Below are 72,089 nucleotides of genomic sequence, written 5' to 3' on the forward strand. Positions count from 1 at the left end.
AAGCAGAGATGAGATGATGGCTTAAGGAATAAAAAAGAATAGTCATCAACAAAAATGAGTAATATACACAACTGAAATATTGTATTATTTCATAGTAATTTGCTATTGATGTCTACCCAATGTGTGTACATGACAGAAACAATGGAATATTTTGAATGTTTTGGCAATTGAATGTTCATTATTTTTGGCTTTGGAATTTCCATTATAAACCTCTAAAATCATTTTAATGTCATCATTTCATAATAGATTTAATGTTGAAAAAAACAATTGAAATCGAAAACAAACCGACCTCAAAAAGCTCTAATCGCTCAGCACTAGAGAGAGCAGCAGGTCTGGAGCAAAGGTAAATGTGTCCATCACATGCACTCCTATCCAAGCTCCAAAGAGGTGAAAAACACAAGTTAGCACAGACACTACTGAACAAGTCCACAACAAATACACATGAACCCACTATCTTGCTCTAAAGTGAGACATCTCCCAACTACTTCCTCTGCTCTGTTGGTTAGAGAAAAGCCTGGGTTTGTGGGCAGAGGAATGCAGCGCACATCTTTGCCATAGCCAGCCGTGGAGGTAATGCGTCCGCGTGTTGGCGCTTGTCGAGCAAAGCGCGCCTCCCCTCGTATTAATAACCACGGCCTATTGCTGTACCCAACGCTGTATTTTACTGGACCGGGACGCTTATAGGAAGAGACAATGAACCCCTTCACGTCCTTTCTATCCACCCCCCCCCCCCCCACCACCACCACCACCACCAGACGATCTCATCCAAACGTCTGTTTTTAGAAGTTGGATAACCCCTACTGGATAACCCCTACTCCCAAAGAACTCCTGGCAATGTAGTGTTGGCCAAGATCTAGCAGTCTAAAAGATGAAGTGAGAGATCATTTGGTCCGCTACTGTCTATAAAGTCGTTCATATCTGTGGAGGTAACAAGTATACCCAAGGAATTATTGTCAAGAGACAGTAGACTGTCAAAGTGGTTACTGTGAAAATACATCCCTGACAATGACAATGAGGGCTTCCTTTCTGTCTAATATAAACATACCGACATGATCACTTTTCCCCTGAGGCTAACTCATTGTTCCAGATCCATTTTGAAAGCTCTCCATGAATGCTTGAAATGTTCCATAGATTTTCTTTCTTGTTTGTTTATTTAGCTGTATCTAGGTGATGGGCCAACCTGTCACTTACTGGAATATAGATCCTTGTTTTCTCAAAAGAAAGGTCACATCTGAAATGAGGGTGGGAGGGAGGGACCCCACACTCAGCCCATTGGAGTGCCCTTAACTTGAGGAAACAGATATATGGTCAACAATGTGCACACATTCAAATCTGTCAGTCACAAAAAGTTCAACACCTTGGCTGTATGCATGACAGGAGAGCTGTAATCCCCTATGCACCCCTAACACTCCACTAACATTGTTGCAGCACTAAATATGTTCTGCAGTACTGTTGTCAGAGCATTGTGATTATAGTCAGGGGTCTCTATCATACTTTTATGTCCAATTCAATATCAGCTGGCTGGGAGAGGAGAAGGCTACTGATAGCATGTCTCTGAGCTGGGAGAGGAGAAGGCTACTGATAGCATGTCTCTGAGCTGGGAGAGGAGAAGGCTACTGATAGCATGTCTCTGAGCTGGGAGAGGAGAAGGCTACTGATAGCATGTCTCTGAGCTGGGAGAGGAGAAGGCTATTGATAGCATGTCTCTGAGCTGGGAGAGGAGAAGGCTACTGATAGCATGTCTCTGAGCTGGGAGAGGAGAAGGCTACTGATAGCGTGTCTCTGAGCTGGGAGAGGAGAAGGCTACTGATAGCATGTCACTGAGCTGGGAGAGGAGAAGGCTACTGATAGCATGTCTCTGAGCTGGGAGAGGAGAAGGCTACTGATAGCATGTCTCTGAGCTGGGAGAGGAGAAGGCTACTGATAGCATGTCTCTGAGCTGGGAGAGGAGAAGGCTACTGATAGCATGTCTCTGAGCTGGGAGAGGAGAAGGCTACTGATAGCATGCAGGGGCGGAAATCCCAGGGGGGACGGGGGGGACACGACCCCCCCATCCTGGGAAAAATATGATTTCTCCCCCCCAATATATCACTGTAAACATAACTATGTAATTTAAATAATATTAATAATACGCAATGAAAGCAATTGTGCTCATTATAGACACTTAATAGCGCGTTTTTAAGTTTCAAAAGATTGCGACCCCCCACCCTTTGCCTCACAATGGTTTGATCCACTGCCAGTTCCTTAGTTGGCAAGGTAACAGAGGGGTCGTATCTACTGTCTGAAAGGCACTCAATGCACGTAACTGACGGGAGGTTAATCCAGTCAATCGCACCATAGCAATGTTTTGTTTTATGTTGGCAGGGTTCACACACACTAGCTGAATTTGCAGAGCTAGTGCGCAAATATTAACTATTAAGCTAGCTAGTACCTATTCCATTTATGTAGCGTCGTCAAAGATGGAATCTTTGCTATCGTCAATTTATCCCAAGATCAGCATGCAGATGATGTAAGTTAGTGCTTCAAAGTCCCTGTGATAAGGTTAGCGATAAACTGAAGTCCAAACTGAAGAGAACTACACTCTCTTCTACCATTGTCTTAAATATATTTAATGGTCTCATTGCAAAAGCTAAATTGTCGCAAGGGAACTTTTATTTATTTATTTATTTTATTTCACCTTTATTTAACCCGGGTAGCAAAGATTATAGCAAACACCACTGAAACGGAATTGGTGCTCGCTAGCTTTGCAAATTCAGCTTTTGTTGGAAGCCAGCCAATATGAAACAAACTATTAAAATTACAAAAGGTTGCAGCATATGTTGTGTAAAAGATTGAACTCATACATCTGTCAACTCTTGTCACTGCAATCCATTTCACATTTGCTAGCTACCTTTTAGATCGAAGCCCAAATAGAATGATAGAAGATAAGATGATAGAAGCCCATCTCCTACTGTAAATAACCTACACACTGTGTGTGTGTGTGTGTGTGTGTGTGTGTGTGTGTGTGTGTGTGTGTGTGTGTGTGTGTGTGTGTGTGTGTGTAGCCAGCCAGCCAGGTAGAAAAATGGCAGAAAAATAAAAAAGACGGACATCAGAGTATTTTTCAGTACACCAAAACGCAAAGTAAGAACCCTAGTAGCCTAATATCTCAAAGACTAGTTGATAAAATGTTCATAAGAAAGAAATGAAATTCTAATGGAAATGTTTCACAATGATGTCATTAGGCAGAGCAGGCAACAGATGGCACACAGACAGCACAGTTGGGGACAGATATGCAGGGACAGACTGGCAGAGACAGGGAGTCTCAGGTAAGTTTGTTGAGTCTTTATTTGGCAACATTATGAAAGGTTCTCAATTTTTTTGACTTGTAAAATAGGAACATAATTGGAAAATGCCATGGATACCCCCACTCTCAACTTAAACTGGTGACTGAACTAAGATTTGTTAAAGGCAATGATATTGCTGTTGTGATTAGTTGTGTAGTTTTGGGTACCGGTAGTTAGGAGTACGGCAAACACCGTATTTCTTTGGTTCCTCAATATACATTTACCATATTACAATGTAGGCTATGTGTTACAGCACTACTTTTGGTGTCCCCCTCAGGAATTGCTCTTGAGAAAATGTCATGTAATTGTCCCCTCCAAAGTTGATATCAGATTTTTGCCCCTGATAGCATGTCTCTGAGCTGGGAGAGGAGAAGGCTACTGATAGCATGTCTCTGAGCTGGGAGAGGAGAAGGCTACTGATAGCATGTCTCTGAGCTGGGAGAGGAGAAGGCTACTGATAGCATGTCTCTGAGCTGGGAGAAGAGAAGGCTACTGATAGCATGTCTCTGAGCTGGGAGAGGAGAAGGCTACTGATAGCATGTCTCTGAGCTGGGAGAAGAGAAGGCTACTGATAGCATGTCTCTGAGCTGGGAGAGGAGAAGGCTACTGATAGCATGTCTCTGAGCTGGGAAAGGAGAAGGCTACTGATAGCATGTCTCTGAGCTGGGAGAGGAGAAGGCTACTGATAGCATGTCTCTGAGCTGGGAGAGGAGAAGGCTACTGATAGCATGTCTCTGAGCTGGGAGAGGAGAAGGCTACTGATAGCATGTCTCTGAGCTGGGAGAGGAGAAGGCTACTGATAGCATGTCTCTGAGCTGGGAGAGGAGAAGGCTACTGATAGCATGTCTCTGAGCTGGGAGAAGAGAAGGCTACTGATAGCATGTCTCTGAGCTGGGAGAGGAGAAGGCTACTGATAGCATGTCTCTGAGCTGGGAGAGGAGAAGGCTACTGATAGCATGTCTCTGAGCTGGGAGAGGAGAAGGCTACTGATAGCATGTCTCTGAGCTGGGAGAGGAGAAGGCTACTGATAGCATGTCTCTGAGCTGGGAGAAGAGAAGGCTACTGATAGCATGTCTCTGAGCTGGGAGAGGAGAAGGCTACTGATAGCATGTCTCTGAGCTGGGAGAGGAGAAGGCTACTGATAGCGTGTCTCTGAGCTGGGAGAGGAGAAGGCTACTGATAGCATGTCTCTGAGCTGGGAGAGGAGAAGGCTACTGATAGCATGTCTCTGAGCTGGGAGAAGAGAAGGCTACTGATAGCATGTCTCTGAGCTGGGAGAGGAGAAGGCTACTGATAGCATGTCTCTGAGCTGGGAGAAGAGAAGGCTACTGATAGCATGTCTCTGAGCTGGGAGAGGAGAAGGCTACTGATAGCATGTCTCTGAGCTGGGAGAGGAGAAGGCTACTGATAGCATGTCTCTGAGCTGGGAGAGGAGAAGGCTACTGATAGCATGTCTCTGAGAGCAAGTCAGCCTGAGTGAAATATGCAGCCAATACGAATCGGTAAGAGGTGAAATGTAAGCTATGTCAGTCTGCCTGGGTACAGTTGTCTCGTAAGTACGGAAATAGCAATACTTCTAAGAGAAGAAATCTCTGGGAGATTTGACACGGTCAAGGCCCTAGTTGACCTCAGCTACTGACATAAAGCCCTCGGGTGCCGTACGTGGCTCTGTAGTCTGCCAGAGGTGGCTCTGTAGTCTGCCAGAGGTGGCTGCCGTACGTGGCAGACTGGCTGCCGTACGTGGCTCTGTAGTCTGCCAGAGGTGGCTGCAAAGGTGAGGTCAATTAAATTCCAATTAAATTACACTTTAACTAGGTTTAAGCATTTGTACTAACACACAATTCATCTAATCCAATCATTAACAAGCCCTTGATGGCTTGAATCAGAATCAGGTGTGTTAGTACAGGGCTGGGACTAGGCTACAGGTCCACAGGAGCAGGGTGGAAGAACATTTTTTCTCTTTTTTTAACCTTTATTTAACCAGGCAAGTCAGTTCAGAACAAATGTTTATTTTCAATGACAGCCTAGGAACAGTGGGTTAACTGCCTTGTTCAGGGGCAGGACAATAGATTTTTACCTTGTCAGCTCAGGGATTCGATCTAGCAACCTTTTGGTTACTGGCCCAATGCTCTAACCACTAGGCTACATTGATCTAAGGACAGATGGCTGAGGACCACTCAGTACTCTACTGTTTTGCAGAAACGACACATCCTCTGCATCCCTACTGTCCCACACCCAGTCCATCCAGTAGTGCAGAAAAGCACAAAGAATAGATCTCAGATGTGAACAGTGATGGTCAGTGCTGGTCAGATGCCCATGGTGTCCCCTCACAGATTGTCACAAATGTGTCCAGTAATGTCATGTTCCATAACACAAGAGTGCGGGATAATGTCATGTTTTCTTTCGTATCTCCAGGCTGCATTGAAGTCAAACCCTGGCCTGGAATTCAAGTCAAGCGCAGCAGGGGGATTTCCACGTGCCTCCAAGTCTCTCCTCGGACCATAAAGTTACACATCATCATGTCGCTTACATCCTCTAGTCTCTCACTTCCTACGAGCTACAGGACAGACCCACTGACTTGGGGAAATTATCCTCATATTTCACGGATGGAAGGTTGTAGCTCCAGTAAAGGTAAAGGACAATCAATTCATAGTGACGTGAAGCATGCTTTGAAGTAAGCCATGGACATTACTGCCACCAAGTGGTGACCGTTCCAAAGTGATGAATTGGAATCATAATTGATTTATGATTCATATTTAAAATAATATGGGTCATATTTAAGCAATAAGGCCCGCGGGGTGTGGTATATGGCCAATATACCATGGCTAAGTGCCTGGATAAATCAAATCAAATTTGTCACATATGCTTACTTACAAGCCCTTAACCAACAATGCAGTTTTATGAAAACTACCTAAAAAAAACAAGAAATAAAAGTAACAGATAAAATAACAGCAAGAGTAAAATAACAATAGCGAGGCTATATACAGGGGGTACCGGTACAGAGTCAATGTGCGGGGGCACCGGTTAGTCAATGTAATTGAGGTAATATGTACATGTAGGTAGAGTTATTAAAGTGACTATGCAAAGATAATAACAGAAAGTAGCAGCAGCGTAAAAGAGGGTGGGGGGGCAAGGCAAATAGCCTGGGTAGCCATTTGATTAGATGTTCAAGAGTCTTATGGCTTGGGGGTAGAATCTGTTTAGAAGCCTCTTGGACCTAGACTTGGTGCTCCGGTATCGCTTGCCGTGCAGTAGCAGAGAGAAGAGTCTATGACTAGGGTGGCTGGAGTCTTTGACAATTTTTAGGGCCTTCCTCTGACACCACCTGGTATAGAGGTCCTGGATGGCAGAAAGCTTGGCCCCAGTGATGTACTGGGCCGTTCGGGACTGAGCACGCACGCCTGAGGGGCCTCCGTGTTGAGGATCAGCGTGGCGGATGTGTTGTTACCTACCCTTACCACCTGGGGGTGGCCCGTCAGGAAGTCCAGGATCCAGTTGCAGAGGAAGGTGTTTAGTCCCAGGGTCCTTAGCTTAGTGATGAGAGCACTATGGTGTTGAATGCTGAGCTGTAGTCAATGAATAGCATTCTCACATAGGTGCTCCTTTTGTCCAGGTGGGAAAGGGTAGTGTGGAGTGCATTAGAGACTGAATAATCTGTGGATCTGTTGGGGAGATATGCAAATTGGAGTGGGTCTAGGGTTTCTGGGATAATGGTGTTGATGTGCCATGACCAGTCTTTCAAAGCACTTCATGCTACAGACGTGAGTGCTACGGGTCGGTAGTCATTTAGACAGGTTACCTTAGTGTTCTTGGGCACAGGGATTATGGTGGTTGGCTTGAAACATGTTGGTATTACAGACTCGGACAGGGAGTTTGAAAATGTCAGTGAAGACACTTACCAGTTGGTTAGCCCATGCTCGGAGTGCACGTCCCGGTAATCCGTCTGGCCCTGCGGCCTTGTGAATGTTGACATGTTTAAAGGTCTCATTTACATCGGCTGCGGAGAGCGTGATCACACAGTCGCCCGTAACAGCTGATGCTCTCATGCAGGTTTCAGCGTTACTTGCCTTGAAGCGAGCATAGAAGTAATTTAGCTCGTCTGGTAGGTTCGTGTCACTGGGAAGCTCTTGGCTGTGCTTCCCTTTGTAGTCTGTAATAGTTTGCAAGCCCTGCCACAGAGCCGTTGTAGTACGATTCGATCTTAGTCCTGTATTGACGCTTTGCCTGTTTGATGGTTTGTCGGAGGGCATAGCGCGATTTCTTATAAGATTCCGGGTTAGAGTCCCACTCCTTGAAAGCGGCAGCTCTACCCTTTAGCTCAGTGTGGATGTTGCCTGTAATCCATGGCTTCTGGTTGGGGTATGTACGTACAGTCTCTGTGGGTACACTTATTGATGAAGCCAGTGACTGAACTGATGTGGTGTACTCCTCAATGCCATCGGAAGAATCCCGGAACATATTCCAGTCTGTGCTAGCAAAACAGTCCTGTAGCTTAGCATCTGCTTCATCTGACCACTTTGTTATAGACCGAGTCACTGGTGCGTCCTGCTTTAATTTTTGCTTGTAAGCCGGAATCAGGAGGATAGAATTATGGTCAGATTTGCCAAATGGAGGGTGAGGGAGTGCTTTGTACGCATCTCTGTGTGTGGAGTACAGGTGGTCTAGAGTTTTTTCCCTCTGGTTGCACATTTAACATGCTGGTAGACATTAGGCAAAACTGATTTAAGTTTCCCTGCATTAAAGTCCATGGCCACTAGGAGTGCCGCCTCTGGATGAGCGTTTTCCTGTTTGCTTATGGCCGTATACAGCTCATTGAGTGCGGTCTTAGTGCCAGCATCGGTTTGTGGAGGTAAATAGACAGCTACGAAGAATATAGATGAAAACTCTCGAGGTAGATAGTGTGGTCTACAGCTTATCATGAGATACTCTACCTCAGGTGAGAAAAACCTCGAGACTTCCTTAGATATCGTGCACCAGCTGTTGTTTACAAATATACATAGACCGCCACCCCTTGTCTTACCAGAGGCTGCTGTTCTATTCTGCCGATACAGTGTATAACCCGCCAGCTGTATGTTATTCAGCCCTAAGCTGTGGTATGTTGGCAATATACTGTATCATAAACACCCAAGGTGCCTTATTGATATTATAAATTGGTTACCAACATAATTAGAGCAGTGAAAATACATGTTTTATCATACCTGTGGTATTCGAGCCCTGAATGTCAATCAGCATTCAGGGCTTGAACCACCCAGTTCATAATTGTAGATAGATAATGGTTCAGACAGTGTCTCAGGTCAGGTGAGCTCTCTTTCTGAGATTGTCCTCTATTCTAGACAAGAGTGGTCCATAAATGTTATATTTCTGTGTTAACAATGCCACAAAATCATTTTTAAATCACCTTCCAACAAATGGCTGCATGGCAAACGCAATGGCTATGCAACCTCGTCCCTGCAGAGCCAGACTTCTTCATTTGAAATGAATGGGCTTCCCTCTGTTGGGGACTGTTGCCAGAGTTGAAGTGATCCCAGCCAGCTTTATATACAGTACCAGTCAAAAGTTTGGACACACCTACCTACTCATTCCAGCGTTTTTCTTAATTTTTTACTATTTTCTACATTGTTTTTCTACACTGTTGATTCACTAAATAAGATGTTGGTGTAAGTAATATGTTCCTAATAAATTTGCTAAATGTGAAGACATCAAAACAATTGAACATAAACACATGGAATCATGTAGTAACCACAAAAGTGTTAAACAAATCAAAATATATGTTATATTTTAGATTCTTCAAAGTAGCCACCCTTTGCCTTGATGAAAGCTTTGCACACTCTTGGAATTCTCTCAACCAGCTTCATGAGGTAGTCACCTGGAATGCATTTCAATTAGCAGGTGTGCCTTGTTAAAAGTTAATTTGTTTTCCTTCTTAATGTGTTTGAGCCAATCAGTTGTGTTGTGACAAGGTAGGGGTGGTATACAGAAGATAGCCATATTTGGTCAAATACCAAGTCCATAGTATGGCGAGAACAGCTCAAATAAGTCCATCATTACTTTAACCGTTGTGTGGTGTTCAGGTCTGTGGGACTCATTTTCAATGTTTACTAAAATAAAAAATATTTTCAACCTGAGACTCATTGGCCATTTTCTGTGAAGAACATGTAAAATAACATATTTTCATTGAGTGCACACTGTGCACCCCCATAAACATTTATATTATATTACATATGGACCCGGGGGTAATAAAAGTTTGGAAAAGTGTGTGTGTAGGTGAAAACAAGTAAAATGAAACAAAAATATTTGCTGTGTGCCTTCACTCTGTCTTCCTCCTCCCTGGGCCTGCTGTTTCAACAAAGCACCCAGAATTTGTCTGTCTCCCTGCCTGTCTCCCGCTTCTCTCGCACTCTTTACCCTTTGTAGTGTGTGAAATGTCTTGCGGGAACCTGCACAATATTATTACAATACATTATTTCGATACATTGTAAAAAATGCAGTATTTTCTACCCCATCCAGGTTAAAAATGGGAGAGGGACACAACAAATAAATAGCTTTGCTTGTGTGGCTCCGTACCACAATCAATCAGTATGGCAAAAATAATCTCTGCTCAGGGGGCCTTAGAAATATTTTTTACAGTGAAAGAAACTATTGTGGAAGGCGTGTCTCCACTTTGGAAGATTAAGAATTTTCCGAATATGAGGATCATGTCTCTGTCAATTTGGAGTCTGACAATGAGTTGGAAGAAGAGGATGAGATTGACCCTCAGTCAGCCCCAAGACCAGCCCGTCAGCAGCCTGCAGGAAGAGCAATATGGATGTCAAAAATGTGTGAAATTGAATGGTCTTCTTGCCCAAGGAATGTGCCACCCCGCATGTCTGCCAATGTGACAAGGATGCAACCAGGACTGACGCAGATGGCGGTTACTCATGTGCAGGACATATAGTGTTCTTCTGACCTGTTCATCCCAGACACCATCCAGAAAATCATTCTGGACTGCACTAATTTGGAGAGGCGTGTTTTTGGAGAGAGATGTAAGGAGATGGACCATACTCATTTACATGCATACTTTGGGGTTCTTATCCTTGCTGGTGTTTTCAGATCCAATGGGCAATCCACAGAATCCCTGTGGGATGCAGAAAGTGGCAGAGAACCTTTCCGTGCAACAATGTCTCTGGAAAATGTACACATTATTTCCAGGATTATCCCCTTCGATAACCGAGACACCAGACCAGCGGCAGAGAGACAAGCTAGCTGCAATTAGGTCAGTGTGGGACAAGTGGGTGGACCGCCTTCCCCTTTTTTACAACCCTGGGCCCAACAGTACTGTTGATGAGCAGCTTTTGTCATTTAGGGGCGCTGCCCCTTCAGGCAGTACATACTGTCTAAACCAGCAAAATATGGAATCAAGATCTGGGCTGCCTGTGATGCTGCTTCATCATATGCGTGGAACTTGCAAGTGTATACGGAGAAGCCAGATGGAGGAGCCCCTGAGAAGAACCAAGGGATGCGGGTTGTCCTGGACGTGACACATGGACTCCGTGGCTACAACATCACATGCGCTAACTTTTTTATTTCGCACAAGCTGGGACAGGAGCTTCTCAACAGGAAGCTGATGATGGTAGGAACAGTACAAAAAAAAGCCAGAGCTCCCACCTCAGCTGTTGAATACACGGAACAGGCTTATCAATTCCTCTAAGTTTGTGTTCACGGCCGACATGTCCCTAGTGTCCTAGGTGCCAAAGAAAGACACAAATGTGGTATTCATAAGCACACTGCATAGGGATGGGAGAATCTGTGGCCAGGAACATAAAAAAACAGAAATCATAATGGATTACAATGCCACAAAAAGAGGGGTGGACAATTGACACGCTGGTGACTGGCTATGGCTGCAAAACAAGAACCCTACACTGGCCACTTGTGATATTCTTCAACATCTTGGACATCTCGGCAAACAACGCGTTTGTCATCTGGATGGCGTTGAACCCAGGTTGGAACAGAGGGAAGCTCCAGAGGAGACGGCTCTTTCTCGAGGAGCTGGGTAAGGCATTGGTAAGACCTCAAATCCAGAGGAGGAAACAAGGACCCAAGGACCCCAGCTTCTGCAGCCATCGTGAGATGGATTCAGGAAGAGGATGCTGGTGCCCCATCCACCCGACCCACAGAACCAACTTCTCCAATACCGGGATGTGCTATTTTGTCCCGGAACTGCTGTTTTCGACTCTCTCTCTCTCTACCACACCTGCTGTCTCTACCTTTGAATGCTCGGCTATGAAAAGCCAACTGACATTTACTCCTGAGATGCTGACCTGTTGCACCCTACACAACCACTGTGATTATTATTATTTTACCCTGCTGGTCATCTATGAACGTGTGAACATCTTGGCCATGTACTGTTATAATCTCCACCTGGAACAGCCAGATGAGGACTGACCACCCCACAGAGCCTGGTTCCTCTCTAGGTTTCTTCCTAGGATCCTGCCTTTCTTGGGAGTTTTTCCTAGCCACCGTGCTTCTACACCTGCATTGCTTGCTGTTTGGGGTTTTAGGATGGGTTTCTGTATAGCACTTTGTGACATTGGCTGACGTAAAAATGGCTTTATAAATAAATGTGATTGATTGATATTGTTGCATGTGTGTGTGTCTGACTCTCCTACCTAGGCTTGCTGTAACTGTATATGTGAGTGAGTGAAATGTTAGTAAAATTCTTGAACTAAGTGTTTTCATCATTCTAGATTGCAGCCGGTAGCAACAAGAAGAAGTGCTGCAATGTGTGTGGACCCAAGGACAGGAAGACACAGTACACATGCATCAAGTGCAAGAAATACATTTGCAACACACACACACACACACACAGTAAAACTCTGTGTGTGTAGACCATCCTTAATTTGTGTTCAATGGGGCTCAATGATCATTTCCATAAAATACTGTATGTAAAATGTGTCCTTCCAATTTGTTCAGTTCAAAGCAATAAACATAAAAAAAATGAAAATGGCTTTTATTGATAAATGTGATCTAGCAGAGATAAATGGCAAAAATTAACCATGTATGCTGTCTATATTGCTTGTATTTGTTATGTCAACATCTAAATATTAAGTATTAAGTATGTTTAAGTAAATTGTTATGGCTGTATTGTTTTAAAAACCCAATAATGTTGTGGGTTCATCAGACCCGTGAACATCGGGTGAATAACAAAAACATATACACCACACACGGGTTAAGACATGAAGGTCAGTCAATCCGTAAAATTCAAAAACGTTGAACGTTTCTTCAAATGTAGTCGCAAAAACCATCAAGCGCTATGATTAAACTGGCTCTCATTAGGACCGCCACAAGACAGGAAGACCAAGAGTTACCTCTGCTGCAGAGGATAACTTCCTTTGAGTTAACTGCACATCAGAAATTGCAGCCCAAATAAATGCTTCACAGAGTTCAAGAAACAGACACATCTCAACATCAACTGTTCAGAGGAGACTGCGTGAATCAGGCCTTCATGGTTGAATTGCTGCAAAGAAACCACTACTAAAGGACACCACTAAGATGAAGAGACTTGTTTGGGCCAAGAAACACAAGCAATGGACATTAGACCGGTGGAAATCTGTTCTTTGGTCTGATGAGTCCAAATTTGAGATTTTGGGTTCCAATCGCCGTGTCTTTGTGAGACGCAGAGTAGGTGAACGCATGTGTGATGGTGTGGGGGGTGCATGGCTACCACAGCATTCTGCAGCGATTTGCCATCCCATCTGGTTTGTGCTTAGTAGGACTATCATTTGTTTTTCAACAGGACAATGACCCAAAACACACCTCCAAGCTGTGTAAGGGCTATTTGACCAAGAAGGAGAGTGATGGAGTGGTGCATCAGATGACCTGGCCTCCACAATCACCCGACCTCAATCCAATCGAGATGGTTTGGGATGTGTTGGATCGCAGAGTGAAATAAAAGCAGCCAACAAGTGCTCAGCATATGTGGGAACTCCTTCAAGACTGTTGGAAAAGCATTCCAAGTGAAGCTGGGTGAGAGAATGCCAAGAGTGTGCAAGCAAAGCTGTTACTTTGAAGAATCTAAAATATAAAACACTTTTTTGGTTACTACTTGATTCCATATGTGTTATTTCATAGTTTTGATGTCTTCACTATTATTCTACAATGTAGAAAATAGTACAAATAAAGAAAAACCCTTGAATGATAACTGATCCAAGATGGCGTAGCAGTCAGGAGTCTTCGTCTTGTTGTGTCCTGTGTATATATCTTTTTTCTTCGCATATATTTTTAAAATATTTTTCTTAGCCTCAACTTCAACATACTCTCACCCAATGTGGTATGGATCTGCTATTTTCTTTAATTTGGAACCGAAACCCCCAACAGAAGCTAGCCAGCTAACTAGCTAGTAGTCAGCTAGCCACTGCTAGCGGTCATCAGCTAACCTTTAGCCTGGACAACTCCTGCCAGTCTGCTCAGCGCGATTCAACCCAGAGCATATCGGACTTCTCTTTTTCTCTATATCTCCGGATTCCTACTGTAAGCTCTGAACCTTTTCACCTAGATCATCGCAGCTAGCTAGCTGCTATCCGAGTGGCTACTCCTGGCTAACGTCTCTGTCCCGAAGAAAGCACCAATTAGCCTGGATATAGCCTATGCTAACCCATCTCCGGCTAGCTGAAGAGGTTCATCAGCCACTCCTTGGGCTACAATACCTATTTTGCCAATTGGCCTGGACCCCTTTTACTGCCAATACGGAGCCCAGCCGATTCATCACGACTGGACTACCGACGTAATCCGGTCGTGGGTTTTTTTCAACAGGCTCCTCCGTCACGACATCCCCTGAATGCCCATCTGCTAGCCCGCTAGCCGTCTAGAGCATACCGGACTGTTAGCTGACTGGTATAGTTACTATACCTATTTTGCCAATTGGCCTGGACCCTTTTGATACACAGAGTCCTGCTGATCCATCATGACTGGTCTGCTGACGTAACCGCACGAGGGGGCTACAACAGACTTCTTCTGTGGCGACGTCCCTCTAAGGCCCTTCTGATAGCCTGCTAGCCCCGGCCTGCTAGCTGTCTGAATCGGCGTGTCTCCAGCTCGCCTAACTACTCACTGGACCCAATGATCACTCGGCTACGCATGCCTCTCCCTAATGTCAATATGCCTTGTCCATTGCTGTTTTGGTTAGTGATTTTTGTCTTATTTCACTGTAGAGCCTCCAGCCCTGCTCAATATGCCTTAGCTAACCCTTTTGTTCCATCTCCCACACATGCGGTCACCTCACCTGGTTTAAATGGTGTCTCTAGAGACACTGCCTCTCTCATCGTCACTCAATGCCTAGGTTTACCCCCACTGTATTCACATCCTACCATACCTTTGTCTGTACATAATGCCTTGAATCTATTCTACCGCGCCCAGAAACCTGCTCCTTTTACTCTCTGTTCCGAACGTACTAGACGACCAGTTCTTATAGCCTTTAGCCGTACCCTTACCCTACTCCTCCTCTGTACCTCTGGTGATGTAGAGGTTAATCCAGGCCCTGCAGTGCCTAGCTCCACTCCCATTCCCCAGGCGCTCTCATTTGTTGACTTCTATAACTGTAAATGCCTTGGTTTCATGCATGTTAACATTAGAAGCCTCCTCCCTAAGTTTGTTTAATTCACTGCTTTAGCACTCCCTGCCAACCCGGATGTGCTAGCCGTGTCTGAATCCTGGCTTAGGAAGGCCACCAAAAATCCTGAAATTTCCATCCCTAACTATAACATTTTCCGACAAGCTAGAACTGCTATATCTGCAATCTACTGCAGAGATAGCCTGCAGAGTTCTGTCTTACTATCCAGGTCTGTGCTCAAACAATTAGAGCTTCTACTTTTAAAAATCCACCTCTCCAGAAACAAGTCTCTCACCGTTGCCGCTTGCTGTAGACCACCTTCTGCCCCCAGCTGTGCCCTGGACACCATATGTGAATTGATTGCCCCCCATCTATCTTCAGAGCTCATGCTGTTAGGTGACCTAAACTGAGACATGCTTAACACCACGGCCGTCCTACAATCTAAGCTTGATGCCCTCAATCTCACACAAATTATCAAGGAACCTACCAGGTACAACCCCAAATCCGTAAACACGGGCACCCTCATAGATATCATCCTAACCAACCTGCCCTCCAAATGCACCTCTGCTGTCTTCAACCAGGATCTTAGCGATCACTGCCTCATTGCCTGCGTCCGTAATGGGTCTGAGGTCAAACGACCACACCTCATCACTGTCAAACGCTCCCTAAATCACTTCAGCGAGCAGGCCTTTCTAATCGACCTGGCCCGGGTATCCTGGAAGGATATTGACCTCGCGAATAGCCTCCGCAATATGCAACTTTTCAGGGAAGTCAGGAACCAATATACACAGGCAGTTAGGAAAGCAAAGGCTAACTTTTTCAAACAGAAATTTGCATCCTGTAGCACAAGCTCCAAAAAGTATTGGGATATTGTAATTTCCATGGAGAATAAGAGCACCTCCTCCCAGCTGCCCACTGCACTGAGGCTAGGAAACACTGTCACCACCGATAAATCCACGATAACTGAGAATTTCAATAAGCATTTTTCTACGGCTGGCTATGCTTTCCACCTGGTTACCCCTACCCCGGGTCAACAGCCCTGCACCCCCCACAGCAACTTGCCCAAGCCTCCTCCATTTCTCCTTCACACAAATCCAGATGGCTGATGTTCTGAAAGAGCTGAAAAATCTGGACCCCTACAAATCAGCCGGGCTAGACAATCTGGACCCTCTTTCTAAAATTATCCACCAAAATTGTTGCAACCCCTATTACTAACCTGTTCAACCTCTCTTTCGTAGCATCTGAGATCCCCAAAGATTGGAAAGCTGCCGTGGTCATACCCCTCTTCAAAGGGGGAGACACTCTAGACTCAAACTGCTACAGACCTATATCTACCCTACCCTGCCTTTCTAAGGTCTTCGAAAGCCAAGTTAACAAACAGATCACCCACCATTTCGAAACCAACTGTACCTTCTCCGCTATGCAATCGGGTTTCCGAGCAGGTCATGGGTGCACCTCAGCCACGCTCAAGATCCTAAACGATATCATAACCGCCATCGATAAGAGACAATACTGTGCAGCTGTATTCATCGACCTGGCCAAGGCTTTCGACTCTGTCAATCACCACATTCTTATCGGCAGACTCAACAGCCTTGGTTTCTCAAATGACTGCCTTGCCTGGTTCACCAACTATTTCTCAGACAGAGTTCAGTGTGTCAAATCGGAGGGCCTGTTGTCCGGACCGCTGGCAGTCTCTATGGGGATGCCATGGGATTCAATTCTCGGGCCGACTCTTTTCTCTGTATACATCAATGATGTCGCTCTTGCTGCTGGTGATTCTCTGATCCACGTCTACGCAGACGACACCATTCTGTATACTTCTGGCCCTTCTTTGGACACTGTGTTAACAAACCAGACAAGCTTCAATGCCATACAACTCTCCTTCCGTGGCCTCCAACTGCTCTTAAATGCAAATAAAACGAAATGCATGCTCTTCAACCGATCGCTGCCCGCACCTGCCCGCCCGTCCAACATCTAGGTAATCTATAAGTCTTTATGGCTCCAGGTCATCTATAAGTCTTTGCTAGGTAAAGCCACGCCCTATCTCAGCTCACTGGTCACCACAGCAGCACCCACCCATAGCACGCACTCCAGCAGGAGCTGGTCAACCCCAAAGCCAATTCCTCCTTTGGCCGCCTTTCCTTCCAGTTTTCTGCTGCCAATGACTGGAACGAATTGAAAAAAATCACTGAAGCTGGAGACATATCTCCCTCACTAACTTTAAGCACCAGCTGTCAGAGCAGCTCACAGATCACTGCACCTGCACATAGCCCATCTGTAAATAGGCCATCCAATTACCTCATCCCCATACTGTTATTTATTTTATTTTTTTTGCTCCTTTCCACCCCAGTATCTCTACTTGCACATTCATCTTCTGCAAATATATCACTCCAATGTTTAATTGCTAAATTGTAATTGTTTTGCCACTATGGCCTATTTATTGCCTACCTCCCTTATCTTTCCTCATTTGCACACACTGTATACAGACTTTTTTTCTATTGTGTTATTGACTGTATGTTTGTTTATTTCATGTGTAACTGTGTTGTTTGTGTCGCACTGCTTTGCTTTATCTTGGCCAGGTCGCAGTTGTAAATGAGAACTTGTTCTCAACTAGCCTACCTGGTTAAATAAAGGTAATTATAATTATTTATTTTTTAAGTACAGTTGAGGTCAGAAGTTTACATACACTTAGGTCATTAAAACTTGTTTTTCAACCACTGCACAAATTTCTTGTTAACAAACTATAGTTTTGGCAAGTCGGTTAGGACATCTACTTTGTGCATGACACAAGTCATTTTTTCAACAATTGTTTATTGACAATTTCACTTATAATTCACTGTATCACAATTCCAGTGGGTCAGAAGTCAACATACACTAAGTTGACTGTGCCTTTAAACAGCTTGGAAAATTCCAGTAGATTATGTCATGGATTTAGAAGCTTCTGATAGGCTAATTGATATAATTTGAGTCAATTGGAGGTGTACCTGTGGATGTATTTCAAGCCCTACCTTCAAACTCAGTACCTCTTCGCTTGACATCATGGGAAAATCAAAAGGAATCAGCCAAGACCTCAGAACATTGTAGATCTCCACAAGTCTGGTTCATCCTTGGGAGCAATTTCCAAACGCCTGAAGGTACCACGTTCATCTGTACAAACAATAGTACGCAAGTATAAACACCATGGGACCACGCAGCCATCATACTGCTCAGGAAGGAGATGCGTTCTGTCTCCTAGAGATGAACATACTTTGGTGTGAAAAGTACAAATCAATCCCAGAACAACAGCAAAGGACCTTGTGAAGATTCTGGAGGAAACACGTACAAAAGTATCTATATCCACAGTAAAATGAGTCCTATATCGACATAACCTGAAAGGCCACTCAGCAAGGAAGAAGCCACTGCTCCAAAACCTCCATAAAAAAGCCAGACTACGGTTTGCAACTGCACATGGGGACAAAGATCGTACTTTTTGGAGAAATGTCCTCTGGTCTGATGAAACAAAAATAGAACTGTTTGGCCATAATGGCCATCGTCATGTTTGGAGGAAAAAGGGGGAGGCTTGCAAACCAAAGAACACCATCCCAACCGTGAAGCACGGGGGTGGCAGCATCATGTTGTGGGGGTGCTTTGCTGCAGGAGAGACTGGTGCACTTCACAAATTAGACGGCATCATGAGGAAGTAAAATTATGTGGATATACTGAAGCAACATCTCAGGAAGTTAAAGCTTGGTCGCAAATGGGTCTTCCAAATGGACAATGACCCCAAGCATACTTCCAAAGTTGTGGCAAAATGGCTTAAGGACAACAAAGTCAAGGTATTGGAGTGGCCATCACAAAGCCCTGACCTCAACCCTATAGAACATTTGAGTGTATGTAAACTTCTGATCCACTGGGAATGTGATGAAAGAAATAAAAGCTGAAATAAATCACTCTCTACTATTATTCTGACATTTCACATTCTTAAAATAAAAGTGGTGATCCTAACTGACCTAAAACAGGGAATTTTTACTTGGATTAAATGTCAGGAATTGTGAAAAACTGAGTTTAGACTACAGTATGAATTTAGTGAAAGGAGCCTAAGTGTGAAAGTCAGGTGTTGACGGCTGTCTGATTACTCTACTAAAAGTGAAACTGTTTTACAAATGCCACAGGGTTAGATTTGGTTTATTCTGGTAAAAGGTAGAAAAAACAGACAGATATAAATGGACAGATACGTTGATCTTAACAAGCCATAAATAAACAACCACTATGAACTGACATGCATCGTACGTATCAAGAATCCTTCAAATAGCAAATCAAATTACAAGTAGTCTCATGAAATTGTCCAATGCCTTTCTTCCTCCTGTCGACTTTCACACCATGCAACTGAAATATAGCCCAAATATAATAAACATGTAAGATCCAATTGGGTAAGACGCTAAATCCAATTGCAGTGAATGGAGTATGTGGTTCATTGATCATTTTTCTCAGTGAGTGATGAAATGTCTTTAATAAACATTTGCCATTCTCTTCACGTTTTACTCATAAATGGGTTAACAACAGTATCTTATCATTCCACAGTCAATACACTTACCAAGACATCAAATTTAAGAGGGCTAGGAAACCATGTCTTGACTAGCAGTATATTTTCCAGTACAGTATTAACAACTAACCTTGCTAGAACATAACAAGACCAAAACATAATGTGTTTACAGGATAAAAAACAAAAAAAACTATGCTAAACTAGAGAGAAATGTTCAAATGAACACGAAAAACTAAAATACAGAAGCCAGAACCAGAGGAGATTGAATAACCATAAATACACAGATCTACAGTATTCTGAAGCTGCCATCATAGCACATTCAACTATACGGACTATTTACAAACAACAATGTCTTCAGGATTTATACAAACACAATCCTTCAAGGAACAGTTCACTAAAAATACATGATAAAAACATAATTTCCGAACTTACCTAGGCTTCCGTCTATCAACCCAGTTACTTCACAAAGCAACGGTAATGAAATCATTCACTTAATTACTACCGATCATCTTCTGGAGTGATATGGTTGCTTTGGAATGTTTATCCTAGCATTGCTACAAATGATACTAATGGACATGCTAAGAAGGCTAACCATCTCTGGTTAGCTAACTGAGCTAACCAGATGCTGGTGAAATTAACTAAATAACCCACATATGCACCTAAAACTGGGTCGACTGACAACAGCCTATGCAATTTGAAAATCATGTATGAACTATTCCTTTAATGGGCTGGGACATATTTAACATATAAAACAGTTGGCAAAACATCACCATAGTTCATAGGCCTATGGTATCCTGATGGACACCAACAGTAGGCTAACAACCTGTTCTTTAGCAGGGGTGACATTGTTACACATATTCACTGATGCTCTTAGTAATGGGTTTAAACATTGCACCTTCAATGTTCTTGGGAAATAAAAGTATAGAGAAAGCAAAACTTATCTAACGTAACTGTAAGAAATACAATTACTTATTTCTTCTCTGTTTTCAATGTTTGTACAAAGTTCCAGAGGTCTCTAACCACCTGTATGACAGAGAGAGAGAGAGAGAGAGAGAGAGAGAGAGACTAATTATAATGCATCCAAATGACGTGCTGCATAGCAGAGAGTTATGAGTCTATGACTCACTTTTACTACAGAATGCCTTTAGTGGGCGCCTTGCCTTGCCTTGCCTGGGGAACAATGAACTGAGACGGCATTTAGGGGTACAAGGGGTTGGGTGGGGGCAATAGTACATACCAGAAAGAATGACTAGGAGTCTGACACATCTCAGAGTCTTTGGCTTTGGAACCAAATCGCTTCCACAGATGTGTTCTACACACTGGGATCAAGCCTCCCCCTGACCGCACCTTGCAGTCTATAGAGTTTTCACCTGCACAAACAACTGCTGCTGCTGACAGCACAATCTTAATGGAGGCCTTAACATGTCAGGCTGTGGGATCTCAAAGGGTTCCTCATTAATAAAAAGAGAACCTGGTTTGTGACCCTTCCTAGCACGCACGCACACACACACACACACACACACACACACACACACACACACACACACACACACACACACACACACACACACACACACACACACACACACACACACACACACACACACACACACACACACACACACACACTTGAATGCACACACATTTTTGCACATACACACACAATAAACGCACGCACGCATTCCCATTTAAAAGTTTTTTTTGACACAAACATTCCAATTCCAATTGTTTCCCAGAAACTAAACTGGGATATAATGGTGATTAGTGAATACCATCTTGGCCCCATGTGGTGGAGATAAAAGGGCTCTTTTACTTAAATACTCCAAGTAAACTACAACTAAGTGCTGCAATGGCGTGAGTAAAAACTATTTTAAATGTACATCGAGTCCCTGCGTTACGTCAGCATTTCTAAGAACAGGTAGTACTGGAGTCCAGTAGCCCTAAATCCATCTAGAGAAATATTCCTTCACTTAGTCAAAGACCTTGAACATGTGAGAGACTGGTACCATTCGCATACCTCCGGTCCGTTCATTAGAGCTACAAAAGACACTTGGTAGAGAACTACGGCAGTAAATCAATGGGGAAGACTTTGCCTCAGCAGGTCTACTCCCATTCTATCCCTTATTAAGAGACCGCAGACCCAACATGAACATATTTCACTCCAACAAAACTATCTGATATTACTGGGACACGGTGGGCAAAACCTTTTGTTTTTAAGCTAGGTGTTATATATTAAAAAATGTATTCAGCAATTAATGGCAATCGTTATCTAAACTACTGCAATGCTGCTGCTACTAAAAACGCTTTCACTACCAAGACAAGAAAAATACTTACTTTTCTATCTGACATCCTGAAAGCACTTTTGGCATAGTTTTCAAACTTCTGCTCGGTCTTTGGAAAAGGTTTTCCCTGATGGAAAAGAGCCAGTAAATATGTTTCATCTGGGTGAGACATTAAATCAAACTGGAGGGAAAACAACGTTATTACCAATATTACATAACATGTATAGCCTACAATTCTGTATCATTCACACGAGGCAAATATGAGGTGGCGGTGTAAAGTTGACGCAGCACTACGGTATGTGGTCCACATGTGTGGTCCATCCAGTCTGAAGAGGCTGTAAGACAGGAAGACAAGAAGCTAATCCCTCTGTATGACGTCATGGCTGTGTGAGCGCCAGTGGTCAGTACCCCACAACAGGCCTGGTGGCCATTGGCAAGGTCAGAGGTTATTCACACACACTCTGGAGGAGGTGCATCATGTGTTCCACTAAGGCTTCGCTGCAGCCTCAGAGGGGAAAAACAGGATATCCGTTCTCCCTAAATATGTACTGCTGAATTGTCTTCAGAGAATACTTTTGTTGCCAAGACAACTACAGCGTTTATGGCATGTACAATTTACACCGGACTTTCTAATCAGCATCTTTTACATTGGTGGAGTTTTGGCTTGCCTGGTGACATCACCAAGCGGTATAAATTAATAGACCAATAACAAAGAGCGTTCTAAACCTGTCAGCCAATAAGTTCAGGCTACATATCCCTCCCATTAGGCCCCTCTAATAAGTGCTCACTCAAACCACTCCCACAGTCCTAGAAAAATGATTGCTCGAGAATAGTTTTTTGTTGTTGATTCTTTTTGTTTTTGTTGCATTTTAACTGAAAAACAATTACACTAAGGTACTTAATTGTTACCCATAAATGACTTGATATCGCGATAATCTGTTGCATTGGGCCTTTAAGATATGGAGCAGCATTTTCTCAAAGCTCTATGTTGGAAGCATGAAAACAACTGTGTTACCTCTTTGGCAGCCGACACTAGCTTGCTCTTGATTTCGGGCACGGTGAGAACATTGGATGGGCCAGCTCCAGACTTTTCCTTCTGGCTTTTTTCTTTTCCTCCCACTGGTGTCTGCAAGTCAAACATGATCAACATCATTCACAGTATCATTCAGTGGTGTGCTTGTTCCAGTAACTAACCAGCCTAACTGAAAGGTTGACACTTAGGCTATGTCTAGATGGCAGTCAATAATCACTAGTCTCAATGTAGGCTACATAGGTTTTTAGTGTATTCCTCCACCCTATAAGAAAACCCCTGTCCATTGGCCAAAACCCTCCAAGTACATCCTGTCAATGTATCTATGAGTGACATCTAGGCCATTTGCACGATCCCAACTAGAGATGGGCATGGTTATTCGAATATTAAACCGGACGTTAGTATTCGATTACTTGGGAGAGTATTCATTTTCTAGCTGGAAAAAAATATATAGGCCTATTTTAACAATGAAAAGGCTTTGTCTAAAAATTGCTACATAGTCTACAAGGACAGACCATTACATTTACATTTTTTATAAAACAACAGTTTTATGTCAGTTTGTATGAGTGCGCCCCATAACGAAGACCCACCGGTAGCCTACACACATTTCACACGTGTAGCTTGTTGTTACTCTCCAATCACAGCGACACTACAGTCAGAGGCCATGTGTAGCAAGTGAAGTGGGAGATTTCTAATCAATGCAAAATGGAATTAAAATTACGGAATTAAGTTGGCCAAAAATGATCAACCAACAGGTAGGCTGTTGTTTAATATGAATATGGAGTTGTTGTAGACAAGGATGGGGAGCGAAGCAAAATAGCCTCAATTAGCCTTGCTACTTTACCTAGCCTGTTAAACTCCGACTCTCACTGGTGGCATTTTATAGACTACGCATAATATTGTATATTATCCTCATAAAGTACACTTCGGTCTTAGAGAGGTACAAACTGTGGGATTCAGATAAATGTATCAGAAACAAATGTGACTCCTACAGAGCCCGAGATAGAGCAGACCAAAAAACCCTGAAATTTAGTTTAATTTATAATTTGGGGGGGGCGGGGTCCCCCAATTGTCCCCATGGAATAAGAAATTTGATGGTTTGAGATAAAATATGTCAACAATGTCTGTTCCAAAAGGATTTTTAAAAATAAATTCAAATGTCTGACCTTTTACCTAATGGAGGCGCAGGGCTTGTGCAATGTCTTACAGGAATGATTTACATATATGAGGAGGAAGCTGAAGTCTCTACCTATCCATTGATGTAAATATATCACCTGTCTGGCAGTAAGATTTGAGTTTGATTTCCAAAAAGACAAGACCTGTAGCTTTCAAATGATATGTCACTTTCTATTTTCTGTTGAACATTTTCTCACCGGGCTCTGTACAGGGCCCAAAACGACCACTCAGAGTTTAACAGGCTAGCTAGCTGGCTAACTAACTGGCTACTGTAGCTAGCTAGTTTCTTTACAATGATTTGATGCAGTCAAGACAGGTACTAACAGATGTGATGATAGACAAACTTGTTGCTGCAATAGGTTATCTAACTACTAGCGCGAGTCAGTTTGGCTGCTTTCGCTATCTCTCTTCCTCCGTGCCACACACAGACTGTCACACACCGGCCACTGCTCCTCTCTCGCCCTTCCCCCACCCTTCTGCTGAAACAAGCAGAGCGCAGTGCACTGGCTCTCTCTCTCTCTCTCTCGAGTCACGCAAGCAAGTCTCCAATGAAGTTACAAAAATTAAAAAAAATCCTTAAAAACATGTATTTTGACAACACGGATATCAGAAAAAATATTATATTACTTGAATAGTCAAATAATTTCAAATGCCTATTCCCAACTGGCATCAAGTCATTGGTTGTAGCTCGTGAATTGGCCAGCCCAGGCTGTGCTCACTCCGCTGGTTCCAGCCCCTATCCTGACCTATTTACTGTGAGTGAGAAAGGTTCCTCTATTGGGGTGAGAGCAACCAGCTGGAAGGGGATTAAAGCAAACACACACCACATTCTACCCTAATTACACCACCTTTTGACAAATATGGTGGGTACAAATTATCCTTTTATTGCTTCCAAGCAGTCAAGGGCAAGCCCAGACTTTAGCGTTGAGCAACAGAGCTCTGGGGAGGGTTGTTTGCCAAGAGGAGCAGAAAAAATATTTGTTTTTCAGTGGCGGGTTAACTCCCCCAGGCTGACACTGTGAAACGGGTCACTACCACATGAGAAAAGCAGCGGCCGCTTGCTCGCGTTTCGCGAAATGTTTTTGCGCTATGGCTTAGCGTGAAAAGCAACCAACGAACACTTCTCATGAACTTTTTTGTACGGGAAGAGAAGTAATATTGAGTAATATTACGAACTCAGAGGCCCTATATAGTGGTGAGAGACTTTATCCCCTCATAGCAATTATGTAAGGTGACCATGTTTGATTGTCATAAATGTCATTAGTTTCCTTTTTTTGTGTGTATGTGTGTGTGCATACAGTGTGTGTGAGCCTCACAGAGCTCTCAGCCAACATAGCATTAACAGGGCTACAGGTGTGTCCAGAGCCGGGCGGACTAGGCCCCAGAGGTCCTCAATTAGGAGTGTGTGAGTGTGACACACTTTGACACGCCATATGCCGCGGCTGCATGTTACACAAGCAGGGAGCCTGTTCCTACATGCTGGACCGGCTGGAATCCTCTGTGATTGCAGGGTTTCATTGACGGCTGGAGCTGTGTTTGAAACTAGGGGAGAGGGACCTTCTTGGAGAGGCTTTCTGTCAGGCGACTGAAGAAATAACTTAAAGAAAGAGTGCTTTTTATTATGAACATGGAGTAACATTTTTGATCCTAGTGAACACTTGACAGTTGCCTTAAAAACAATGGACCCGCACCAGCACCGTAGTACAGTGAAAATAATGACCGGCACCTGACCCAAACCCTCCTATCAGGGTTTTGTGAAGAGCATCATATTACCTCTCCAGTTGTGCATATTAGCGTCTTGACGTTACAGTGGTTGCCCTTTACACTTGTACGGGTTGAAAATGGCAGATTTGGGCACTGATCAGAATCACCTTTAATTTACACATATGCCTAAATTGGAATGCAGTGGCTGTACAGTAAAATGCTATACATTACATCACAGCTCTGGCTCTGCGCTTCACAGCGCTGTATGGGTTTTGACTGACAGCCGTTCTGAACTTGAGCACCGCTTGTGATAAAAAGTTGCCCCCATCCCTCCTGCTAATTGGCCAACTTTTGCAAATGTTTTATTGTCTGAGTGAGGGAAATGCTGTAAATTAAGAGGATTATAATAAATAACGTTTTGATGTTATACAAGCAAGCCAAACACCGAGTCCAAATGTGCATTTACAATACCATATCATAAAACTCATGTCACATACAGTCACTTCTGGAAGTATTCAGACCACTTGACATTTGCCATATTTTGCTACGTTACAGCCTTATTCTAAAATGGTTTAAATTGTTTTCCCCCCTCATTAATCTACACACAATACCACATAATGACAAAACAAAAACAGGCTTGTAATTTTTTGGGGTAAATTATAGAAAATAAAAAACATTTACATAAGTATTTAGACACTTTATTCAGTACTTTCTTGAAGCACCTTTGGCAGCGATTACAGCATCGAGTCTTCTTGGGTATGACGCTACAAGCATGGCACACCTGTATTTGGGGAGTTTCTCACATTCTTCTATGCAGATCCTCTCAAGCTCTGTCAGGTTGGATGGGGAGCATCGCTGCACAACTATTTTCAGGTCTCTCCAGAGATGTTTGATCAGGTTCTGGCAGGACCACTCAAGGACATTCAGAGACTTGTCCTGAAGCCACTGCTGCATTGTCTTGGCTGTCTGCTTAGGGTCATTGTCCTGTTGGAAGGTGAACCTTCACCCCAGTCTGAGGACCTGAGTGCTCTGGAGCAGGTTTTCATCAAGGATCTCTCTGTACTTTGCTACATTCATCTTTGCCTTGATCCTAACTAGTCTCCCAGTACCTGCCGCTGAAAAACATCCCCACAGCATGATACTGACACCACCATGCTTCCCCATAGGGATGCTGCCAAGTTTCCTCCAGACGTAATGCTTGGCATTACGGCCAAAGAGTTCAATCTTGGTTTCATCAGACTAGAGAATCTTGTTTCTCATGGTCTGAGAGTCGTTAGGTGCCTTTTGGCAAACTCCAAGCGGGCTGTCATGTGCCTTTTACTGAGGAGTGGCTTCCGCCGGGCCACTCTACCACAAAGGCCTGATTGGTGGAGTGCTAGAGAGTGTTGTCCTTCTGGAAGGTTCTCCCATCTCTACAGAGGAACACTAGAGCTCTGTCAGAGTGACCATCAGGTTCTTGTTCACCTCCCAGTTTTTTTCTCTGACATGCACTTTCAACTTTGGGACCTTATATAGACAGGTGTGTGCCTTTCGAAACCATGTTCAATCAATTGAATTTACCACAGGTGGACTCCAATCAAGTTGTAGAAACATCTCAAAGATGATCAATGGAAACAGGATGCACCTGAGCTCAATTTCAAGTCTCATAGCAAAGGGGCTGAATACTTAGGTAAATAAGGTATTTCTGTTTTTTTATTAAATAAATTAGCAAAAATGTCTAAAAACCTGTTTCGCTTTGTCATTATGGGGTATTCTGTGTAGATTGCTGAGGATTTGTATTTATTTAATCAATTTTGGAATAAGTCTAACAAAACAAAATGTTGAAAAAGTCAAGGGGTCTGAATACTTTCCGAAGGCACTGTACAGTGTCAACGTTCATGATCACTATGTTTGATGTACAGTTACAAGATGACATGGCATCATACCCTGGGTTGTTCTGAATAGAATGAACCTGTGTTGGTCTATGTTGCATCTACTCCACATTTTCCAGGAATATTCTAATCATGTTACTGAATGCATCCAGAATACTTTCAGAATGTGTTATCAACAAATGAGGCGAAAATTACAGTAAATGTAAAATTCACATAAAATCAACAGTGTAATGTTTGGATTCAGTCTTGTCAGGTGAACTGTTGTGTCCTCAACTTTGGTCTAATAATTTCCCCATGATCTCCAAGCTGTTCTCTTTTAATTGCTACGATGGTCATGCATATGCTATTCATATTTTCTCTGTTAGAAACATTTCAACTTAGCCCGATCCATATAGGCCAATTCAAACAAGTGTAAAGGGTTAATGAGTACGTTTACATGGAAACTAATAATTCGATAAAAAATTGATTATGGCAGTAGGCCGAGTATGGCAATAGTCAAGTAAACACCTTACTCTGCTTATCTTAAATCGGTAAGTAAAGCATAAACCGATTAAAACACCTGGTTCTGAGAAATCTTTTGAATTATTAGAACATGTAAACAGCTTAAATCAATGTTCCAGCGGTGTATTTGAACTGCACATGTGCCAGCACCGGTAGCACAAACCTCCCCCTCCTATGCACGAGTGAAGTGAGTTCGGAAAAACTGAAAGCACACATCTTAGAAAGAGTTTTCACATACAAACTCCATGTCAGAACTGAGAATCAAAACGGTATCGCAAAAATAACATGGCCACTGTGGTAGAACGTTTTATTTTAATTGCCGATTTTCTGCATTTATCAAAAGTCCCATCAGTAGCCTGATTTCAGATTTTTCATGTGAAAAGGAGTCTTATGGAAATCGTTCTTCTTGCAAAGCATGTAAATGTTTTAAACAAACTATTATATCAATCCGACTATGCACAATAATCAAATTATTGTGTACATGTAACCATGCTCAAGGCCGTCATTGTAAATAAGAACGTATTCTTAACTGACTTACCTAGTTAAATAAAAGGACAAATATATATATATATTTTAAATCGATAAATGATGGTGCATGATGTCAAAAGGTTTTGAAAAGATCTTTGCTGTTTTGAATGTTAGATATAAACATACAGTTGAAGTCAGAAGTTTACATACACTTAGGTTGGAGTCATTAAAACTAGTTTTTCAACCACTCCACAAATTTCTTGTTAACAAACTATAGTTTTGGCAAGTCGGTTAGGACATCTACTTTGACATGACACAAGTCATTTTTCCAACAATTGTTTACAGATAGATTATTTCACTGTATCACAATTCCAGTGGGTCAGAAGTTTACATACACTAAGTTGACTGTGCCTTTAAACAGCTTGGCAAATTCCAGAAAATAATGTCATGGATTTAGAAGCTTCTGATAGGATAATTGATATCATTTCAGTCATTTGGAGGTGTACCTGTGGATGTATTTCAAGGCCTACCTTCAAACTCAGTGCCTCTTTGCTTGACATCATGGGAAAATCAAAAGGTATCAGCCAAGACCTCAGAAAAACAATTGTAGACCTCCACAGGTCTGGTTCATCCTTGGGAGCAATTTCCAAACGCCTGAAGGTACCACGTTCATCTGTATAAAGAGTAGTACGCAAGTATAAACACCATGGGACCACGCAGCCATCATACCGCTCAGGAAGGAGATGCGTTCTGTCTCCTAGAGATGAACGTACTTTGGTGCGAAAAGTGCAAATCAATCCCAGAACAGCAGCAATGGACCTTATGAAGATGCTGGAGAAAACAGGTACAAAAGTATCTATATCCACAGTACAACGAGTCCTATATCGACATAACCTTAAAGGCCACTCAGCAAGGAAGAAGCCACTGCTCTAAAACCCCCATAAAAAACCCAGACTACGGGGGTGGCAGCATCAAGTTGTGGGGGTGCTTTGCTGCAGGAGGGACTGGTGCACTTCACAAAATAGATGGCATCATGAGGCAGGAAAATTATGTGGATATATTAAAGCAACATCTCAAGACATCTGTCAGAAAGTTAAAGCTTGGTCGCAAATGGGTCTTCCAAACGGACAATGACCCCAAGCATACTTCCAAAGTTGTGGCAGAATGGCTTAAGGACAACAAAGTCAAGGTATTGGAGTGGCCATCACAAAGCCCTGACCTCAATCCTATAGAACATTTGTGGGCAGAACTGAAAAAGCGTGTGCGAGCAAGGAGGCCTACCAACCTGACTCAGTTACACCAGCTCTGTCTGGAGGAATGGGCCAAAATTCACCCAACTTATTGTGGGAAGCTTGTGGAAGGCTACCCAAAACGTTTGACCCAAGTTAAACAATTTAAAGGCAATGCTCCCAAATACTAATTGAGGGTATTTAAACTTCTGACCCACTAGGAATATGATGAAAGAAATAAAAGCTGAAATAAATCATTCTCTCTACTATTATTCTGACATTTCACATTCTTAAAATAAAGTGGTGATACTAACTGACCTAAGACAGCGAATATTTACTAGGATTAAATGTCAGGAATTGTGAAAAACTGAGTTTAAATGTATTTGGCTAATCTGTATGTAAACCTCCGACTTCAACTGTACAATAACTGATGTGAAGATAGCCGCTAAAGAGGTGATGGGAGCCAATGACGACAGTATATTCAAAGTTAAAACATTCGAATTATATGTCACTCAGAATCACCACGGCAACATCAGTCTGTGTGTGTCCACAACAAGCGTGTGGATCCGGACAGTGACAAGAGGCTTGTTGCTAATTCAAACCATTGTATTTGAAGCATATTGAAAGTAATGTGTAAACACTGATCATTACCTGAAATAATAACAGAGACTAGATACAGTATCTTGATTGTGGGATGAATAAAGGAACCTCTTTTTTGGAAACTACGCCTCTTTACAAAAGTAGACACGGGTTTAAGAAGTAGATTGAACCAAACGGTTAAAAAACAAGACCATGGTTCTTTTTTTCTTCCCTTTGGAGAATGCAATAATCTTCTCTTTCCTTCGCAGAAATCGGCATTCATCGCACAGATCAAAGGTATCAAATTAGAGGACAAAAGAAACGCACAAATATACACACACACCCTCACACCTCCGACTCTAAAAAACCCACATGCCACTGGCTCCCGGCCAAGAAAAGCCCGGCGTATTTATTATTTGGGGGCGGCTCTCCACTTCCAAAGGACAGCTGTGGGCCTGAAACAGCTGATAGATAGACAGAGCATGCTGTTTAATCTGCGCCAGACACTGATTACAGATGGGACATGTGACTTAATCACTTGCACGCTAGCATTTCAGGTAATCGCTCGTCTCCGATTCAAACACATGGTCATGATGACACTTCTGCCGGCTAAGTCTGAGTGAGGTAGTAATTGTCCCTTTGGTGTCTTGTAGGAGGGCTTTGGAGGCCGGGAAAGGAGACAAAAGACGGTTCGCTGAGAAACTCCCGACTCCCAAGACTAAAAAAATGTTTTTCCCTCTGAACTTTATTCAAGCAGAACAATTGAAAAATCTGGAAAATTTGAGATGTGATTAAAATAATCGTTAACAGGTAGGCAAGACACAGATGCAAATTTAATTGGGTGTCCATCAGTTGCCAAAAGTGACGATGTAGGTCTTCTCAGGAGAATCCCAGGCAGAGCATCTTACAGCTTTATGACTGTGGCGTCTGCTCGGAGGCATCATCACAGAGCAGGCAGCCTGCTTCAACTTCCATCAATCAAAAAGCACTAACACACCATAGATGACTCAACTTTAGACCAACAAACTCAAATGACAGTCATATCGACCTATTTTCCTGGCACCAAAAAGCGTAGACAACGGGACAAAGAGTTAAGAAATATGGTGAGAAAGGTACTGGCAAAGGATCTGACGAGCCACCCTAATGACCAGTCACCTGCACTAAGAAAACGCCTGCTTCCTCTGGGAGAAACCTGCCTGCTGCCCCTGACATCAAACACTCATAATGAGAGCAATTGGGAGAAGGTGTGTCCAGGAAGCGAGGGGTGTGAGGAGGCTGTGGAGAGGGGTGGAGGGGTGGTTGAGGGAAGGGGGTCGGGGTTAGGTAGGGTGGGACTGGGGGGTTAAACTGGCAGGAGGCCAGGGTTTTCCCTAAGCCTAGTTAGTTTCCATAAACTAACTAGGCTTCTTTTCATTTAAAATATTAAATTCCCTCGTCAGAAAAGTCTATATTTCCTTTTTCCGCTAGAATGAACGATATGTATGTTCTAGTGAGCTACTGATAGGACAGGCGCCTGTCAGTCACAAAGCGAGCGTTGACAGGGGAACACTGCTGGTTTGTCAGTCTGCTGTCTGTCCTGCCTCTCGGGTACTGGTTAATTTTGTGCACTGTGGTTGCAGTCAAATTTCTTTTTACAGAGGGAGAGCATGATGCATCGTCTACTGTGAGTGAATTTACACGTCCCATGTAATGTAAATGTGTATGATGAGTTGAAATCCACTTAGTTATTGTTTTTTGAAACAATTTATTTTATTTTGCGTGTTTCATATAGCCAGCCATGGAGTCGGGGTGCATAGGCTATTTACTGTGCTTTGATTGACGACCGAACAGCAAGTGTTGGCTAGTTCAAAAAGGTGTCGATCTGACTGAATAAAGTAAATCTCCTACGTCTCTTTGCTATTCATAAATCATACAATGTAGGTATATGTCCATAGCTTCTCATCGGAACAGTAAACCAAAGATCTTGTTTGTATTTTCCTAGGATTCGAAGCCCATGTCAAGACATGCTAGTGACCACTAAAGTGACTCAACAGTGACCTCTAAAGTGACTCGTCAGTGACCTCTAAAGTGACTCGTCAGTGATCTCTAAAGTGACTCGTCAGTGATCTCTAAAGTGACTCGTCAGTGATCTCTAAAGTGACTCGTCAGTGTAGCCTAGTGATGGGTTGTTTGCAAACGAATGGCTCTTTTTGAACAGGTCTTCAAAGTGAACGCCGGGAACTGAATCACTACCACTGCTTTTTTTCTGCAGATAAATTGTGAAAAAATTTGATGACGATGTTGAATCCTCACTGCAGGAACAATTGGTAGTGGAGAGAGCCTCAATCTTCTCCATAAAAACGATAAAAGTAAAAAGACTGAAGGTTATAAAAGCTAATGATACTAACTCTCCAACCATACCCTCAGGAAAACACTGAGGATGTTTCGGAGGTTAGCTTGTTGGTTAAACCCACTAGCATTTTAACAACAGCTGTCGTGACATGATGAACAGCGGCCATTACAGAATTAGCTAGATTAGCCAGCGTTCGCTCTACCACACACTGCACGCTGCCCCGAGGGCTACGCACCACCCCGGGTGATTAGCATAGCAAGTCTCACCTCCTTGTGCATTAGTGTCTGAAATCACGTACAAAGGGTACAGTTTTCAGTCCGAAACAACATGCTGTGAGGATTTTGATAATTTCTTGTCATGACAGGAAGTGCTGAAGGCGTCTTTCCTTACATATTGTTAGAGAGAAAATGAGATTGAATTTTTGAGACACTGCTATGAAGTTTTTAAAATCTAAATGAGAGGTTCTCATACATTAATTTAAGTACATTTGTAATTTGATTAAGGCAAAAACAACCTGTTGCTGTTCGAGGCTAGTCTATTTTATGTCAACACAAGAGAGAAATGACTGCGACAAAAGGTCACTGCTACTGTTTCAAGTTAAGATCGACTCATTTGGGGGGCTACGTGGGTGGGTGGAGGGGCTGATTTGGGTGTTCTTAAGGAGGGGTGGAAAATGAGAAGGTTGCAAAGGTGGGAGGGAGTGGTGTTTTGGCTTCAAAGGTGGTCTGCAACTCAAAATGGTAGGTCAGGCCGAGAGGTCGTGGTCTTAAACCCCATCCTGGGAAACGTGTTCAGGGGTCAGATGTGTTTGTTTAACACAGAGAGAGTTCAATCCTCGGGTTTGTAAGGCCGCTGTCCAAGAAATTCCACCTGAGTAATTAAGCACCAGTCTTGAGCTAATTGCTACTTGGATTTATCACATTCTTTTGCAGTGCTTTAATTAAATGCAGCTTGCTGAAGGTTTGGCAAATACTTCTGGAACAGTGGTCTTATGAGCAGACACCTCTTACATAATAAGCATGTGTCTTACTGTGAACATTCAAATGTGACTGTGTAACTACTACAGAAATACATAGGTATTAATAAGATTTATTTACAGAAAATGTAGTCTCGTGACAAACTTAACATAAATGTGGCTAGAGCACGCAGGATTTTCTATACTGTCCCCCATGAACCGCAATTTCGTGGAACAAACAGCTGATGTGTATGCTCTATGCGCATCACAACTCCTATATGCTGAAAAATATCTTCCATTTTTCATGTTCAACAGCATAACACTGTTATTAAGATTCTTCTCTCTAAACTAGCTGGCAGAGAACATGTGTTTTCCATGAGTTTATTTTGAAGCCTAGACCACAAATGCACCTTTAAACTGTCTGCTTTGGAACTGCCTAACCACAAACAACTCTTTGGAATCTCTCCTTGCCTCCTCAGCTCTAGGCCTATTTTGGAATCACATGATCTTATCCCATAGTAGGCTGGACAATAGAACGAGTCAAAATTCACTCAAGGCTGAAAAATGGCAAAAGAGCGTTGGCTAAGCTGGAACACTAGTGCGCGCCCATAGCAAATGAATGGAATCGAACGCTCGCAGAGCCTGTTTTGACTGGAGTGATGCTTAGAATTCCATTTAGCCTAAATGGCACCAAAAAATGTATCAATTTTTATTTTACCATTACAATCTGTTCTTAGGACGTAACTGAAAAATAGCAACCTGTGTAGAAAGTAAACATCCGTACCTCAAAGGTGCCAAGTGTGCTTATGTCTGCATAACGAGGAAGTAAGAAAATAATTGTAACTTCAGACTATTTCTGGTGTAGCGTTCGATGACAACGGAATACACTGCCCAGCCTTACATAATTAGAAAGAGGAGATTCTCATGATTAAAATGGTGTCCAATTTAAAATTTTAAAAAAGGAAAATATACACATTGCGAGATATTTGGCAAAATAGGCAGACATACCTATATTTCCCCCATAGGAAACAATGGGACAACCTCAGAATTCCATGAGTAATTTTTAATTGTTGTTTACATTTTAACTACCAACAACGTGGGCAGGTCTCATTGCCAACAATAGCAAAGCAGGCATTGTGACGTAGAACAATAAGCTGGAAATAGAACATTCGGAAGGCGAGTTGGTGCTCAATAGAACTAATAGGAGCTGGCAGGGTGAAAAATGCCCTAAAATAAGGCCTGTTATTCCGTGATTACTTCAAAACTACGGCAAACAGCTGGGGCATATGGTAATATTATGAAACTGGGCTCCACGGCGAACGCAATGAACTAGTTTTTATCAGAAAAAAGCATTGTTAAAAATGTCTGCCAAATGAAAAGACCACTTTTGGGAGCAGACACCAGTGCTTCATTTGGATGTGAGTAATTACTCTGGTTTCATGTTGGTCTAAAGAGGTCTAAACAGGTGTAAGAGTTGACCTACCTTGGTTTGAGGTTTTGCTGATGGTCCCCCTTGTTTCCCTGGTGAGCCATTCTGCGCCCATGTCACACTTTTCGGCTTCTTCCCCAAAGGCTCCGGGCTCTGAGAGGCAACGGAACTAGTTAGGAAGCACCATACAAAATAGAAAATCCAATTTCCAGTAATCTTTTAATTTGAGATTACATCATTTTGACAGCAAAAAAGTGTTTCTGTTGTCAAAATAGACTGCCTGCCTGTCTATATAAACTACTTCAGTCAGATCTTCAAAAGGAGGGAAATGGGAAATTAGTAAAAGAGTGTATTGGGGGAACAGTAATTAGTATGCTCGCCATCCTCTCAGTGTTTCAACCCAGGAAGCGTATTAATAGCCATGCTGTCACTGCTCATCACTATAATACAGTATGAGCATGACAAAGAGTTAAGAGAGCAAAGAAAAGAAGAGGAAGTAGAATAAAGATGTGTTCTGTAGAGGGGGAATGCAGGATAAATCAACAGGTGACAGAAAGGCTCAGCTGTCATCTGGCCCTGGGGCTACAATCAGTGCTCACATCAGGTATGTGAATATGCCTCGCTTTCATCTCTCTCGGCCTGGCACAGTTGAAATCACAAACACACACAATGATACACAGCCACACCAACACACACACACACACACTGTTCTAAGACAAAGGCCAGGTGCAATGAGAAACTGTTGGACAAGAGAAGGGGGGCGGTGTATGAGAATAAAGTGAGGAATGAAAGCGAAAGACAGACAGCAGGAGGAGAGAGGGACAGGACATGTAGGCCTAGGTGCGTTATCGAGGAGAGGGTGCAGGGGCGTGGGGTTAAGGAAATGGGAATTCCCAAGCCTAGACGTGTGGGCTGTGTTTCTCAAGTTGTCTTTACTGCGTCTCGCTCTGCACTGTGCTGGTGAAACAGTGAGTGTTCAGGTAGATTACAGAGGAGAAATCCGATCATTATACCCGCAGACCCTGTGTTTTAGTCTCGAAAAACCAGATGGATACTAGAGGGAACAAGATGAAAAAGTTTCCCCCGCTTTGTCTCCAGCAAAATGGCCGCCGGTCAGCGAGTGCAAATGAGAGCACTAAAAACATGTCTAGTTTACCAGACTTGCAATAACAACAAGAATTTGACAAAATGGTCTTTGACACTGATACGCAATACCACAAATGAGACTTGATGTAAGACAATAAAATATGCCTACAACATTTTACATTATGTTGTGAAACATCTTATCCTGTGGCTATTCCAAGGTCTGGTGAAATGTGTCACAATCCTAGCTATCTAAGATGACATAATACTACTTGTTGGATCTCCTATTGGCGCTTGTCTACATGGACAAGTCTTTGTCTAACATGACACCTAGTGGACATATAAGGTACATCATCTATACCCAGTGTCATTAGTCAAGGTCTTGTGGTTGCTACGTTTGAGAACAGAGAATAACAGGGCTTACTTTCTTTATGGTTGGTTTGGCTGGAACTTTCTGTACCTTCACCTCACTCTCATCTTCATCACTATCGTCGTCATCATCACTACAATGAATAGAACAAGAAAATCTATTTGTCAGGCTATCTAATGGTGGCCCAACAAAGGCACATGATGCAAGACACACCAAACAACTGAAAATACAAACGAGAACATTCATACTCATCGTCATCGTCGTCATCTTCATCGCTGTCATCATCATCATCATCTGACTCCATTTTCAGTTTCTTCTGCAAAGGGAAATAAACACAATGTATGTAAAACTGTTAACAACTTCTTGGTGACGGGGCAGTATTCGGAAATTCAGATGAATAACGTGCCCAAATTAAACTGCCTGCTACTCGGGCCCAGATAGGATATGCATATTATTAGTAGATTTGAATAGAAAACACTCTGAAGTTTCTAAAACTGTTGAATGATATCTGTGAGTATAACAGAACTCATATGGCAGGCAAAAACCTGAGAAAAAATCCAACCAGGAAGTGGTTTGTAGTTTTTCAAGTGATTGCCTATCCTAACTACAGTATCTGTGGGGTCCTTTTGCACTTCCTAAGGCTTCCACTAGATGTCAACAGTCTTTAGAACCTTGTTTCATGCTTCTACTGTTACTGGGGAGAGAATAAGAGCTGTCTCAAGCCTGAGACCAATGAGTTGTTTACCGCGCAGGCACACAGGTGCACAGGCGCACCGTTCCTTCTTTTTCCTCTGTAATGAATACGCTATTGTCCGGTTGGAATATTATCGAAGATTTATGTTAAAAAGACCCTAAGGATTGATTGTAAACATCGTTTGACATGTTTCTACGAACGGTAATGGAACTTTTTGACTTTTCATCTCGGGTTTTGCGCTCACGCATTATGCCTTTGGAATAGTGATCTGAACGTGCGAACAAAACAGAGGTATTTGGACATAAATATGGAGTTTATCGAACAAAACAAACATTTCTTGTGGAAGTGGGAGTCCTGGGAGTGCATTCCGACGAAGATCAGCAAAGGTAAGTGAAGATTTATAATACTATTTCTGAGTTTTGTTGACTCCAGAACTTGGCGGGTAACTGTATAGCTTGCTTTGATGGCTGAGCGCTAGCGTCCCACATGTCCCAGAGAGGTTAACAAGGCATGATGAGGAATATGGTATGTATGCAGTTGAATACAATACAATATATTGTATAATGTTTCTCTCATTATGTGCCTGTTGCATGAGTTAAAACAGCAGGAGGAACATACCGGGGCAGGACGCTTCCCTGAGGTCAAGCTTGACAGCCTCTTCACAGGTGATGTGTTGTTTTCCTCCTCTTCCTCATCAGAGTCCTTCACACCTACAATTTGAGATTAGGTTACACATCCAGCGCTGATGTCTTGTACTGTCAAAATGTCACCTTATATCAAGCCCGAAGAGAGTATACAAACAACTAAACCAGCAGACTGCAAATAAAGAGTCACTCACTGACAAAATGCTGTCCACTGATGTACACTGGTCCACAGCCAGACTGGAGACGGAAGGTTACTGGAGGGGTGATCTCAAACCCTCCTAAACTCACCTGCCAAACAGGGGAGAGCATTAAAATTAGGAATAAAAGGATAAATATTTTTAATTGTTTCACATTTATGAGCAGTTGAAACTATCAAACGTAGAAGTACAACGTCACAAATGACATTAGAGAATGTAAATTCAACTTGCTTTTTCCCCATGGGGGGAAGGAATCCCATGGATCTGCTAGCAAAAGGGTCTTATCAAATGATCTATTAATGTATTACCATATTAAAATCAAAACATCTATTCACTTGTATCTGCTTGTTAAATATAAAAGTTGTGGGTGCAGCCTGTTGTGAATGTGAATTCCTAAGTGCCAGGCCATTGTTCTGGTGGTGATGGTAACCAAACAAAACACAGGTGTAGGTATTAGAGTAACTACTGTTGAAGTGTTCAGGTAGTGATAACTTCCATAAAGTAACACAATTATCCACTCACAGCTAGTGTTTTCAAGCCTGAACCAGAACCAAAACACACACAAGCCAAGCAGCAGCCAACAAGCCAAGCATGTTACAACAATAGAAGTCAGAAACGGCGACAGTGTTCTCTGGACCTCTTGATCAGGGCGGCAGTCATATTTTTGCCATTTAATATGCAGAAACTGGATTACTTTAGGACAGGGATGGGCGACTAGCAGCCCTTTTTTTAGGATCGTGGATCAATCCCCCCCAAAAACAAAATGTTTTGGGGGAATTCTGTCAGGGTCTCAACTTACTGCTGAGAGTTAGAATAGTAGAATACACAAGCTGCAATTTTGAAATGTGGTTGTGCATCACTTTTTATCTTGTGTCAGTCACAGAGCATTTTTTATTTATTGGTAAGTTAGTCTAGCTGGGGCCCCCCATTGATTTTGTTAGTCACTCTCACTCAGATATCATTTTAAAAACTGCAAAGATTTCTCTCCACCCTATGGAAAAATGTGTAGAATTGCAGGAAATTAGCTGTAAAACTGCACATTTTTCTCTCCACTCCATGGAAAAATTTGTAGAAATGTATGAAGTTAGTTATAAAATAGCTATATCTTCTCTCCGCCCTATGTTAAAATGTGTAGAATTACAGAAAACTTGCTTTAAAACGGCAATATTTTATTATTATAAATTGTTTTGGTGGGCTCCCCCAAAAAATGTCACTTAGGTCCCCAAAAGGCTAGGGCTGGCTCTGACTGCATGTGTGGGTATAGATGTGGGTACATAGACCCCCAAGCCACTGAGGCCCAACATGAGTTCAGATTTTGTTGTGGCTCCCACCCCCATCAAAGTTGCCCATCCTTGACATCATGGAGAATTAGCCCCTCACTGGCATGGCCTTGTCATAATCAAATCACATGCGCCGAATACAACAGGTGTAGACCTTACCGTGAAATGCTTAAGCCCTTAACTAACAATCCAGTTCAAGAAATAGAGTTAAGAAAATATTTACAAAATAACAAGCGTAGGTCGCTGTCTCTATAGCCACAAATGTAGCCTGAGGAAAGATAGTAATAGGTTGTGTGGTTCATTGAATCCAGCCCAGTGTTGTGACTTGGGTCATGGCCAAAAATACCTGTAGCATCTGTGTAGACCTGTGTAGTAACACTGTAATTACTACAGTAACAACACGTTATTTGAGTAATTGCATGGTAATGGAGTGGAGTGTTTTTCACTATTACAAAAGTGGAATAAGGGACAGGGTTAAAAGAACATTCCTAAAGCTTAAGGTGAGTAAGAGCACGAACTAGGGCGATTCATCATTCTAAAACACTCACAGAGGGCAGCACGGACGGCTTCAGAACAGCCAGTGGAATTTTGGTGGTCTTTCCGTCGTATGTGACACCCTCGATCTCCACCGTGTGAAACTTATCCTCGGCCTCCGCACCCAGGCACACCTGCAACACCAACAGCTGTTTTACAGATATGATATTGTATGTTTTTCCATGTTGGAACACGCCAACAACCTCTAGTCTCCGTCATTTGTCCGTCAATCATCATCTTTGCTTGGTGGCAAATAGGGAGAGTGACTGAAAGAATGTTACAATGAGGATATCTATTTAGAGGATAGGAACGGGGTCATTTGGAAAGCTAGGAAAAGGAGCAGAAAACAAAGAAAAACTTTGTCTGTTGATGAATATGTTATTCCTTTAAATACACATCAAAGAACTGTGACTAGTAGAAATCTCTACTCATTATGTTGACAAAGGTGAACTTGGTATTGTGGTGTACTGGTACAAAGGGATTTCTGATATTTTCCAAAAGTAATGAAACAAAAGGGAAACAGGTGAAATAGAGACTAGATATTCCATTACATAAAATTCAAGTTTTCATTGTATTTGTAAAAATAAATTATTTAACAGGTGCCAGTCTGCACAGGTGCAAAGATAAATATACTGCAGAAAGTGTAAAAATAAATGGACTTGATGAAGAATATTTAAGAACATACAGCTTGCTGAATTATTCAAATTAATTTAACTCACAGTAGTTGGAGCATAGTGGAATGCATCAGTTGTCACGACCTAATACATTTTTATTGTTTTAAAACGCCACGATGAAATGTTGGCCAAGTAGCTAGCTAGCTACAATATGATATTCTGTAATGGAAACTCGATCTCAGAACTGGCATCATAATCTTACTGCTTTGAGTGACAGCTGATGATCCGCATCATCGTCCTCCACCTCGACTTTGAACTCCTTTTTGTCCGATTTGAGTGCACAACCTGATGTTCACAACACACAGGTTAGCAAACTCTAAGCAAATAGCTGTTGACATTCTACATTGAAAACAGAAATGTAACAGTATCATTGATAACAAATTAAGCTAGCTTGCTAGCTAGTCTGCTAGCTTGCTAGCTAGCTAACTTGCAAACAAAAGAGGGTATTGCTGAATTGGCGCGAGAAGCTCATTTGCATTGCTAGCTTAATATAGACATTTGGTGTGTTTGGGAGAGTTATAGCTATGTAACAAAGTACAAATGTCTGCTACTACTAACTGTGCATTAAAATTAATCTTGGCAGTACAGACGTGCTCACCAAATAAATACATTTGAGGTCTGGTTAAATCTGGGACGCTATTCTCCGCCATTTTCCCCCTGAATGTTATTGTTCTGTTCCGTAAAGGCAAGTGACAGCTCAGTAAGCCAATGGGATAGCTAAAGGGAAGTTGTGGAAATCATATTCGTCCAATCGAATCAAAGCCTGGGTGGGACAAAAAGGGGGAACCCCACTTTGGTTTACGTCCACCAGATGGAGACAATGCAAAGGAACTATAAATAATCCTGTGATACTTGAGATTTGAAAATCTACTGTAGTATGATATTGCTGTTTTGTAATGGTGTGTAACACTTGCCATTAATATTGCTTTTATACCTGTGTAGTAACACTGTACATCTGTAGCCCTGAAGTGTTTTGAAAGGCTGGTCATGGCTCACATCAACACCATCATCCCAGAAACCCTAGACACACTCCAATTCGCATACCGTCCCACAGATGACGCAATCTCTATTGCACACCACACTGCCCTTTCCTACCTGGACAAAAGGAACACCTACGTGAGAATTCTGGTGATTGACTACAGTTCAGCGTTCAACACCATAGTGCCCTCAAAGCTCATAACTAAGCTAAGGATCCTGGGACTAAACACCTACCTCTGCAACTGTATCTTAGACTTCCTGACAGGTCACCACCAGGTGGTAAGGGTAAGCAGAAACACATCTGCCACGCTGATCGTCAACATGGGGGTCCCTCAGGGGGCTTAGTTCCCTCCTGCACTCCCTGTTCACCCACAACTGCGTGGCTGAGCACAACTCCAACACCATCATTAAGTTTGCAGACGACACCACAGTGGTAGGCCTGATTTTTACATTTTAGTCATTTAGTAGACACTCTTATCCAGAGCGACCTACAGTAGTGAATTCATACATTTCATACAATTTTTTAATTTTTTTCCCCCCCGTACTGGTCCCCCGTGGGAATCAAACCCACAACCCTGGAGTTGCAAACACCATGCTCTACCAACTGAGCCACACTGATCACCAACAATGATGAGACAGCCTATAGAGAGGAGCTGTCCATCAACGTGAGCAAGACAAATGAGCTGATCGTGGACTACAGGAAAAGGAGGGCTGAGCATTCCCCAATTCACATTGATGGGGCTGTAGTGGAGCAGGTCGAGAGTTTCAAGTTCCTTGGTGTCCCCATCAAAAACAAACTATCATGGTCCAAACACACCAAGACAGTCGTGAAGAGGGCACAACAATGCCTATTCTCCCTCAGGAGACTGAAAAGATTTGGCATGGGTCCCCAGATCCTCCAAAAGTTTTACAGCTGCACCATCGAGAGGATCCTGACTGGTTGCATCACCGCCTCATATGGCAGCAGCTCAGTTCCAACCACAAGGTGCTACAGGGGGTAGTGCGTACAGCCCAGTACATCACTGGGGCCAAGCTTCCTGCCATCCAGGACCTCTAAACCAGGTGGTGTCAGAGGAAAGCCCTAAAGATTATCAAGAACTCCAGCCACCCAAGTCATAGACTGTTCTTTCTGCTACCACACGGCTAGCGGTACCGGAGCGCCAAGTCTAGGTCCAAGAGGCTTCTTAACAGCTTCAACCTCCAAACCATAAGACTGCTGAACAGTTTACGCTGCTGCTACCCACTGTTTATTATCTATGCATAGACACTTTACCCCTACCTACATGTACATATGTCCTCAATTACCTCGACTAACCTGTACCCCTGCACATTGACTCGGTACCGGTAGCCCCCGTATTTAGCCTCATTATTGTTATCTTATTGTGTAACTTTTTTTTTGCTTAGTTTATTTAGCAAATATTTTCTTACCCTGCATTGTTGGTTAAGAGCTAGTAAGTAAGCATTTCATGGTAAGGTCTACACATGTTGTGACAAATACAATTTTATTTGATGTACTACATATAACATTGCTACTTTTGTCCGTGCACAGTATTGGAGTAGTGTTTGACATAAGGAACTGTCCCTATTTCTCAAACTACATAAACCACTTGCTGTGCAAAAACAATAATACTATCTACAACATGTTAATTCAGTGTTGTGCAAAAAAATTATGTCTCTACTAGGTACAAGACCAACCTAACTTAAAGTGTTGCAGTGGGTCAAAAGAACAGGAGCAATTTTTGGGCGTCACATTATTTAATGTATCTTCATTCCTATTAAGGATTTGAAATGCTTGTGTCTTCTACATCAATTAAGTGTTTATTGTTGGTTTGTCAGCTGTCCTCTTTTAAAAGAGATTTAGTGTCGCAACCTTATGCAGGTTCAAGGTGAAAAGCATTTATGCTACGATTCAATAGAAACAGAGCACACATTAAAGGTGACTGACCCTTATCAAACATATAGCTTAACTCAAAGAGATGCCCGTATTATCATACATCCAGAAGGAATGGCGGTGTTTCATGCATGTGTGAAAGAGCCTGGGGTTTGAAGTCTTGTTTGTGTAGCAAAGTCTGCTCTGGCTTGTCTCAAGAGCCCTTTGTGCAGGTGATACATGGCCCATGCACTCAATCAACACTTTTCTTCCAGGCGCCCTCTGAATCATGAGAGTCACCACGATCAGGTAGCTCTGGACTGATGCCACAAAGACTACTGTCACTACGACAAGGCGACTCCGCCATTCCACAGGTCAGATTGCACTTGATGTGAAATATCATACAATACTAGCTTGTCTTTGTGTGTTAAAAACACTGAAAGTTAATGCTACTTATTTCTCCCAGCAGAATGTCTCTGGTTTGGTGACAACAACACGCTTACTGTACACATGCCCTTAGTAGCTACATATACCTTTAGGACGACCCCAACTTGTAATATTAAATCCATTTTGTTTAATAAAAATACATTTTTAATTCAGTGAGTGAGAACTAAATTGCGTGGCTATTCTTAATAATTTAGTTAAGGACAAGATAAAAAATATTTTGCCAATTCTATCTATTTAACAGGAAAACAACAAAGATCCCAATCTCCTGTGAGGTCTATGGACTGGGTTTATTTAATCAGCAGCAGCATTTTTGGCTTATCTTTGACGTATGTTGACTTCTTCCCACCAAAGCGAATCTTCAGTACAAAACATCTGTGCTTCATTCAGAAGTTTTCATTCAGAAGTATTTTGAAGTCCTACACATGCTACTGAAGATGCCAGACCCCACTGAGGGTTGAGGCGGGGGGCATGCTACTAAAGATACCGGATCCCGCTGACGGATGAGGAAGAGGGCAACAAAACAAAACCTTTTAGTTTGCTCACACTCTCAACAGATTGAGTGTTGGAACGAATTGGAAAATGTAGAGGTCTTCGATACTTCTCTTTGAGTGTGAACCACTTGTTTATGTATTTAACTAGTCACAGGTTTCATTCGCACAAAGGCAGCTGAAGAGGTTGGGTGAATGCTGGTATGGTATCCAAAGGAGGTATTTTATATAGGCTTTTTGACTGTAAATGGATCCAAAATCACAACTGACCATATAGTTTTTTTGCTTTCAATACACTTTAAGAAACTGGAAAAGAGGAATCTTAATTAATAGAAAAGGGTAGTCGCAGTTCTAACATATGATGTATAGTAGTATTTTGGTGCCCTGATTGAAAACAGAGTACCTGATAGGAATTCTGATGTACTTTGAACCTCTTGCTCTTGTTCTTGTGTGGTGACATTTTATTGGCTACGGGTAAGGCTCTTTGGTGGAAAGGGTAAAAAAACATACTCAGCTTTGGAAAAAAAAGTTTTTAAGCACCTGTAGCAAAACACAATGCACGATTTTGAAAACAGTAAGGATGAGGTATTTTTGTAAAATGGGCCAAGTCACGTCTTTATGGCATCTAAGACAGCAGGATGAAAGAGGCCCACGGTCTGGGCAGAGGAAATGGGGGTTGAGTAGGCGTCACCTGGACAACTGCCTGCAATTGACAGGATCTCAACCAGGCGAGACACCCTCTAAACCGACAAAACACGCAGTCTCCGTGCAGAAAGGGTGGCAGACAGTTGTTTTGAACTATGGAGATCCTCCAACTTGGGTTGACTGATGCTGTTGATATCACCAGAAAATGGATGTGGTTGAATATGAGATTTTTCCAGGATTCTAACGAGTTCCAGGGGGTGTTTTCTGGGCTTTTTGTAAACAGTACAACAAGTGAACACTACACAATGGAATAGCACTACTACCTGGTGAAGGCAACCATCTGTGATCTACGTCTTGTAGAGAGAGTGAAGCCTCATTTACAACCAAGAAAACTGCAGTTATAAAATGCCCCACCCTAGAGATCTATCTAGATTAGCAGTGTGTTGTACTTCCAGATAGGACATTTTTGTTTTGACTTGACATGGATGATAATGGAAGTTGACAACTGTCCAATGTCTCTAGGTAGACATGGATATTTGTGGATCACAGACCCCCAAGGTCTAGGGTTTTAGAACAAACTGTTCAGAAGACATCCCACCTGGGCGTTTCCCAGAGAATTCGTTGTGTTAAGTTAATTGTTGGATTCGGACTTTATGTGCGTCATTAGCATCCAAGCAGTCTAAAAAAAAAACGTTGTAATAAAACGTATATATTGTAACTCTCACTTTACTGATAAGAGCACTCTATGCAAAACATTGAACCTTTTCTGGTGTTATGTGAAACATGGCCTGCTGGTTTGGCTGTGGAGATGAAATTGTCATAAGGATGGAATATTGGAATGAACGAGAAACACTGAAAGATTCCAATAAGTGTGGCATAGTCAACAACATCATTTTGATAGATTAGAGGACACTTACTTTAGGAGGTATGAAAACGTGTGAAACTGTGTGATTGCGTGAAATGATGCAGTTATCCTTTCTGGTGAAAGAACAACAACAAAAGAGAGGCTTCCAATGTTGATCATCTTTTCAAAAAGTCATGATATCATTTAATATAAAACACCTTAAAAGGTGTAAAACACCTTATGAGTAATCCTCGAAGAGATACCACTTGCAAACTGCAGTCAGGGAAAGGATCCACCTGGAAGGCTGGTGACTGCAACGGCAATTCCAAGTGCACACAGAAATATTTGAAACATGCATTACTACATTGTACAAAGTCAAAAGCAAAGGAATGGGATCCAGTTTTGTTGCCGTATGGCTGAGAGTCAGTGCTCCCTGTTGGCAACAGGACAGTCTTGATGGTAGGCATCTACCGGTGTGTCTGTTAGTTGTCTGGTAGTGAGGATTTCGCTTCGTCCTTTGTTTAGACAGACAGCTGAAGGGAGAGTGAAAATCTAGTGTAAGGTAGGAAAATGACTTGACAGAATCAGGTCTGAAAAAAACTTAGTAGACTCATTGATCATTGTCCATTTCAGTGGAACTAAACGTATGTCTGTCCATGCCAAGAAGTCCACATATGATCTATAAAAGAGAATACGTGGTTTGTAAAGAAATACATAGACAAAACGTCATATCCTATAGGTTTCCTCCTTGTCCTTAATGGCAGTCGGTATGCACATTAAATAAGGATATAATGTCAATTTTAATCATCCAAAATATATTATTGTACAATCCCACAATGCAACAGTCTTTACATAAAATACATTTGAATGTTAAGGCCTCAGGCTCCTCATATGCATCCATCTAGATATGAGTGGTCACTCCCCAACAAATGGCCCACCCACATTTTCCCTTAGAAAAATCATCAATATTACTATTATATTCTTATTATGAATTACGCACAAACACAAACACACACACACACACACACGATCATTCAGACCACAGATGCCAGGGAGGTGACGGAGGTCACCTTGTTGTCCTCCGCCCAGGGCTGTAGGTTCTGTAAGGCGTACAAGGAGGAGTTGTGCAGGCAGAGGGGGTCCTGCTGCAGGGGCTGGCTCAGGGTCTTCTGAAAGGCCTCCTGTTGGAGCTGCAGCATCAGACGGTTGGCCTGCTGTCTCTCTGCCTCGCGCTCCTCGGCTGTCTGTCTCCTGGTTCCACAGTGGGGAAAAGGGCATTTTCAAAACAGTGCCTAAATATTCATACAGTATGTCACCATAAATACTACCTTCAAAAGCAAAAAAACACATACTTCCTGAAATACAAGTATTCAGTCCACCAAAAAGTGATACTGTACCATTAAAAATAACTACATTAAAAAAAATTGATACCCTGATTATTTTACTTCATTATTTTTTACCCTTTTAATTTTCAAGAAAAGAATGATGTATGTCATTCTCACATGGATATTATACTGTATGTATTTACATGTGATTGTTAGGCCTGCATGTGCAACAGGGTCAGAAAAACACCTCTAAAATACTGTTTCATACACACCATCCTCCTTTCATTAGCCACACGTTATTGCTAACTACATTATCCTAATCCGATTTTGTTGCTGTTCATTTGATCATATGCTTGTTACTAGCGTAGCCGTCCCACAAATACATCCTTCATGCACATCCTATCTACACACTATGGGGAAATATCATAATCACACCAAAACTAGCTCAGAAATCAGGAAAGTGAGTTAGCCAATTCCCTGGTTATTCATGATACGCCATCTAGTCGTTCTTTTTTTCATCTGTGTTTTGAATTTCAGAATTCAACAGTGACGTAACTGATCACTAAAATACAAACTGTACCATTACATTTAATTGTCCTTAAAACAGATCTTGATGTTTTCTATAGAAAACATGGCCCTGTGTCGACACCTTACATACAAATACCTATTGAAATAGGATCTCAGGCTTTACCCTTACACCTGGTATTAAAATGTGTCGTGTGCCAGCTTTTCCCCTATCAGGTGAAGGTCCACCAGATCTGATCACAGGACACATTTTAATGCAAGGTGTGCCAGAGTCTGAGTCAAGATGACTCAGATATACAAGAACTACTTCTACATTCATTCCCTTTAGGTCCTTGTTTGACATCAAGGTTAAATAAAGGCAAGGTATTATAATTTGATAGTCCACTCATTTATTTCATATGACCATAAACAACAGTTTGAGTGAATTAGGGGAAGAGTTTCCGCCATGGACAATGCACTCAACTATTCAGACTAGTGGGTCAGTATTGCTTTGGACAGCACCTTTCCAGAAAGCCTTTTAAGAACAGGGCTAATTGTGCTTGGTCAAGGGAATTGGCCTCTAAAAACAAGTAGGAGCTAAGCTAAGCAAAAAAAGGTGTTTCACTGTCACAACAAAAAAATGGGCCAGGCACATTATCAACCACAGGAATATAGTATATTCATATAACACATCACAAAAGCTTGCTCACCACAAGCAAAGCAATTCACATACTATATTTAAATGGTTGCACAGTTGTTACTTTGTGTCACTTCCCGCATCAGTCTAATGTATCATAATGCTTCAGTCTAATGTATCATAATGCTTCAGTCTAATGTATCATAATGCTTAAATCATAATGCAGCAAGTACAATGGACAGCAGTTTTGATAAAGAATATCTCCTTTCTTGAAATAATGAATGTCATAAAAGGAACAATAAATAATGCTTTAACACTGAAAGTGTTGAAGAATGTCTAGAAGTTTGTTGCTGTAATGTGTTGCTGTAATGTGTTGCTGTAATGGGCCCCTACCGCCATTTTGTCCTCCTGTTCTGGAACCAGGTTTTGACCTGTGCGTCCGTCATCTTCAGGGCCTTGGCCAGGGTGGCGCGCTCCGCTGACGCCAGGTATTTCTGCCGGTGAAAGCGTTTCTCCAGCTCGCAGATCTGCACTCGGCTGAACGAGGTACGGGGCTTTTTTCTCTTGGGTGGTGTCCGGTTCTGATAGGGGTGGCCGATGCGCCGGGTCACGGAGAAGGGCGAAAGGGCTGCTGAGAGAGAGCGAGAGAGAGACACTATGTTCATTTTTCAGAGACAAACCTTGGTCAAGCAAGACATATTATACTCTGACATATTATACCTTTGCCACAGATTTAGTATGCATGATCACCAGTCTATATTTTATGGGGGATTTTGTTGTCCTTCCCTAATTCAACTCAATATTCCAGCATGTATCTTTTTTTACCAGGAATTAGCCAACATTTAATGCAATATGATTACAAGCTAAAAAAGGTCCTATATTCATGTTTTTCTCATATCTAACGCATATAGTACAAACGGTACATAGAGTTTTGTCCTATGGACCTAAGCATTTTGGTATTTTAACACCCCTGATGGAAACAAGGAGAAAACCAACCAGGCCAAGATGAAAGGCACATTTAAAAGAAGACCAGGGAAGTGACTCACCTGGACAAGTACCCTTTCGAAAGGGATAGTCTGCAAGTGGGCCAGTGTCTCGCAGGTGAGCGAGTTCAGGGTAATAGTGTTTGGCTAATGTCTCCATAGAGCTCCAGGTAGGGACCCTGCCGATGTCCCCCTTGGGGAGAGGGCAGAGGCCTGGCAGGGCCGGGGGGGCTCCTGGCCTCCCACTGGGGTCTCCTGCTTGTCTGTCCTCTGCCTGCTCCGCTAAAGAAAGGGAGACACAGTCAGGGACCCATGTGGAGCTGTGAGGGGCAGGTGCGGGTACTCAGGAAGTACCCTCTCATTGCTTTTATCTCAGTGGGGATTGTCATTTAGTACAATAAGTGCCTTCAGCTGATTGGTTAGGCCGAAAGTATCACATTTGGTTTGATGCCAGTTCATTACAGTAGGCTTTCTAACCTATCCAGTTCTACATAGTAACTTAGGTGATATGTACAAGCTACATTTGTTTACTTTTTTACGAATTAAAATCTAATACAAAAGAAAAGTACCAATCTCAAGCATTTTATGGTAAATTATTTATACCATATTGTCTATTGTGTAAGGCATGAGTAAACAGAACATTCACAAATGTAATATAATATGTTTGGATATAGAGCCCTTGTTACGCTCGTCATTAGAAATGGACCAACGCACAGCGTGCGTAGAGTTCCACATGATTTAATAAATGAAACTCACCAAAACAAATACAGAAGCAAATGAAACGTAAAGTAATGGTGTGCTCACAGGCACTACACAAAAACAAGATCCCACAATCACAGGTGGGAAAAAGGGCTGCCTAAGTATGATCCCCAATCAGAGACAACGATAAACAGCTGCCTCTGATTGGGAACCATACAAAGAAATAGGCCAACAAAGAAATAGAAACATAGATATGCCCACCCAAGTCACACTCTGACCTAACAAAATAGAGAATAAAAAAGGCTCTCTAAGGTCAGGGCGTGACAGTAAACCCCCCCCCCCCCCCCCCCCCAAAGGTGCAGACTCCGGCTGCAAACTTGAACCTATAGGGGAGGGTCCGGGTGGGCATCTCCTCTCGGTGGAGGCTCCGGTGCGGGACGCAGACCCCGCTCCGCTTGAGGCTCCCCCCACTTCCGTGGAACCGGACCGTGAATCGTCGCCAGAGGCTCCGGACAGCAGATCGTTGCCGGAGGCTCCGGACTGCCGACCGTCGCCGGAGGCTCTGGACTGCAGACCGTCGCTGAAGGCTCCGGGCGTTGGCTCATCACTGGAGGCTTTGGGCCATGGATCATCACTGGAGGCTTTGGGCCATGGATCACCACTGGAGGCTTCGGGCCATGGATCACCATTGGAGGTATCGGGCCATGGATCATCACTGGAGGCGTCGGGCCATGGATCATCACTGGAGGCTTCGTGCCATCGATCACCACTGGAGGCTTCGGGCCATGGATCACCACTGAAGGCTTCGGGCCATGGATCATCACTGGAGGCTTTGGGCCATGGATCATCACTGGAGTCTTCGGGCCATGGATCATCACTGGAGGCTTCGTGCGTGGAGCCGGCACAGGGCGTACCAGGCTGGGGAGACGCACTGGAGGCTAGGTGTGTGGAGCAGGCACAGGGCATACCAGGCTGGAGAGACGCACTGGAGGCCGGGTGTGTGGAGCAGGCACAGGGCATACCAGGCTGGAGAGACGCACTGGAGGCCGGGTGCGTGGAGCAGGCACAGGATATACTGGGCCGTGGAGGCGCACTGGAGGTCTGGAGCGTAGAGCTGGCACAACCCATCCTGGCTGGATGCTCACTTTAGCCCGGCACGTGTGGGGCGCTGGCACAGGACGCACTGGGCTGTGAAGGCGCACTGGCGACACCGTGCGTAGAGCCGGTGCAGGATATCCTGGACCGAGGAGGCATACTGGAGACCAGGAGCGCTGAGCCGGCACAACCCGTCCTGGCTGGATGCTCACTTTCGCACGGCAAGTGCGAGGAGCTGGCACAGAACGCACCGGGCTGTGGATGCGCACTGGAGACACATTGCGTATCTCCGCAAAGCACGGTATCTGAACCATGACCAACTCATCGTAATTACAGGGAGTTAGTTCTTGTTCCCAAGTTTGCTCTGCTCGCCACCCCGTGTGCCCCCCCCAAAAAATGTTTGAGGCTGCCTCTCGGGTTTCCGTCGTCTCCTTGATTCCTGGTCTCGTCGCCGTTCCTCTCTCGCTGCCTCCGCCTGCTTCCATGGCAGGGTCTTGTCCCCTGCCATTACCTCCTCCCAGGTCCAGGATGTCCTCCACTCCTGGGCACGCTGCTTGGTCACTTGGTGGTGGGATCTTCTGTTACGTCCATTGCTGGAATGAGACCAAGGTGCAGCGTGTGTAGAGTTCCACATGATTTAATAAATGAAACTCACCAAAACAAATACAGACACAAACGAAACGTAAAGTAATGGCGTGTTCACAGGCACTACACAAAAACAAGATCCCACAATCACAGGTGGGAAAAAGGGCTGCCTAAGTATGATCCCCAATCAGAGTCAACGATAGACAGCTGCCTCTGATTGGGAACCATACTAGGCCAACAAAGAAATAGAAACATAGATATGCCCACCCAAGTCACACCCTGACCTAACAAAATAGAGAATAAAAAAAGCTCTCTAAGGTCAGGGCGTGACAGCCCTTTTCAAGTCCTATACCCATAACATGTAAAACAGACGTTTCTGTCGAAGGGAATCGGGAGCAGGCTTTCTTGTTCCTCACAAGCTGTTTGCTGTTGTCTTACAGTATGTTTATTGGTCTAGTTCTGTCTGAGAGCTCACCAGCAGCCAAACTGCATATAAAACATCTCCATAGGTGCCCTGGGGGACCAATGCTACTGTGTTGAGAATGTAGTAACCTGGATTCAGTGTGAACAATCTAAATTCATTTTCCACTGAGGCACTTTGGAGATGAGATGAAACACAAATGAAACACAAGCCACATAATGCACTTAACAATCATTTCAAATCACTCTCAAACCTCTCTGATTAGTTATAAACATAAATGGCAAACAATAAATGACTCACACAGGATTAAAAAATATATATTTGAAAATGTAAATTGGGTACATTTGTAATATAATTGTAAACATTGACTGCAAGTATTGAGTTTTGAAAAAGTATTTTTAATCTAGAGAGGGTCCAACCCTTCTTTGCCTGAGGATAGAAATGAATAGGTCACACATTTGGAGCAAGCATGTCTGCTCCAGGCTCAACATGCAGGTCTGGGTACAGATAATACCACATTAGACTTCTATTTCAGGCCATCTGTGGACCAGCTAATGGACCAGGCACATACAAGCACGTTCACATGCAACCCGAAGAGTAACACGCAAACAGACTGCCATCCAGTCAAACTTGCTAAAGGGCACCTTCAACTTAACTTGAATTCTGACATAAGATTTTCTGAATAAACAACTAAACCATTTGAAATGTAACAATATTCCTATGGATGATGATTGACTGGTTCATGTCACAGTAGAACAAAAGACATCATGCCATAGGTTTTTATTCGAGTTTGTCTGTGATGTCCGTATTTATGACCAGCTTCCAAATGAAGAGCCGAGTGTGTGGTAGTATCCCACTACATACAGCAGTGTGCCAAGAGCCCAGAACACACCTGTCTGTCATCAAAACCTGCAGACCTTTATGGAACAAGGCAGTTAGTTCAATTTAACCCTCAGCCTCTTTACAGTAGTAGTCTTTATAATGTGATGTGATTGCGTTTAATAATCAGCCCGTATTGCAAAGGACATCAATAAGGTGTTGTCCGAATGTTTATGCATGCACAGACAATTACCACAATAATGTTATTCATTGAAGATATACTGTAATTTCCCATAACTGGGCAAGACCAAATATGGAGAGAGTGGTAGACCAGATTTCCCTCAAAGTCTCAAGGTCACTGAGTTTCACAAACCAGAGAAATCGTGTTATGTATTTCATTTCATTCAATAGTTGTATTTTATTTTCACTTGAATGTTGAATAGAACATTTTCAAGAACACATTGCAGAAATTGTTCTAATGTATTTTGCTCTAAGGGATGATGACGGAAATGGTGGAGAATACTAAATCTGATGCCTGGGTAATATGATTTAGCATAAGCTATAAAAAAAATTATACCTTAGAGAATATGGGCCCATAATAAAACCACTTATACCTAATAACACATTTCTGTGACAGCGCCTCTCTTCCCCACTGCGGATATTACCTGTGTAGCAATCTAATAAATATATATAAAGGATTCTAACAGGGATATTGAAATATAACATGAGCATATTTCTATTTATTACACTATGAGGCAAAACAGAGCCACTTTCCCATGCAACACTGGCTGAGAAAAGAAGCAACTTCCCGAGAAAACTGTCCAGCTTTCCCCATCAATATCACCATTACTGCCGCCATCTTTAAATAAATGTATTTGCGGGGAAGATCATTATTTCTGACAAAGATAAAGCACTGTTATATTAATGCAATGAGATGTATAGCCATAGTCTTACCTCAATGGCCATTATGGGACCTTACACAGGTACAGCAAGCAGGTACAATGTAATCACTTCGTATTATACATTGCAATTACAATTGTAGTATTTGTTAGTGGTTGTGTAATTACATGGCATTAATGTATTTTATGATAGGCTATATAATGTTTTTACTATAAACACTAATCAGTGTCCTAATGCTAAAATCTCAAAATACATTGATTATTGCCGGTATGGATGCCATTCATTAAATTACATTACTTTAAGATTATAGTGTGTATTTTAGAATATTTTACAAGTCTTCATGGCAATACATTTCGATTTGAAGTATCCTAGTTGCCCATTTCTCCAGAATTTAGAGCCATATGAACAACTTTGTTTATTGACTTGAGGGGACAAATCAGTTTATGCACTTCTCTGCTTCATTAAACCTGAAAACTGCCAAGAAGTCAATCAACATAGAAACATGTGGTATTCCCTTTCCGCGCCTCCCAATATGTTCAGATACAGTATGTCCGGTCTGTTGTGAATATCACATCTCCAATCGTAGGCCTGTTCGCTGTTTCACTTGCTTTGACACTTGCGGTGAAATTCAGCGCTGCAATCCAATATGAGGGGGAATTATTTAAAAAAGGAGAGGTCTATTTCAACCATCCAAAGAAACGCTTTACGGTTTGAGATATGAATTTAGGTTAAGCCAACCGAACAGACAGGCGCTGACTGCTGAGCTAAGTCCATCCAGCAACTAAGAGTTACATTTTATAGCGTATTTCTTACAATGTTTATTCTTTTTAAATGTGGAAATACAATTTGCCCCTTATGCTACAATAAAAAAGTATTAACTCAAATGAAAATCGATGGGAGTGTATTTAAAAAAATAAATGTCTCAAACAATGTTGACAAATGGCTACACTGTAATATCCTATTTTAAGCACTTTCAATGAATCTCAAAAGACAGGCCTTTGTCTCAAATGGTGATCACCAATGATAACAAAAAGTGATCACTTAAAAGGAACGTCTTGTTGGTGGATGGTTGAAGATGAGGCTATAACCAACACCAAAGATAAACCAAATGAAACAAGTGGCCCGTTGTGACTATGAATACAATTGATAAGCATATTTACATAAGATATTTTACAGTTGACATATCGTTCTCTGGTTTAAATAATTAATTAAGAAAGCACATCATTGTTAATATTTAATGCGGGCCAATACATAATGGTTTTCATTTCCATCTGCATGGTGTGGTGGTGACGTCATGCCAGAAAAACGAATATCTCGGCCGAGTGGGGGTAAGGTTATGGTCATTGTAGCCTAAAATATACAGGCCAAAAGCAGGCCATCGAACTGCCAGCCCGTCGAATTAACTTTTAATTTGCACGGCAGTTATACGTTACTACTATCCCTTTCTGCCCTTTCTATAATACTAAAATGAAATGAAATGTGAAACAGTAGGCCTATCATGTAATAGGCCTATCATGGCCCATGCAACCCTTAGTTGATTTCTCTATTGGCTAATCGAAAACACCAGAGCCTATGTGAAAAAGGATTATGACATAAGCGTAACATATTTTGATCTGTCGTGCTATTGCTAGGCCTACTTTTTGAGAAATTGCCACTTTTCCAATATCCTAAAATGCGAGAAAAACGTTGGTCAAATGATTCCGGACCTGCAGGCCTATACAGTAGGTCCTCCATTAACAATCACAGCCACCATACTTGGATTCATTCTTCTTCTTTTTGTAAATGATATAGATCATTAATTACACCTGCCAATGTCATAGAGATATAGAAGCGTTTACAAGTTTACGTGAAGCATTTGCAATATTATCCAATTTACCTTGACAGCCCAATGGTGAAAATGCAAAGTCAATTCAATGGTTTATGGGCGAAATAAACTGTCCGGCCGTACGCTAAATGTTTAGATGTCATACTTCAAATTTTGTAAAGAATTTGTCCCAATTCTTTTTCCCTTTTTTATTTTCTTTCAATGGGTCAGTTAGGCTGGACGTAAGACTGGATAATTGTTCAACACTGTGTTGAATATAGTTCTATTAAAATAAGACAGCGTTTATTCAATAGACCTAGGACACGAATTGCGTTGATGCTTTGCATTTATTGGCATGATATACAACGCGGAAAGGGAAATGTCAAATAACCCCGTGTATGCTAAACACAAAAAAAATAACATGCTTGTCAGGTGTTGATAGTGACGGTGTTGCTATCTTCTCTCTATTTAGTTGGCTGTATACACAACTACAGGCCTATAAATAGCCCAGTAGAGTCCAGACAAAATGATTTAGGTAGCCCACCTGCAGGACTGCATCCTCAATGACTTGCCGTAGACTGAATCGCTACATTTAGACTCTATTATTGGACGAAGTTATAGGCCTGTTTGCCGCAATGACTAAGAATGAGCTACTATGCCTCAAAAAGTAAACGTAATAATGATAACACTCCGCTAGAAAACGGTTGGTTTTAATTGTTTTTACTATAGTAAAGTGTTATATTGTTATTAGACTGTTACAATAAGCAATAATAATAGCCTATAAACAAAAACAATACTCACAGACATAACAGTTAACCTATTATGTTTTATTATAGCCTATTGACACTGATGTTGCTATTATTAAACCACATTTGGATGGTGTTGAATGGTGAATTTTATATTCAGAAATAAATCAGGTGTTCTGCATTTGGAAAAACAGTCATCTCTTCAAATCACGTCATCCATTTTGTATGGTGAGCTATTCATTTGATTAGGATGACGAGGGGATTTATCAACGTTATCCCCTCCATGCATATGGATTGAAAGCCGCAATCTTAACGGTTGACATTATACCCATATAATTATACAAATGTACATAACATATTTTATTAACAATACCTGCAAGTATTCACTTGCCTTTTAAATGAACTAATATGATATAGACAGGCCTTGATGTAAAATCGAATTCCTCATGCCATATGCCCAGTCGCACATATGATTTGATAAATGAGTCTGTCACAAAATTGGCTACCATGCCTTCTTAACTGACAAAGTCAAGATGCTAAAAACAAAATCCTGGGCAAATGCCATAATTTTAAGGATGTGGGTTAAACTGTCAAACAACAATTAAAGGTGGCTGTTATATGAATTCCATTTAAGTTTCAACCTCCTTTCCACTGGAAAATATTTAATATGCCTATGAAGAAATCCATGAAGCAATAGTCCCATTTTGTGACAAAATTGTAGTCTGCATAAACATAAATGTTCAGAAGTTTAGGTGAATCTTACCAGTGAGTCTGTCCTTCGCGAATCTTCTACTGCTCTCCATCCACGGGAAGGTGAAGTTGGCCGCATTTCCCATACTTGTCATTGAAGTCACTGAGGGGATGCAAGCCGCGAGGCAAGGCGGATGGCTAGGAGGTGGCGGATGCGGATTCGGTGGCATGGGTCTGTGAGCTGGTACCCTGATAACACCACCGGCGTTTCCTCCGTTTACGTTAACGTTCATGTTCATGCTCACATTCATGTTCATATTCACGTTATAGGAACCAGCGAGCCCAGCCGCCATGGAGCAGGCCGGGTTATAGACGCTGTTATAGCCATTGGTGTAAACGTTCGTGTAATCCGTGTCGCTGGTTCGGTTGGGCAGCATGCAGCTGCTGGACGGGTCAGTGCTGTTCAGTATCTGGTCTATTCCAAAACTGATGGGCTCGTGCTGCTGGTGTGTCTGGTTAACCTCTTCAAGTCCAGTGTTCTCCATTGCTGTATTGATATTAGCGTCTCAAAACGACTCATATGTTGATTAAAAAAAAAGTATGCTATATATTTGTTTTCCGTGTTGTCGCAGTATCAGGCTCATAAATGATACCCACGTCTGTGTTCAGGTTTTTTAGCCTAAAGATACTTCCTTGAGCAGTGTGCGACCCACACCGACCGAAGCGTTGCCATTATCTGTCCCGAAGAAATAGACACGGAGTAGGCTAAAATGCAATGTTAATAATCCATCGGGATAGATTGGGAGTCTTAAAATGCATATCCATCACATTGTAGTATGTCCTTTAACATATTTGCTTGCACATATCACAGTAATCGATATAGATTAACAGCCTATTGGTCATGTAAAATAGTTAGCCAGACTACTTACAGCCAAATCCGCAATTTGAGGAATTGCCAAGTTCCTTTGAAGAGGATACTGGTGCTCTGTTCTGGCATTATTATTACGACATGTCCAAAAGCAGAGGGCATTGGCGACTCAACCTCTTCGTATCAAAAGATGTAGCAAAATGAAGTGTTAACTGTGCTAAACATGAGTATTAATTGGAAAAGATTGCTCTGTTACAGTGCGTCTTGAAGTGATTTCAACAGCTGAGACACCCCTTCTGCCTAAATCTTGCCATTCGGTCATCCATTGGCCCCCGCATTTCCAGTTAGACAATGTTTTGTAGCCTGCTCCCTTCTCTTAAAGAACCCGCAGCCAATTTCCAGTAGCAGTCCAAGTTGTACTGTGCTGTGTGACATATAGTGTACAGTCTATCAAATGTATAACTGTGTTTAATTACGCTACATAGGCTATCACCAACTTTAATCCCACTATAAAAAGATGACATGAACAACTGCCTAATAGATATGGACTGTCATACATGATGGAACTATGTTTAATTGCTATGTACCTATGGATTTTACATCCTTGTTTATTGCCCTGATAGCAGTCAAATAGTCTAACTCAGAATTTCAACTCATTTACCATTAGGCCTATGGAAATCGCCTTATTACACACCATTAACACTGTACATGAAGAAGACAACCGTTAGTGAGGTGGGAAGTTAGAGTATAGGGCAGGCTGTTTAATCATGATTATGACAAGATTGTCTTCCATCAGTGCCATGCAAGTAGAAAACATATCCCGCACAGCAAACTGGGAATCTTGCACTTGTCCTATTGTGCATGAACAACTCAGAAAGACATAAACATGGTTCCGCAATAGGCCTATTCAATGGAAGGTTTCATCAAATAAATGAAGATAGACTAGTGCATGGATATTAGGCCAGCATTATGCCAATAAGGTCCATACGAGAATCCGGGCTTGCCTTTGACAATTCAAAACACAGTGTTGATTGGCACAAATGATTTAACCTTTCTCTGCCTGAAGCAAGAGGACGGATTGCCCAGTCTAAATTTAATAAACATGAAAAATGACTCATAATAAAACTGCAACACCGGGAAAACGAATTTAATATATGATCGTTTTATTACGGACTTATTTCAGCTTCCGTGCGTATGAAGAGATTTCTCAACTGCTCAAACTGGCTAAAGGGAATCATAAAAATCTATTTTATGAATTTAAAGCTATATTCATAATGGACGTTGACACGTGAAGCGACAATAATGGGGGTAGTGTAAACCTAAGATGTGTTTGTTTTTAAACGTGATCGAATAAAATAAAGAGGGGTCGAATATTTTGGAGAGCCATCCTTGGAAGCGCGTAAAATTGAACTATATTGCTGTTAAACTGCCTAACTATTGATATCACCTTGGTGACAAACAGGCTATGCCACTGGACATTTGGGCGATGGATGCGTCATTATGGCAAAATGAATGTGTAAAACGTCCATGACGTATCACACAACATCTCCAATTTGTGACATAATGGTTATTGGAGAGGCTCTCTCTTTCCTTCTTCACAATGAAACCTCGAGAGCAAAAGGAGGATGTCTCGCTGTATCTGCGCGCGCCCTAAGGTCCTAGCAAGGTGGCATTTTAGGCTGCGGCAGTTAAATCAACCCACATGCAGCATAGTGTGAATGAGCGTAATGCAGGTCTATGATAAACCTTGACAACGATTTTGATTGACTAAAATAGGCTAATTGTATGGGTATGGGACACGTCATTGCCTTATAGGCTAATTGATCATGGCAATAATTGATATTGTCTTGGCTCATATGTATTGTAACAGAACACTGTAGTCTGATTGACTTATCTCAATTATAGATTCATCTGTTACATCCTACCCTCCTGAACGCGTTTATTATCGAGGAGGGACTCATTGAGAAGAGTATGTGAAAAGCATTCATAACTGCATAATTTCTTTGCCCTGTTATTGACTTCAATTAAATGATCTTTCAAAAGAGCCAAACGGTGTTCATTGACGGTCCAGTTTCTTATCTATAGGCCAGCGAGTTACAGTCACCAATGAAGGCTGCGTTTACACAGGCAGCCTAATTCTGATAGTTTCCCACTCGTTTGTCTTTTGACCAATCAGATCAGCTCTTTTGCCAATAATTGGCGAAAATATCAGAATAGGGCAGCGTTTTCTAAACTCGGTCCTCGGGACCTGAACGGGTGCACGTTTTGGTTTTTGTCCTAGCACTACACAGCGGATTCAAATAATCAAAGCTTGATAATAAGGTGATTATTTGAATCAGCTCTGTAGTCCTAGGGGAAAAAACAAAACGTGCACACCTTGGGGTCTCGGGGACCGAGTTTGGGAAACGCTGGAATAAGGCTACTTGTGTAAACACAGCCCTGTTAAATACAAAACAAATTCGAATGAGGCAACATAATATAGCCTTTAATTATGTCTAGTTTATTATATGTTCTAATTATTTTGAACCTAAGAAGCTCTCTCGTTATTGAACCTGACAACTTGAGCCTACCTAACTGGTGTTTCATTTCATTACGTTCATTACCAGCTCATACTGAAATGAAACTAATCGGGCAGGCAAAACATAGTTAAACCTATATTTTCTAACACAATCGAATAATCCACAAATAAGACCAAACAATGACAGTTTCTAAAAAAAATCGAATAAAACCCAAAGCCAACATTTTAGTTCAAGATATATAAACAATAGGCCTAAACCGTAAGTGAATTAAGGTACATTAATAACACGTGAAACTGTGGATGAAGCATTTGCCTTCAGAAAAAAAATCACTGATATTTCTGTTCAACTTTGACAAGGATTGCATCCATATTAAGATTTAAACCAATTTAATCAACCTCTCCCTCAAATGTGTGTCTTGCCCCCCCCCCCCGCCCTCCTCCTTCGCAAGCTGCTCTCTGCGTGCAATCCCCTTCTCAAATGGCAATATGAAAGCCCTTAGCTGGTTGCCCAGAGGCGATGTCTATGATGAATCGTTATCTCCAGGCAGTGTTGCTCGTCTGGGTAATAAAGTACCAGCAAAGCACAGACAAAAGGAATTTGTCACAGTTGGTTCCCCGATATATTATAGTGACCCCCCCAACCTCTGTCGTGTGCAACGTTTCTGAAGAAGGCTTCAAGAGATTTGCAAACAACTGCTATAGTTTGCACAAAAAGGAGCCATAGAGAAAGTCAGTCCTCTAAGAAAATGTCAAATTATGATGCAGATGCTGCAGTGAAGGGGCAATAAAACAATACTGTCAAACAAATCGTCAAATTGGAACAAAAACAGGCTTTGTGATCATTGTAAGGGCACAGGCACTTGTCTGCTCGGAGACAGTATATATATTCTGTGCTGTGCACTAGTCACTGATGCCGTATATGCAGTCTATATTCTATGATATTGGTTATTCATACCTTGACTGATTGCATTTGTAATAATCATCATAAGGCAGACAACATCTTCATAATTTGTTCAAAGGATTATCTTAAGGTTCTTAATAATAATAGGGCAATAACAGCCTGCACAGACTGTATAATAATAATAATAGCCTAATAATAATAATGTATTTAGCCTATCACTCAATAATTATGTTGTTATATAGTTATTATTATCACTTTGCTGTTACGTCTATTCGTATAGCCTTTATTTTCGATAATCACAAGAAAATAGAGAATATGGTGTTGTTTAGCTTTGTTTTGGCGAAGGAAAATGGAAGAAAAGCGCCTGCATTGACTCCTGTCACTCAGGCAGGCTCGCGCTATTTGGTGCGTCTGTTCCAAAGCTCTCCACTCGAGGATGTCGTGCATTACGCTGATGAGCCTGCATGTCATCCCGAACCATTTGCTTTCGCTAGACTCTCTGCCTGTTTTGCTTTCTGCTGTAATTAGGTTGAATTCAGACCAGATAGAATTACATTATTCTGCATTTCGAGCTACAGTCCTTGACTCCCAGCTCCCCGGGGATAACCTGGCGCCTCCTGCCCAGATCAGACAACTGTAACCGGACTTAGTCGACGGACCACTCTGGGAAAAAAAGAAAAACGCTGAGATGCAGGCTCTTCAGGAGTATTGAGAGACCGTAGGCTAACAGAAGCAGCATGGCTCAAGAATCTTGAATAACGTAAATTGACAAGGCCCTGGAAAGGTGACTTTTGCTTCACTAATTAGAAGAGGATAATTATGGCCTATTGTTACTGTCTCCACAGCAATATTGGGATGTCGGATTTTTTTGTGCAAATTATATTCACTCATCAAATTGCATGAAGACTGCTTTAGGATCTGTAGTGGTTATATTGTTTTAACATTTCATGCTTTGATTAAAAAAGTATTCAATTATTATTATTATTAATATATACATTTATGTATCATATTATTACTAGGCATATAATTATTATTAAGCTATCATTGATATTAATAATAGCCTATTATTATTGCTACTGATGTTTTCTAATACAGCTACCAACATTGTTTTGCACTGTTCTCCCCATCAGAACATTTCATCATTGTAAAGTGAATTATTTCCCACTTTTGCAACTTCCGTGGAATGGGTTTCTTTCATTAAAAGTAAATAAAGATCTTATAAATTGAATTGCAGATGCTGGTCATTTAAGTGTTTTGTTCTGAAAACTGGAAACATTTATTAAATTCGGCAAAATGCATGAAATGACAAATTTCAGACACAGTGCATTTCAGCACTGTGTCTAAAATATTGACCTCCAGTATCGATTTGATATCAGTTCACTCCCAACACCAACTTTTTCGTTTCAAAGTGAATTCTAGAGACTGGGCGACTTTTGTTTCTTTAAATAGGCAAGTCAGTTAAGAACAAATTATTATTTACAATGACGGCCTACCCCGGGCCAATTGTGTACCATCCTATTGGACTTCTAATCAGGGTCGGCTGTGATGCAGTCTGAATTCGAACCAGGGACTGCAGTGACGCCATTTGCGTTGAGATGCAGCGCCTTAGACCGCTGTGCCACTCGGGAGTTCACGATATTTGGATTAATATAATTTACCCATGATATAATCAATACATTTTAACTTACTTGGTGTTTGTCAAATAGATTATTGACAAAGAAGTTGGAGCTGGGTGATTGACTCATAAGTGTGCAGATACATGATACATATTCTCCACACTACTTACTTACTGTCTGAGTGGTGGTAAGCAATTCACCTAATTTAGACTTGATCAAATGATTATTTTCTATATAAAAAAGGTTATGACTTCAACTAAAATAATATTACCCCAATGAAGAATGCGATGATTTCAATGTAAAATCTTAAAGGTCCAAAGTAGCCGTTTTTATATCAATATCAAATAATTTGGGTCACAATTAAGTACCTTACTGTAATTGGTTTTCAATAAAAATAATAATAATTACAACAACAAAAAATAGCTTCTTAGCAAAGAGCCATTTCTCAAGCAAGAATATTGCTAGGACTGTGTGGGAGTGGTCTGAGTGGGAGGGGAAAACTGAAAACTAGCTGTTATTGGCAGAGAGGTTTGGAACTCTCTTTCTTATTGGTCTATTAACAAATTTACCACATGGTTATGTCACCAGGCAGACCATAACTACATCCCACCAAAACAGGCTGAAATTCCAGGCAGTCTTTTCAAACAGCTCTTACACTAAAACGGCATTATCATCATTTTCACAATTTCACAGTATTATTCCAACCTCATGGTGTGGAAATATACTGTATATAAAACATTACGTTTTTGACTGAACTGGGCCTTTAATGAACAAAAAGATGTTTGCAAATTTCTGGTCAGATATACAGAAACAAAGAAAACGGCAGAAAAGTATTAGCAATGAATGATCAGCTTTACTGTAGCCAAACAGGCATTGTAATAATGATGCAATATAGATCAGAAATGAATTGCAGATCGTTTGGGGGGTTTATTCTATAACAAACACTACAACAAGGACTTGGTGAGAATGTATGTTGTGGCTCAATAACCTAAATAACAGTGGGCTGTTATCCATATTTTTGCGCGAGAAAAAAAAAAACATTTTGTGTAGCAGAAACATAATTTCACACAGACTACAGGTATCATTTGCCAGAAAAGTGAGTGTTTTAGTTTTTAGAGCACGTTGACATATCCCTTTTTCATTAATTGTATCCCAAACTTTTTGTGTTTGTTGAGCTGTGGCTGCTATGCTGCCTGATGGGTTCAGGGCAGTCCATGGTTGTACACATGCATTGCATTGAAGTGTAATTGGGCGTATCATTGGCTTTGTGTTGTTTACAAACTGAGCCTGCACGAGCAGTAATTTAATTCCCTCCGCCGCAATGAGGAGCCACCCGCCGGCCGGCCGGCTGTCAGCTCGCCACCCCAGGCTCTGTTGAAGCAGTGTGGCCTGGAGGCATGCTGGAGAGAGGGACCTTGTGTTAGCAACTGGTAGCTATAATACCCAATACCCCAAACCCTAAGAAAACCCATTAAATGAGGGACCATGTCTGGAGAACATAGTGGACCGACGTTTAGGCCTATACAGATCTGATGAAGGGCGGCAGGTAGCCTAGTGGTTAAGAGCGTTGGGCCAGTAACCCGAAATGTAATTAACATGCAAGACATAATAGAATTTCAACCAAGTAGAATAGCTCTTTAAGATGAGGGGTGGCTGAATGCAACAATGACCATTCAAGCTGAGTAAAATCAAAACGTTTTGAGTCACCAACGTGTGGTTTGGAAAATTCAATGGACGATTTGGTTAGAACCTTTAGAACCTTAAATGTACAGTGTGTTTCTCCATTCAGAGAGAGAAGGACAGTGGGCCGGATGGAGCAGAGTGATAGACATCATAGCCACAGAGGCCCGAGGAAACATCATTATTACAAAACCTGCATGGCTCCTCTCTCTTTCGATCTCTCTCCTTATGAAGAAGTCCCTATTTAAAAAGAAAAGTATTCATTTCAACCAGGCCGAAACAACAGAATGGAAAGACGGGGATGTCGTTTAGAGTCACGGGGCAGGCATATGCTCAGCATCGAGTTGAAATAAATGTGTTATATTACCCAGACTTAAGCCGAGTCAAACAATTGATTGATTGCTTATGTTTTCCTTATCCTGTCTGTGATGATGAGCATGGAGAGTGATTGACGACTGCTCAGTCTTCCCCATCAGATAATAGCTGGAGTTGTTAACCAAAAGAGTAGTGGTAATTAGTTGTGTACTTCTAATGATAAGTAATCATGTTGTTCATGAGGTGTTTTGTATTTTGGCACCCAGTGATCTCAAATACTCATTAGTATTACAAAATCATTATAAAAATAACATGTAGCCTTCCAAGCACAACATTTTTCCTAAAATGTGTCACTGAAAGGTGGAATGCCAGGTAGACCAAATGAAGCCAAAACATTGAGGTACTGTGCTATATAACATGGCGTAGCCAAATCAAACCGTGTAGGCTTGCCTACCCTCCCTCTCCTCTTTAAAGTTCAGCTGGATCATACAACAGGGCGCAGTCATTTTTTCATAAAGAACATTCTGAGGCTGGATCGATGATAACAGTATGTTTGGCTGGAAAAAGGAGGGGAAAATAAAAGGCAAAAAGCAGCAGGGTCCTGTGAGTCAGTGTGAGTGTGACCATTGCTGCCGTGGGGATATTGCCCTGACTACATTTATCATTAATAATATCAATTTCACAGGTGCCTGACGCAGGTGCACCAACAGACAGATGAAAACGCACTCTGCCTCCATTTCTCTCTCAGTCTCTTTCTCCCTCCCAACCTCAATGCCCTCTCTGTCACATCAGGGCCGTTTCCGCCGCCGTCGTTCATAAAAAGCGAAAGGACCTCTGTTGCACAACAATATTTATTTGCTCAATAGAGCTTTTAATAAAAGCTCAAGGCGGGAGAGGAAATCTGAAATAAGTAGGATTTTGCTGTCAAGAAACAGAATGCATTACCCGTACACTTTATACGGTGGATGCTGGCTCGTTGATCTCTGTTATAGGTGCCTAGTTGTTTTAACATGAGAGCTCAGCCAAGCCGAGGCCCTTAGCGCCAACCAGTCCGGCTAATTACGGTTTCCATCTCGACAAGAAGAGCTGAGGATCCTTCCGACGTTATTAATCATAATGAAGCCAATGCAATAACCACCATGCATCATGCCTCTGACAGTCCGATAGTTTGCCATTTGCAAGCACCAGTATTATTTTTGTATTTTAATGGCTTTAGTTTAAACCAAATTAACGTACTCTGTATTCTCACTGCTCCATGCCGACAATAATTTATGGATGAGTTGACCCTTTTAGCGACATCCACCTTTACGTTTTTTCAGGACGATTTTTTTGGAGGTGTCCCTTTAAAGCAAGAGTCCATAATTGAAAAAAGAACAAAGCGTTGCCAATGTGTTTTGGTAAAAAGCTGAGGGATGGGCCTGCAGAAATGTAACCACTCTCAATTTCATAGACAGAGCTATAGATGCAAAGACTGACCAACCATGATATCAAAAATGATAGTTTTAACCATGTTTTGAGGCTAAAGTGTTTGCTTACATTATTTACAATCATTGGAGTAAAACAAGCTTATATGTGGGTTCTGATGGGGTATGACAGTTGAACTTAGCTCATGAGACATAAGTTATCCACTTCAAGAATCAATGAGTGTATATTGTTAATTTATAAGTCCTAAAATGTATATAGCACCTAAGGAGTCAAGCTTTAACGGAATAACTGTGTGTAACCTTTAACTGTCAAAATATTGAGAGAATGCTAATGTACATGAGGTGTTTTTCATACCAGAAACAGGCACATGCTATGCAATATTGGTCCAAAAATCGACCATAAGTCTCTTTGACAAATAAAACACATGAATCATGATGTGACCTCTAGTAGTAGTTCATTGGAAGAGTATAGAGCCATGTTCTGTGATTTGATGCTAGACCAACGATGTGACTATTTTGTGACTGGAGACAAGCCTTGTCTTGAGGTGTTGATGGCCAGCTATAGCTTGTGTCATCCGGTCTGGCCTCTCTACAGAACCTTGAGTGACCGACAAGAGAAAAGCTTCTACATCTGCGTTGCTTGCTGTTTGGGGTTTTAGGCTTGGTTTCTGTATAAGCACTTTGTGACAACTGCTGATGTAAAAAGGGCTTTATAAATACATTTGCCTTTACAGGATCGGTGGGTCCCCTGCGGGACGGTTGAGCTAACGTAGGCTAATGCGATTAGCATGAGGTTGTAAGTAACAAGAACATTTCCCAAGACAGACATGTCTGATATTGTCAGAAAGCTTAAATTCTTGTTAATCAACTGCACTGTCCAATTTACAGGAGCTATTACAGTGAAATAATACCATGCTATTGTTTGAGGAGAGTGCACAGTTATGAACTTGAAAAGTTATTAATAAACAAATTAGGCACATTTGGGCAGTCTTGATACAACATTGTTAACAGAAATACAATGGTTCATTGGATCAGTCTAAAACTTTGTACATACACTGCTGACACCTAGTGGCCAAAATCTAAATTGCGCCTGTGCTGGAATAATACATTATGGCCTTTCTCTTGCATTTCAAAGATGATGGTACACATTTTTTATTTTTTATTTTTATTATCTTTTACCAGATCTAATGTGCTATATTCTCCTACATTCCTTTGACATTTCTACAAACTTTAAAGTGTTTCCTTTCAAATGGTATCAAGAATATGCATATCCTTGCTTCAGGTCCTGAGCTATAGGCAATTACAATTACGGAATGTCATTTTAGGTGAAAATTGAAAAAAGGGGCGTATCCTTAAGAAGTTTTAACAACTTATCAACTGGGGTTGGAAGGAATGTCTTGTTTGGTAGACAGGGCCTGTTCCAGGAATAAGCGATGTAAGCTGTTGCTTAGGGTCCCCAGCCGCTATGGGGACCCCGACCAGGAAGGAACTCAGTCAGGGTCTCAACCTACTAGTGCTGAGCGATTAGGGCTTTTTGAGGTCGGTTCGGTTTCGGTTTGATTATAAAAAAATTATCACAGTTTTGATTTCGCTTATAAAATGTAAAAAAATGCACTATGCATTATGTAGGTTGAACGCTGTAACAACACAGAATAAAACAATAAATAAAAGTCCCATGATGGTAGTGACTGTCATTACTGCTTTTCACTTATTAACCATAATTTATTCACATTACTTTACTTAAAAAATGTTTTGTTTTATTTGCTGACATTATTATTTCATTATAAGATGTTTTCTGCGTGAAACTCTGTCAAATATTGGCTTGTTGGAAAGTCCCTACCACATCGCACTGTTTGGACTTGTCATAACCGTCTTAAGGATAGGACCAAGGCGCAGCGGGTAAAGTGCTCATACTTAATTTATTCGATGAAAACACTTAAACAAAATAAACAAACGACGAAAAACAGTTCCATAAGGCATCCAGGCTATACAGAAAATAACCACCCACAAAACACCAGTGAAACAACATCAACTAAATATGGCCTCCAATTAGAGACAACTACAACCAGCTGCCTCTAATTGGAGGTCATGCCCAAAAACCAACATAGAAATAGAAAACTAGAATTTAACCATAGATATAGAAAACATAGAACAAAACTCAAAAACACCAGAACGCACAAAACAAACACCCCCTGCCACGCCCTGACCATACTATAATGACAAATAACCCCTTTTACTGGTCAGGACGTGACAGGACCTGATCTGATTTATCTCTACAGAAACTGCACCAAAAAAAGGAAAAAAATGTAATTAAAAAAATTGAACCAATGTCGATCAATTATTTGTTTAAAAAACAAAGAACATGCCTCCCGATTGGCGCAGCGGTCTAAGGCACTGCGTCACAGTGCTTGAGGCGTCACTACAGGCTCGGGTTCGATCCCAGGCTGTGTCACAAATAGCCGTGACCGAGAGTCCCATAGGGCGGCGCACAACTGGCCCCTCATTGTCCGGGTTAGGGGAGGGTTTGGCTGAGGGGGCTTTACTTGGCTCATCATGCTCTAGTGACTCCTTGTGGCTAGCCAGGCACCTGCAGGCTGACTTCAGTCATCAGTTGAACGGTGTTTCCTCCAACACATTGGTGCGGGTGGGTGTTAAGGAGTGTGGTTTGGCAGGTCATGTTTCAGAGGACGCATGACTTGACCTTCACCTCTCCCGAGCCCGTTGGGGAGTTGCCTGAGACAAGATTGTAATTGGGAGAAAAAGGGAGTCAAAAATACAACAACAAAATATATGCCACATTTTGGTTAATTGCTCAGCACTAGAACTTACTATTGAGAGTAAGAATAGTAGAATACACCAGGTGGAATTTCAACATTTGGTTGTGCATCAGCAGTTTTTTTCTCAATTAGCCATGTCAGCTAACAATTTTTAGATTGGTATTTAGCCTATCCAGCTATCTAATCACACAAGGCACATGAGGGGCCCTGACCTCCAGGGGGCCCCCATTCATTTTGATAGTTATTCTCACTCCGATATCATGGCATAAGTCATTACAAAATGTGTAGAATTGCAGGAAATTAGCTTTAAAATGGTCAAAATGTATGTTGACTCCATGACAGAATGCGTAGAATTGCAGAAAACTTGCTTTAAAACTGCAATATTTTCTCTACGCACTGTGGCGAAATGTGTAGAATTGCAGAGAATTAACTTTAAAATGTAAATGTTTCTCTCTGCTATCAAGAGGGGGGCCACAAAAATGTTTTGCCGTGAGGTGGGGGGCACTCCAACCAAATCTCGCTTAGGGCCCCCAAAAGGCTAGAACCGGCCCTGATGGTAGACCTCTGTGAGTTTCATCTTTGTGTTTAATAACACAGAGAAAAATGAAAAGATCCTGAAGGAAACCGTGCTACCAAATGTTGTTATCCAGAGAGACACTGCCATAGATGTAATTTATTGTGGTTCAGTCTATCACCTCAGGCTTCCTTTAATAAATCCCCAAACTAACAAACAGGTGAAGAACATTTCTCCTCATCATCTTTCCTTTCTGTGGTTCAACAAAAAGGCCCAATATAATGACTTCATTACAAGATGACGAAATAGGGTCAAATTGATCTGGTCAGTCTTTTACTAACTTCATCAATCTTGGAAATACAATCGCACACTGTCCATCCCTAAGTTATTTTCGCCCTTTAGGAGTTGGTGATAGAGATTCATTTTCTAAGAGGGGAACCCATTCTCCCATGTGTAATTAAGAGTATCCAAATAAACTAGATGTTAGCCCTGAAGACGAACACTTGGAAACAAATAAAGGACTAATGAAGAAATGATTGCACTTTCAGTATAGGGAATAAATGAATCTTAAGGCAGTAGAACGCGTATGCACATCACTGTTTTTCTCATTGATTCAAATCATCTGTGGGCGACTAACAAATCTCAACATACGGTAAGTATTTCACGTCATATGAAGCTTGAAAACACGTGCAGAATGTCATTGTTGAGTATCAGTGTGTTAAGAGCTTCACCGTTGAAGCATAAAAAAAGATGACAAACCACACACATACATTCTCATGACTTGCCTTTACAAACAGATTGAAGAAGGACACAACAGCTCATTTGTGGCATGCGTACATCCTGACCTGATAGGCACACTCATTCATTCTACAGGCGAGTATCTACGGCAGATTTGAGCTCAACGGCTGTTAATTATAACAAGATTAAATCTGTATTAATAGAGATAGTATGCTTCATTACTCCTTTCTTAACCTATAGTGGCTTTTGTAGTCAAATTCATAATGGGTGTCTTCTCTCGGATCTCCTCAAAGACATTTTTGATAATACCTTGTTTTTAAGATATGGAATGAATCAAATCATTGGTGAAACCTTGAAGTAAACCTATAGCCTGCATGATATTTATCTGCCAAGCTGTCGTGGTCTTGTGAAGGCTACTTCGTGGTACTTAAGTTATAGTTAGTGTAACTTTCTCACAATTAAAATGTATCTCATAGTTCACATTATCCCAAACACGTTTTCTGTTTCTCCAAAGTGTATGCATTTTTCGAGTGTTTACTTTTACGCAAGATAACTGATGGCAGATCAACCCTTTGAGCCATTTGCGATGAAAGGTTTTGACTACAGAGATGGAAGTTTGTGAATTCCACACTACAACTGAGTCTCTGATTACAAAGGGGGCCAATCCACTTGCAGTGTCTGCATTCTAGTGGCAGGGACCTATACATAATCATAGTGCAAAAGCGATGTCCGTCAGCTATTTCAGGTTTTCATGTTCAGCTGTAATGTTATGTTATGTTTCTTTTTTAATGGTCAAACATTAATCTTAAATGTGTAAATGTCATATGTACAGTACCAGTCAAAAGTTTAGACACATCTACTCATTCCAGGGTTTTTCTTTATTGTTTACTATTTTCTACATCGTTGAATAATAGTGAAGAAATCAAAACTATGAAATAACACATATGGAATCATGTAGTAACCAAAAAAGTGTTAAACAAATCAAAATATATTTTATATTTGAGATCCTGTTGACAGCTTTGCACACTCTTGGCATTCTCTCAACCAGCTTCATGAGGTAGACACCTGGAATGCATTTCAATTAACAGGTGTGTCTTGTTCTTTCCTTCTTAATGCATCTGAGCCAATCAGTTGTGTTGTGACAAGGTAGGGGTGGTATACAGAAGATTGCCCTATTTGGTAAAAGACCAAATCCATATTATGGCAAGAACAGCTCAAATAAGCAAAGAGAAACGACAGTCCATCATTACTTTCAGAGATGGTTAGACATTTCAAGAACTTTGAACATTTCTTCAAATGCAGTCGAAAAAACCATTAAGAGCTATGATGAAACTGGCTCTCATGAGGACCGCCACAGGAAAGGAAGCCCCAGAGTTACCTCCACTTCAGAGGATAAGTTCAGTAGAGTTATCAGCCTCAGAAATTGCAGCCCAAATAATTCTTCACAGAGTTCAAGTAACAGACACATCTCAGCATCAGCTGTTCAGAGGAGACTGCGTGAATCAGCCCTTCATGGTCGAATTCCTGCAAAGAAACCACCACTAAAGGACACAAATAATAATAAGAGACTTGCTTGGGCCAAGAAACATGAGCAATGGCAATTAGGCCGGTGGAAATCTGTCCTTTGGTATGATGAGTCTAAATTTGAGATTTTTGGTTCCAACCGCTGTGTCTTTATGAGCCACAGAGTAGGTGAACGTATGATCTCCACATGTGTGGTACCCACCGTGAAGCATGGAGGAGGGGGTGTGATGGTGTGGGGGCGCTTTGCTGGTGACACTGTCTGTGATTTAT

General features: G+C 41.9%; 2 protein-coding genes across 5 annotated transcripts; both read right to left on the minus strand.

Annotated features, from left to right (window-relative positions):
- Nucleotides 1–19,057: 19,057 nt before the first annotated feature.
- On the minus strand, nt 19,058–41,143 carry npm1b (nucleophosmin 1b). Its single transcript, XM_029727833.1, has 11 exons — nt 41,063–41,143; nt 40,667–40,749; nt 39,805–39,924; nt 37,974–38,067; nt 37,754–37,845; nt 36,690–36,757; nt 36,496–36,574; nt 35,043–35,141; nt 22,730–22,840; nt 21,767–21,841; nt 19,058–20,455 (listed from the first exon to the last, which is right to left on the minus strand). The coding sequence occupies exons 1-11, from the start codon at nt 41,112–41,114 to the stop codon at nt 20,402–20,404; spliced, it is 927 nt and encodes a 308-aa protein (XP_029583693.1). The 5' UTR covers nt 41,115–41,143; the 3' UTR covers nt 19,058–20,401.
- Nucleotides 41,144–45,516: 4,373 nt separating this feature from the next.
- LOC115171235 (T-cell leukemia homeobox protein 1-like) lies at nt 45,517–58,162 on the minus strand. Of its 4 annotated transcripts, none has more exons than XM_029727857.1 (5): nt 57,018–58,162; nt 49,249–49,467; nt 48,596–48,830; nt 46,807–46,987; nt 45,517–46,415 (listed from the first exon to the last, which is right to left on the minus strand). In XM_029727857.1, exons 1-5 carry the CDS (start codon nt 57,487–57,489, stop codon nt 46,347–46,349), a joined length of 1,176 nt encoding a protein of 391 aa, XP_029583717.1. In that variant the 5' UTR covers nt 57,490–58,162; the 3' UTR covers nt 45,517–46,346. The 4 variants fall into 4 exon arrangements, with proteins under 4 accessions (XP_029583717.1, XP_029583725.1, XP_029583708.1 ...); XM_029727865.1 differs by having other exon boundaries at nt 45,517–46,269; nt 48,596–48,833; XM_029727848.1 differs by having other exon boundaries at nt 48,596–48,833.
- Between the last annotated feature and the right edge of the window lie 13,927 nt (nt 58,163–72,089).

The sequence above is a fragment of the Salmo trutta genome, chromosome 3 (assembly GCF_901001165.1).
Source record: "Salmo trutta chromosome 3, fSalTru1.1, whole genome shotgun sequence".
NCBI classification, from domain to species: Eukaryota; Metazoa; Chordata; class Actinopteri; order Salmoniformes; family Salmonidae; genus Salmo; species Salmo trutta.

What these genes read in the sequence shown, in the direction of transcription:
- LOC115171235 (XM_029727848.1), bottom strand. Translation starts at nt 57,489, where the DNA reads ATGGAGAACACTGGACTTGAAGAGGTTAACCAGACACACCAGCAGCAC. An exon ending in CGCGAAGGACAGACTCACTG is followed by an intron (nt 49,468 to 57,017) that starts GTAAGATTCACC and finishes CCCTTTCTTTAG; the next exon opens with CGGAGCAGGCAGAGGACAGA. An exon ending in TCGAAAGGGTACTTGTCCAG is followed by an intron (nt 48,834 to 49,248) that starts GTGAGTCACTTC and finishes GCTCTCTCTCAG; the next exon opens with CAGCCCTTTCGCCCTTCTCC.
- npm1b (XM_029727833.1), bottom strand. Translation starts at nt 41,114, where the DNA reads ATGGCGGAGAATAGCGTCCCAGATTTAACCAGACCTCAAATGTATTTA. An exon ending in ATCAGCTGTCACTCAAAGCA is followed by an intron (nt 39,925 to 40,666) that starts GTAAGATTATGA and finishes TTGGTGTTGCAG; the next exon opens with GTGTGCCTGGGTGCGGAGGC. An exon ending in CCAAACCAACCATAAAGAAA is followed by an intron (nt 35,142 to 36,495) that starts GTAAGCCCTGTT and finishes GTTGCCTCTCAG; the next exon opens with AGCCCGGAGCCTTTGGGGAA.